The 72089-nt window shown below is 39.5% G+C and overlaps 1 protein-coding gene across 1 annotated transcript; it reads right to left on the bottom strand.

Moving 5' to 3' along the window:
* Positions 1–29619: 29619 nt before the first annotated feature.
* anxa4.S (annexin A4 S homeolog) lies at positions 29620–52801 on the bottom strand (the record flags this gene model as incomplete). Its single annotated transcript, NM_001092480.1, is given in 13 exon segments — positions 29620–29769; positions 30455–30577; positions 31434–31492; positions 32520–32615; positions 33308–33401; positions 34948–35004; positions 35522–35601; positions 36960–37050; positions 40091–40204; positions 42216–42310; positions 42689–42776; positions 44345–44398; positions 52779–52801. Coding segments are annotated over 12 exon segments (966 nt in total). The 3' UTR covers positions 29620–29709.
* Between the last annotated feature and the right edge of the window lie 19288 nt (positions 52802–72089).

The following is a 72089-nucleotide window of genomic DNA, read 5'->3' as shown; positions in this document are numbered from 1 at the left end:
GAACATTTTTGAAATAGAAAGAGGAATAAAAAGATTTGGCGCACGGAGCATGGTGGAATTTTTTTGACCAACACCCCTTAATTACCATGTACATTTTACAAAATCTGACAGGTTATGAACGTTTGAACACATTTCTTTGGTTTTTATATGTTATTACAGTTTTGCTAATGAAGGTGAATTGCCCGTTAAGCTGCAAGTCACAGTTTCCCCTAGATACCTTGTTACAATTGCTTCTTTGATCTTGAATTTGATCTTTAATTTCCCAGCAAAGGAAACTTGCTCCCGCTCTTCACACGAGGCCAAAGGCCGAGTGTTTTTATTCAGGTCATGAGGTAAGTGTTAAATATCAATTAGCAATATGTGGATGGACTCAGCGCTTTTGTGTCAGGGGTAATTGGCAGCACCTGTGTGTAGTTTGGGATCCACTTGTCCCTAAATGTGTAATTAAGTTAAATAATAGGTTGTGGTGCGCTTTTACAGTTCAGTGTGTGCCTGTGAAGAAAAAGATATCCTAATAGTGTGATACCGTCTTTGATATTCCCTTTTTGTCTAATTAAGTCTACTCACATTCTGTAGTAATTGGTAGCGCTCATAATCCTTGTATGGGAACTCAAGTCTTTTTACCGGGATTGTGCCTAATTAAAGCAGAAAGTGCAAATAGTGAAGTACCGTAGATCTTTGAAATGGTCCGCACTGGACTTGTACTTACAAAATTTGCAGATTTTCTAATGTGGGATAGCGATCATGAATTAGGGATCGTGAAGTTAGTCTGATCTCTTCAGCTTGTGGTGCTGGCTGCTCTTCCTTCCCGGGAGAAGTGTGTTCCTCGTAGACCTCATGAGCGGTTCCGGTATTGGCTGTTTGTAATCAATTCCTACATCTCGAAACTCAGAGAAACTCCTAACTTCTAATATCCTCTTATTTTGCAACAGGGGGTACTTTATTTATTATAATACACAAGATTCAGTGAGTCATGTGACAGAAATGACATCACTAATCATCATTTATAACTGATGACATCAGTACTCACCGTTTATAAAGATATCATTTACAGGTTATTCATGGATTTTGTATATTATATATGTATCAACATACACGTGTATTTCTATATATCTATACACACACACAGACACACACGTGTGTCCCTGGTAGATAGAGATGATGTTGTAAGAAAAATAGGACTATCGTGCAAAGCTTTGCTTTGAGCTGTGTGTCACTAGCAGGTGCAGAATAATGGACCGAGTAGTTGGAAGTGAATTGGCAGGAGAACTGAAGAATAGGAATAGATGATAGATGGTTGGATTGTTATGGGACTGGTGTTGCTGCTCCACAAAGGTGAGAGCTGCTTGCATTAGCTTCAGTGAATACCCTTACATGTTGTTGGGGAACTAGAATTAATGTCTATGTGACATAAGATGATTTCGCAATAGGATATATTATATATATATATATATATATATATATATATATATATATATATATATATATATATATATATATATATATTCTTAACACTCCCAATTCTAGTAATACAACTAATGATGCATGGTTCACACATGAAGAAATTCAAAAGAGACTTGAACATGTTAAGATTAACAAAGGTCCAGGGCCAGATGGTATTCATCCCAGGGTAATTAGCGAGCTTAGCTCTGTGATTGCCAAACCTCTTTACTTAATTTTTCAGGATTCATTGAGATCTGGCATAGTGCCGAGAGACTGGCGAATTGCTAATGTGGTGCCTCTATTCAAAAAAGGATCCCGTTCTCAGCCTCAAAACTATAGGCCAGTTAGTCTGACGTCAGTATTAGGAAAGCTTTTCGAAGGGTTAATAAAGGATAAGATACTGGACTTCATAGCAAATCATAATACTATGAGTTTGTGCCAGCATGGTTTTATGCGTAATAGATCTTGCCAGACTAACTTAATTTCTTTTTACGAGAATGTAAGTAGAGACCTCGATTCTGGGATGGCAGTGGATGTGATTTACTTAGACTTTGCTAAAGCATTTGATACAGTGCCACACAAAAGGTTACTGGTTAAATTAAGGAATGTTGGCCTGGAACATAGTATTTGTACCTGGATAGAGAACTGGCTAAAAGATAGACTACAAAGAGTGGTGGTAAATGGAACATTTTCTAATTGGACCAGTGTTGTTAGTGGAGTACCGCAGGGCTCTGTACTAGGTCCCTTGCTTTTCAACTTGTTTATTAATGACCTGGAGGTGGGCATTGAAAGTACTGTTTCTATTTTTGCAGATGATACTAAATTGTGCAGAACTATAGGTTCCATGCATGATGCTGCCACTTTGCAAAGTGATCTGTCTAAACTGGAAAACTGGGCAGCAAACTGGAAAATGAGGTTCAATGTTGATAAATGCACTTTGGCAAAAATAATATAAATGCAAGTTATACACTAAATGGCAATGTGTTGGGAGTTTCCTTAAATGAAAAGGATCTAGGGGTCTTTGTAGATAACACGTTGTCTAATTCTGGGCAGTGTCATTCTGTGACTACTAAAGCAAATAAAGTTCTTGCATAAAAAAGGGCATTAACTCAAGGGATGAAAACATAATTATGCCTCTTTATAGGTCCCTGGTAAGGCCTCATCTGGAGTATGCAGTTCAGTTTTGGACTCCAGTCCTTAAGAGGGATATAAATGAGCTGGAGAGAGTGCAGAGACGTGCAACTAAATTGGTTAGAGGGACGGAAGACTTAAATTATGAGGGTAGACTGTCAAGGTTGGGGTTGTTTTCTCTGGAAAAAAGGCGCTTGCGAGGGGACATGATTACACTTTACAAGTACATTAGAGGACATTATAGACAAATGGCAGGGGACCTTTTTACCCATAAAGTGGATCACCGTACCAGAGGCCACCCCTTTAGACTAGAAGAAAAGAACTTTCATTTGAAGCAACGTAGAGGGTTCTTCACAGTCAGGACAGTGAGGTTGTGGAATGCACTGCCGGGTGATGTTGTGATGCTGATTCAGTTAATGCCTTTAAGAATGGCTTGGATGATTTTTTGGACAGACATAATATTAAAGGCTATTGTGATACTAAACTCTATAGTTAATATAGGTATGGGTATATAGAATTTTAATTAAAAGTAGGGAGGGGGGTGTGTATGGATGCTGGGTTTTCATTTGGAGGGGTTGAACTTGATGGACTTTGTCTTTTTTCAACCCAATTTAACTAACTAACTAACTATATATATTAACTAACTAACTAACTATATATAAACTCCTATTGCACTATGTCTTCTGGACTGAAATTATTATTATTAATATATATATATATATATATATATATATATATATATATATATATATATATATATATATATATATATATATATATATATATATATATATACTGTGCAAAATAAAAAATGTTTCTAATATAGTTAGTTAGACAAAAATGTAATGTATAAAGGCTGGAGTGACTGGATGTGTAACATAATAGCCAGAACACTACTTCCTGCTTTTCAGCTTTCTTGGTCCCATGTGGCTCCCCTTCAAGTGTTCTGTTTCACATCCAGTCATTCCAGCCTTTATACATTACATTTTTGGCTAACTAACTATATAAGAAATTTTTTTTATTTTGCACAGCCAGTTTTTATTTTTTATTTTTACACTGAACTGTTCCTTTAAAAGCAATTGTTTTGCTTTTTTACGCGAAAATATTAAAACTTTGACGAGCCTAATTAACACAAGACATATAACCAAGCACCAAGTAGAGGTAAACGCAAAAGAAATTTTAGGTGAAAAAATGTGACTATAGCTGAAATACATTTTGTGTGTCCCACATGTGTATTAGTATAGAGAATTCAATTGTGCCTCTTGTAGAAGAAAATTCATTATATTATTCCAGTCACTAGTGTTCAATGTTCTGTATCTATCTAATGTTGTGCTTAAAGGGATACTGTCATGGGAAAAAAAAATTCAAAATGAATCAGTTAATAGTGCTGCTCCAGCAGAATTCTGCACTGAAATCCATTTCTCAAAAGAGCAAACAGATTTTTTTATATTCAATTTTGAAATCTGACATGGGGCTAGACATATTGTCAATTTCCCAGCTGCCCCAAGTCATGTAACTTGTGCTCTGATAAACTTCAATCACTCTTTACTGCTGTACTGCAAATTGGAGTGATATCACCCCCTCCCTTTCCCCCCCCCCAGCAGCCAAACAAAAGAACAATGGGAAGGTAACGAGATAGCAGCTCCCTAACACAAGATAACAGCTGCCTGGTAGATCTAAGAACAGCACTCAATAGTAAAAACCCATGTCTCACTGAGACACATTCAGTTACATTGAGAAGGAAAAACAGCAGCCTGCCAGAAAGCATTTCTCTCCTAAAGTGCAGGCACAAGTCACATGACATGGGGCAGCTGGGATATTGACAAAATGTCTAGCCCCATGTCAGATTTCAAAATTGAATATAAAAAATCTGTTTGATCTTTTGAGAAATGGATTTCAGTGCAGAATTCTGCTGGAGTAGCACTATTAACTGATTCAATTTGAAAAAAACATGTTTCCGATGACAGGATCCCTTTAAGGAAAGTGCTTAAAAGGTGTAACTGTGTACTCTTTTTGTTTTACACTCCATATGCCCCAAGGCAGGTAAAAAAACAAAAACCTAGTGCTGTGGATATGCAATTGGTTCTTTCGTTAATGACTATCATTAAATGGTACCAGCAAGCAATCAGCAGTCCTGTAACATTATAGCACTTACCATCATAACCAAACACAGCGGCCTTCAACATGAGCAGAATAAACAATTTTATGACACAACATGAAGCTCTTCTTCTTGCTCAGCTTTGGGGAAAGAAGGGGTACACACATCCATTCCTCTAATAAAGGGGCAGCATCCAGAGGGCAGGTGGATAATATCAGCTCATGCTTCCTATAAATACAATCAAATGCGGTTTTAAAAACTCATTTTCAAAAAAACTTATATTGATTTGGATCACTTTCCTTTCCTCCATCAAGTTTAGCTATGGTTAGAATATGGTCCCAGTAAGTTACTGGCTGATGAGCAGCACTCTGTTCATTGCACCCTACCTGCTAGCCGGACACACTGTAGTTTGGTGCCTAATCCAAGAGCAGCTACTGGAAATATGTTCCTCTTCAGTCCATCAAATATAAAAGCAGAGATTGTGCAGCCTATACTTGCGTCTTACAATTGCGGCTCCTGCAAACAAAGATTTGGTAATAATTAAGGCAACCATCACATTAATGATGTGTAAATAACTCGTTGTTGCGTTGATGTGTTTCTACATGTGCTATCTAGATTACAGCTGCAATACAAAGTAAGATGTAAACATTACAATATGCAATCCTGGGGGTATTGAAGGAGTTTCCTTTCATTGTCAAATTAATCTCCTAAATAAACGTATATAACAAAAACACCGGCACCTGCATTTTACAGAGCCAGGCTGTACATTAAAGTCTATGTCCAATGTAAGCCAAGAGAAACTATAAAAACCTGTTGTTAGCCGAGCAGATTTTGCACAGAAACCAAACGTTGGAATGAAAAAGGCTAAAATTGGTGTTAGTGTGAATTCCAGTCTGACTCTGGGATCCAACACTGGGGGCATACAGAAACAGCCAATCATTTTCTCATTAAGGAAGATGTTCTGTAGTAATCAAAGGAGACAGCACACGGCCACAACTCTGGTTAATGAAGCAGGATCATTATAACAGAGCAGTTCAAGGCTTTATTAGAAGTGTTGGATGAGAATGAAGACATTTAAGGCAGGTGGCTGGGGACTTTGTCTTCTGTGAGTTTACATTGTATTTTTTTTATACAAGGATAATGGTGTATAGATGAATAGCCACAAAGAAAAAATCATCAGGAACCTACATTATTCGGAAATAAAATGAGGATATCCATGGCAAAATAAGAAGCAAGTAAAAGCAGTTAGACTTGGTCTATATTAACAGAGGGGCTCCTTTACCAACAGGGAAGTAAATGTCCCCATGTGCATTAACAAACAGTTGATCAATCAAAGCAGATTACTGCTCAGATGCTGTGCAACAAATACACCACTCTTAAGAAGGCACAAATCAGAGCCCTGGCTGTACACATCACTTCAGTCAACTCAGAACTTTAACAGAATAGAAGACAAGAAGGGAGTTTATCGGCTAGGCCAATGAAGCATGGCGGCTGCAGCAGCTCTGAACTATCTCAGCTACCCATGATGTTTAAAGTCACTTAATTCATCAGCACAGAGTCAATGTTTGGATGGAATTCATCTCCAGGCACAATTCATTTAAAGATAATCTAAACTACAGTATGCTGTAACCACACAATCACCATAAATTCCATCCTTTAACATATCACCAAAAGATAATTGCTGGGAGACACTGTCCAGCAAAATCATGGTTATATTTTTAAGCAATATTTCTTGATAGAAGGTTTAACAAGCTCCCAAGGGCCAGTGGTTCCATTAAGAGGCAAAAGAATTATCCAATAAGAATTGCATTTGAGCTTGCTCCATGGTCCATCATCGTACAGCTGTAGACTTGATGCTGTTTCTGCAAGAAAAAAAACAGTTTTTCCTTCTTGTGATGGCTGATTAAACTGAAATTTTACAAAGCCACACTAATACAATGACAGCAAAATGATGAGCAGTGTTGGTAAGCAGCATTTAGACAGATGAATTGGATCTGTCACTGCATTTTAGAAAACTAAGCTGAGTGGTAGTTTAGTTAATGGAGGGTTTAGAGCACTTTCAATTAACTTTCATCAGAAGAGTAAAATGTAGTAATTTGTTAAAAAAAAAATGCAACATATCAAACAACACAAGCCCAAATCAGGCAACTTTAATACCATACTATGTGTGCTTGTAGCAAAGGAAGGGCTGCCCTTTATTTTCAAGTGGTTTTTTTTTTTACTTTTAGTGCAACGTAGGTTTTTAAGTACAGCCATTTGATCTGAGCAATAACTATCACAAAGAAAGGCAACAAATCAGAGCAGAAACGGCTTGCAAAGAGGTTTGAAGAAAATATAAAATACATTGTTGCCTTATAGTTACAGCTGCTGTTGTGGGAAACTGAAATAGCATCATTTGTAGCATGTGGGTACTGCCAAATTACTGAAACATAAGGAATGTGCTTCTTCTATGCTAAATGACTGATGAAATATAAATGGGGATATTTTCTTATACAGCTGTCATTCTGATCCTTTTTGTAGCTTATATTTTTTCCAGCATAAACCTGGCTTGAAAGATAACAGCCCATCCATCTGAACAACATGCTACAATCACTTGGGATACTCAATGGAGAATTCCAATATAAGTGCAGGCTTATGTGACTCAGTTCTCAGGATTATCCTGCGTGCCACACCATTCGCTCCTCTCTCAGGGGAGGTATAAAAGAATTTGCAGCAGATGTGGAAAAAGACAGAGACGACTGTCCAAGTTCATCACCAATGGATCCTGCAAGATAAAAAAAAAAAAAACGTTGCTGGTAAAGATACAAGAAAACAAATGCTTGTCAATTATCAATGAAGAAGAACCAATTTCCTTGGAGGCACATTATAAATACCTCCTATTGAAGCACACAGAGCACAGGGACGACTGAGACAATAAAGAAGTGCAGCTTACAGCAACGTTCTTAAAGAAAAAACACACCAACAAAATAAGTGACAGTCCCTAGTTTAGCAAGAGTGTTGGTCTGTGACAGTCAACCAGGTTCCTACATAAAAAGTCAAAGCCTAGCAGGTTATCAGGATCATACCCATCTGTAATATGTCCTGTTTTGCCTAAAAACTTGCGAAACTCCGAAAAAATTTGCGAAATGTCGAAAAATTCCCAAAATGCTTGGGCGTCACAATTATTCTGATGCACAACAATTTTTACACAACCAAATTTTCTGTCGCAGAGAATTTTTTTGCCAGTGACTTTTTTCAGCAGTTTCATAAATTAATTTGCAGGTGGCTAAATGCGGAAAAAAATTGTTCGAATTGTTTTTTTGGCTACTTCGACCATAGATTGGGCTACTTCGAACTTCAATTCGAACGATTCGAACTAAAAATCGTTCTACTATTCTACCATTCGATAGTCGAAGTACTGTCTCTTTAAAAAATACTGTCCCCATAGGCTTGCTAACAATTTTCTGATCGAAGGATAATCCTTCGATCAATGGATTAAAATCCTTCGAATCGTTCGATTAGAAGGATTTAATTGTTTGATCGAACGATTATTCCTTCGATCAAACGAATTGCGCTAAATCCTTCGACTTCGATATTCGAAGTCAAAGGATTTCAATTCGGCAGTCGAATATCGAGGGTTAATTAACCCTCGATATTCGACCCTAGGTAAATTTGCCCCTAAGTGTAGGCTACTAACAGGTAAATTAAATAAAGAGACGAGAACTGCCACTACATCAGGTAGAATGTTTTGTATAAGAAAAGACCAGTAATCCTTATCTAAACAGAAAGATGGCTAAAAAAATAACAATAAAATATTATTATTATTATTATAATAAAAAAAATTACATTAAAAATTCACAACTTTTTATTGTGCAGTAGAGCCACAGAAAGCTTGTGCGACCAACCAGTTACCAGGGGCAGGAAAAAGTCCCTATATATTGGGGCTGCTGCCTGTTACTGCACGAAGTGAAACCCAAGGCAATTACTTGCCTGATATTTTTCAAGGCTCAGAATCTGATATCCACTTGTCTTTTCCAACTTTTCCATCATTATCAAAGGAGGCCAAGCGCAACCTACAGATGCCATAAACATAAATTGTTTTTAACAATAAGGGGCAGATTTATCAAGGGTCGAATAGTCAATTCGAATTCAAATTTTCGAGTTTAAAAATTCACTACATTCGAATTTCAATCCCCCTATTCGAATGTAAATTCAAATGTGAGATTTATCACACTTTGACCATGGAAACAGTCCTAATTTGAATATTTGCCACCTAAAACCTGCCGAGTTCATTTACTAGTCAATGGCAGTGGTCCGCTGAGCCATTTTAAAATGTTAATAGCCTTTCTGACATTCGGAGGGTTTTTTTGGAAGAAAATTTTAATTTGTCTGAATCGAATATGAATTGAATACGAATCAAATAAGATTCAAATTTTGGGGGTGGAACCATTCGATCGAATATTAGCCAATCTAATTTTTTCTTAAATAATCTCCCAGTCGAATTGTGAATACATTCGAATTTTAAAAAATTCACACGAATTTCGAAATTCGACCTTTGATAAATGGGCCTCTAAATGTACAATATTAGAAATAGGTCCTCCAAGACTGGTAGATACCCTGAAAGAACATGGATAAAACTGCTGCTTTCTTCATTTCATTTTAAGTGGAAGCAAGTGTTCTAGATTGTTAATTATCCATTTTTTGTACAAGGAACTGATCATTTTTGTTTTAACATTTATAAACCTTTGCTTGATGTAGTTCCACGTTGGCGTATACTTCTTCTCTCTTTTGCATTTGGCAATCAGCCTGGGAAATGTGGGCATCTGATTAAATCTTTTCCTCCAGGACAGAATCTAAGGTGCTGATTTATCATATTTTCTTTTTGCTAAATGTTGCTTAAAAAATGTCAGGAAACATTTCTCAAATTGCCTATTTATTACTTGTCAAGAGAATATTTCTGAAAATTCTCTTACTTGTGAAAACAGATTCAAACCTTTTTGATTTTTCAGTTTCCCAAGGGGCACTAAAATTGGCTAAAATAATTTCATGGCCCTGCTCCTGTGTAAATGAGAAGTGCTGTAGGCAAATACGGCTGCGCTCTGTGCTGAGTAGACACTTCATGCTGGGAAAAGAAATCAGTTAAACCATTTATTGGACAGATTTTTCCCAGTGTGTAATCCAGTCATTAATTTGGAAGCAGGACAAGCAGCCATTTATAACTTTCCCTTTATTAGTATTCACTGGCACAACATTCTCTCTATTAAATACCAAACCTGGTTTACAGTTATGAAATTTAACTGTAAAATTTCATAACATGGCAATGATTTTTTTTCTCTTTAAAAGTGCATCTTATCATTGTCTTATTTGTGGTACTGCTCGAGAATATAAAAATTTTGTATAGCTGCTGAGTGCTACAATTGTTTTGGCTTAAAACAACATTGTTGCTATTTACTACATATTTGCCATGATGGTTCACTATGACTGCCTTGATCCACAGGATATCCTTAATTTGAATGTCAATGATTTCATTTCCTGTTTAGTGCTTTGATGTGTGTATAAAGCTTTGTTTTTAATAACAGGTGTGATCTTGACAACGGTCCAAGACCAGGACCGAAACGTTGATCTGTGCTTTATGCTTTTAATATTTTGAAAAATAAATTAATCCTTTTAAAAAATCATCCAGTGTGCGCTGCTTACAACAAGATAGAAGTGGATATTCGATACAGCGGCGGCACCTGGTTACTTCACCTTTAAGGTGTGCGCATGACCTTACCTGGTTTCAGTATATATATATATATATACATATATATATATATATATACATATACCACTTGAAAAAGGCTTCAGTAAGAGAAGCCGAAACGTCGTAAAAAATAAACAGATCTTTTTTGCACCTGTATAAAGTCCTGTGAGTGCGGTTTTTGTACAGTATTTTTGGTCTTCATAATCTTTGAATACTGCACCCAGGCAGCTGTTTTTGTGCATGAGTGCTCCAGTATTGTGAGTATATATATATATATATATATATATATATATATATATATATATATATATATATATATATATATATATATATATATATATATATATATATATACACAGAAATACAAAACCTTATTATGGTTAGATGAATGCGAAAGAATATCTGCTCTACCAGCAACATTAGCAGGAAGAGAAATACACAAATCTCCTTAACTTAAATGGGCTATAAACCCAGGAGACAAACTTAACCAGAAATTGTAGATAGATGGACGGCCACAGGTTGACAATTAAGGAGGAACTTAAATTGCAGATGTTATCTGAACAATTATTTTAGTTTACCTAAAATAGGTAAATATGATTCCTACTCCAAACTAGCTCTGTTAAAATGAAGCTGGCCATACACGTGAAGAAGACGCCAAATATATATTTTCCTGACATGCCCGCCTTGAGGGTCCTATGCCCCAACGATCAGATCACAAGGACAAAAATGCAGGCGGAGCAAGAAGCACATCAATATGCGATGTATTCCTCACCGACTGGATTTTTAAACCTGTCCAATTGATATCTGCCCAATATCGGTCAGCACCATGGAGTGATCAGCTTCCTTCTTCTTCTTTCTTCAATTTTCCGGGGCAGACACATGTGAAGAATAACGAAACAGCCAACTTTTTCCCTTTAATGGGCATGCGCAGCAGTGAGAAGAAAGAAGAAGAAGGAAGAGGATCACTCTGTGGTGCTCGCTGAAATAATCCCGGGTGTCAGGTATTTACAATAACTTGGGTGTGCCTAACATTTGGCAATCCCAAGTGGGATATGACATTCCTTCTCCTTTAACAGACCTGAAAAACAGACCTGATTCAGGTTGCATTGTTTCATTCCAGACCCAGAGAATAGAAAAGGACAAAACAAATACTGATTTCAATAGCAATTATTTTTTACAAAAAAAGTAAACGTAATTAAAACCACACATGCATGGGGCTCATTTACTTAGCTCGAGTGAAGGAATAGAATAAAAATTATTCGAATTTCGAAGTTTTTTTCTTGGCTACTTCGACCATCGAATAGGCTACTTTGACCTTCGACTACGACTTTGAATTCGAACGAAAAATCGTTCGACTATTCGACCATTCTATAGTCGAAGTACTGTCTCTTTAAAAAAAACATCGACCACCTACTTCGCCCCCTAAAACCTACCGAGCACCAATGTTAGCCTATGGGGACCTTCCCCATAGGCTTTCTAAGTAATTTCTGATCGAAGGAAAATCGTTCGATCGATGGATTAAAATCCTTAATCGTTTGATCGAACGATTTTTCCTTCGATCGTTCCAAAGAACTAAATGCGGTAAATCCTTCGACTTCGATATTCGAAGTCGTTGGATTTAACTTCGATGGTCGAATATTGAGGGTTAATTAACCCTCGATATTCGACCCATAGTAAATGTGCCCCATAGTCTTATGTGTTTCTTATGAAGTTGTTTCATAAAGGCATCAAGCCAATGCTTAAGGATTGTATTTTGCACAGTGTCCATTGCTGAAGCAGGAACTACATTTGCAGACTAAAAATGCAGGGCCTTCTCACCCATATCATGAACGTGTCTCAACTAAAATTCCATTGAAACACACTAGACTGGGGGCACTTTGTTTAGATACTAAATAAAATATGAATATATCAGATCTGATAAACACTCTGCAGTGAATATGCTTTAATTTTAAAATGAACAGTAAAGAAATAACTTGTATGTCTATACAAAATTCATTTTCATTTGTCATTACTTATGCTTTAATGGCTGTGACCACACCCCTGCTTATTTGGTGATTATAACCCATTCCGAGGGCAATGAGAAGAGGAGGCTATAACTGCAAGCTGTGCCAGAAACACCTTGGGGCAAATTTACTAAAGTGCGAAGCGCCTAACGCTAGCACAAATTTGCCAGCGTGATGTGATTTCGTTACTTCGCCAATTTAGTAACGGGTGCTGGCGTAAATTCGCTAGCGAAGTGGACCTATTCTAGTGCTACTTCGCACCCTTACGCCAGGCGAAGTTGCGCTATGGTGAAGGGACGTAACTATGCTAATTCACTAACTTGCGCATTTTACTGAACATTATCTCTTGCGCCAGACTTGCCTTTGCCACCTCAGACCAGGTGAAGTGCAATAGAGTAGATAGGGATTGCTTCAAAAAAGTTGAAATTTTTTCTAAATCCCAAAAAACGCTGGCGTCTTTTACTTTTTTAAGGGTGATAGGCTGAAAAAGATCATAACTTTTTTTAGGGGTACCCTCCTTCCCCCCTACATTTCCTAACATATGGCACCTAAACTATACAGTGGGCACATGTATAAGGCAATATAATAACTCTATTTTATCTTATGAAGCTTTCCCAGGCTTGTGTAGTGTAATGTATTTGTTGCTACATATACGTCCATTGTACTTTAACTTGGCGCCGTATGCAAATTAGGCATCTCTAGCGTAATTTCACTTTCCTTGACGAATTAACGATGGTGCAACTTCGCTAACGTTCGCCTCCCTGAGCGCAACTTCGGATTTTAGTGAATTAGCGGTGCCCTAGCGAAACTTCGCCTGGCAAAGTGCGGCGAAGTATGGCAAAGTATGGCGAAGCCTGCGCTAACGCACCTCCGCAGGTTAGTGAATTTGCCCCCTTGATGGAAACTAGAGGAAGAAAAGCAAAAGGAATACAGATTATACCTTTACCTTTAAATGGTTTGGAAAATGAAAACAGAGACACAGTAACCATTAATGAATATAGAAAAATGTTTAATGTGGACCACTGTTTCAGATTTCTCCTGAATCCTGTAACCAAGCAGATTTAGGTAAGACAATACAAATACACGTAATTAGATAGAATTTCACTTGCGGCGTTCTTGTTTGTACCATTGTGAACTCCACAGCAACGACTCCAAGTGGCTGCTTTAGGCTACAAAACTAAACTGTTTTATCGTTTCCTATCATTTTCTGTCACATTAAATTGCCTCTCAGGAGCATATAAATATCTCTACAAACAATCTGAATTTGTAATGAAAAACAAACATGAGTTGTAAGGAAAGAAAGGAGAGTTTTATCCCTGATAATTTGTTTCAGCAGCTTAGAAGGTTAGAAATAAATCAGACAAGACTAGCAGGTAGATACGTTTCTGAAGTGATAAAGTAAAAGGTGGAAAATGAATTAATTACTTACTGAGCTGCCAATTATACAACCAGTTGGGATATAAGATCAATATAAGAGATCAATATAAACTAAATGAACTAGATAATAGCGCTCTGAAATAATAATAATAATAAAAATACACTTTACTGAAGTTAAAACACAATTGGTTCCATTTAAATAATAAAATTACATATTGCATACTAGAAAATTGTTTAAAAATTAAATAAACCCAATAGGCTGGTTTTGCTTCCAATAAGGATTAATTGTATCTCAGTTTGGATCAAGTAAAAGGTAGTGTTTTATTATTACAGAGAAAAAGGGAATCATTTTAAAAATATTGCATTATTTGCATAAAATGGAGTCTATGGCAGACATCCTTTCCATAATTTGGAACTTTCTGGCTAATGGGTTTCAGGATAATAGATCACATAACTATACAAACGTTTGGAGTTTTAGGCACATTACGGTACAGATAGTTGGGGAGTTACATATGTGCTGTAACTTTAAAGGGGGGGTGCACCTTTCAGTTAACTTTTAATATGTTATAGAATGGCTAATTCTAAGCAAAGAAAAAAAACCATTTTTAATGGTTGTTTAATTATTTTTTTATTAATTTTTTTTATTACTCAATAGGTCCTCCCCTATTCATATTCCAGTCTCTTATTTAAATCAGTGAATGGTTGCTAGGGTAATTTGGACCCTTAGCAACCAGATTGATTAAAGGAGAACCAAACCCTTAATTAAAAACCTCTACCCTACATAGACTCCCCTCCCTGCTCCCCCCAGCCCAGCTGTTACCTTCGGTAAATGCCCCTAACTCTTTACTTACCTCTCTTTGCAGATTCAGTGCAGTGGAACTCACGGGTGCCATCTTGTTCTCTTCGGTTTTCTTCGGGAAGTAAGTGCCGTATCGGCAGTCTTCGGGTCTTTGACAAATGCACATGTGTCTAAATTGACAGAAATTGCCAAAGCGCTGGAAGAAGACCCAAAGATTACCGCAGAACTGGAAGATGGAACCCGTGAGTTCTGCTTCTCTGAATCTGCAAAGAAAGGTAAGTAAAAAGTTAGGGGAATTTACTGAAGGTAACAGCTAGGTGGGGGGAGGGGGTCTATGTAGGGTAGGGGGGTAGGGGTTTTTATAATTAAGGGTTTGGTTCTCCTTTGAAATAAGATGTTGCATAAAAGGCTAAATAACTCAAAAACCACAAATCATAAAAAATGAAAACCAATTGCAAATTGTCTCACAATATCACTCTCTGCATCATACTAAAAGTTAACTCAAAGGTGAACAACCCCTTTAAAATGACTCCCAGATTACTAAGAAACAGTCTCACTGAACGCCACAATATTTAAAAACCTCGGATTAGATGAGAGATCCAAAGAGATATGTACAATTGTTTTATGTCCATACAGAGCAAAACGCTTATTTAGAGGGACATAGGAATATCAACCAAAGGTGGTACACGGCAAAACATGAATTAGAAGAAAAAATATACAACTATCCAGCAGCATCTACTAAATAAAAGCCATCCAGCAGTTCATAGTAATAGTTCTGGCTTTATATCTGGGCCCAACAGACGGATACCATACTAGGGGCCTTACAGGGTATGGCCCAAACGATCGGAACAGCAGGATACAAAGAGAAGCTGCAGGTCCTCTTCTTTCCTTATTTGTCGATGACCCATTACAGGGGCTAATGGCAACTCAATAGATGACATAAGAAATTAATGATTGAAAAAATTGACAGATATCCATGTCACATATGTATTAGTCGGGATCATCCACCTAGCATTCATATACAGAAAATGATTCTATTAGTGTGTGTTTAAAGGGCATGTAAAGTCTAAAATAGAAAAAAGCTAGAAATGCTGTATTTTGTATACTAATTAGTATTTTGTATACTAATTAAGCTGCACCACAAGCCTAATCAAACAAATAATTTATGCTTTCAAAGTTGGCTACAGGGGGTCACCATCTTGTAACTTTGTTAAACATCTTTGCAAGACTAAGACTGTGCACATGCTCAGTGTGGTCTGGGCTGCTTAGGGATCGTCATAAACAAATCTGCTTGAGTTCTGCATGGCTGGTAAGTAAGGCGGGGGCTCCCCCTGCTGTTCATAAGTATGATTGTTTCCCTGCTCAGCAGTTAGGGACTGTCTGACAATTCCTATCCACAGCAGTAAATGAAGGGAGAATTTTACTGCATACAGTCAGGTTTCTTATAAAAATGGTACACCTTTTTTAATTAAAGTATATTGGAGATAGGTTCTTTTTTCATTAAAGAAACTAAAAATTGGATTTTATTTTTTTGCCTTAACTAAAGAATAGGCTAGAAATGTTGTACATTATGTTTTGGGCTTTTGTACCAGCCCAAGGCAACCACAGCCCTTTAACAGTAAAGATCTGTGTCTCCAACGATGCCCCAGTAGCTCCCCATCTTCTTTACTGCTGTTTTCCTGCAAAGGCTCTGTGTGTGTGTGTGTCTCTCTCTCTCTCTCTATCTCTCTTATTGGTACATGGCAACTCAGTAACCAGCACAATTAGCATCAGAATTTAATAATCAGCCCTGTAGCATCAGCTTATATTACAGACCAACTTAATTTTCTGCTGGATAATTAGTGACGACCCCTAAGCTTAGCTTCTCAACAGCTGCTCAGAGCCCACTGAGTATGTGAGTGTCACAGACCCATCTAACGAACCCCAAGATGGTAAACTCCTGTGACAACTTTGTAGGTCTGAATCATTACTACTATAGAGATGCTGAACCTTTAGGCTGGTGCAATAAGTTCAGTATATAAAATAAGCCTTTTATATCCATATTCATTTTTAGAGTTAAGTTCTACTTTAAGAAGGAATTTATATACTCACATTGTGAGCCCTGACAGAAATTCACTGCTGCAGGTTCACAATCTACATTTATGCAGAAAGACACTTAGACAATAGCTCCAATTAGCAATACATTTTTCAAGGTTGGACTTCATACTGGTGAGTCTACTAATTATAGAAAGTATTTAATAGTCTGTAAATCAACTGCATTACCTGAATTTAAGAATAAGGGCTACAGGAACATCCTAAACACTGGACCAAGTTGCCCCAGTGTAGTTACCCATAGTACAAATTTATTGCCACCTGTCCCGTTTTGACCTGGACAGCCGGTTTTTTTGAAGGGTTGCACAAGTCAAAACTGCCTTTTTCAAATAAGGAAAAATGGCAGGATTTCCTACGATTGACAATCACCGATCGCTTCTTCATAGCCCCGCCCATGATGTCATGGCCTGCCCCCCACAGCCCCGCCCCCATGGCATCACAGCTCCGCCCCGTTGCATCACAGCCCCGTCCCCTGCCTGGATTCAACTGGGCCAAAAGGTGGCAACCCTAATAAGAAATGTACTTTTAGCATTATAACTGCAGTAAACAGACCAAAGCTTTTTGCTGATTAGTTGATTGAAGTAATAAAATACAAAATAATACCAAATATATCTAAAACAATATTGAGCAAAGATAAATGCATTTAAAGCACCAAAACACAACTACATACATAGTTACACAGTTACACAGTTACATAGTTACATAGTTAGTTACATAGTTAAATCGGGTTGAAAAAAGACTAAGTCCATCAAGTTCAACCCCTCCAAATGAAAACCCAGCATCCATACACACACCCCTCCCTCCCTAGGAAGGCAGTTCGGAGAGATTAGTCGCCCTGAAGACCGGCCAACTAATCTCCCCAAATCTGCCTGTGTGTCTCTGCCCTTAGATGCTGAAAGTAATCTTCCCTACAAAAAAACTTGATTTGACAAAACAAGAGATTAGGAGTCAGAAATGACTTAAAAGACTTAAGTGAGAATAAAGCGTGAACATGCTTCGTATTCCGAAGTTGTATGTCGAAGTTGCCTGAAATTTTCTCGTGAGGAAACTTCAGGCTACTTCGTAATATGAACTTCTGCATGTGCCATGCCGCAGGCGACATTTCATCATTGCCAGCTCAAGACAGGGGGAAGCCAATCTGGGAGATTAGTCGTCCCAAAGAAGAGGTGATTAGTTGCCAGGCGATTAAATCTCCCCGAATCGCCCCGAATCGCCAGGTGTGCCCAAGGGACCTGTTATCTTATATTGTTACAATTACTTATCTGCTTATCTTGAAATTGTTACAAAAGAATCTTATCTTGTGCTGTGGATGTTCTGGCCTCTCTGCCAAAAGCCAATTAAGTTAGAAACTTTGTTTCTTTTTCTGGCTGTTCAGTGAAGAGAAAAACTGGACTCTCCAGTACAAATGAGGGACTGCGGGTTGAGCTGTCAAAAGAGGGACTGTCCCTCTAAAAACTAGACAGTTGGGAGGTATGTCACTCTATATTGTGGGAAGCCTATCCCTGTTGTAGTCTGTCCAATCAACTCAACCCAGCTGAGGCCTACATTTGGGGCCAATACACAAGCCAACAGATTGCTATCAAGAGTGGACAAAGCAGCAGCCAGTCTGGCCTTGTTTATACTCATTTGTGTGCATGTGAATCTCTGTAGAGTGAGCCGTGACCAATTTGTATCATCTAATTCAGGTGTTTCACTACTAAAGACTTCTTGTGGTTCAGTTGTGAAAAACAGAATGTGCAGGTACATAACTTCTTGAGGTGCAGGGGCTGCAAATTCCCCAGAACCAAAGGGTCAAAGGGCCCCCATAACTAAATTAAATTACATTTTCACGCACAGGGCCTTTGATCTTTGAAATGTACAGTAGTCTTAGGCTCTAGAGCAGTGATCCCCAACCAGTAGCTCGCGAGCAACATGTTGCTCTCCAACCTCTTGGATGTTGCTCCCAGTGGCCTCAAAGCAGGTGCTTGTTTTTGAATTCCAGGCTTGGAGGCAAGTTTTATTGCATTAAAACCAGGTGCACTGCCAAACAGAGCCTCAATGTAGGTTGACAATCCACATAGGGGCTACTAAATGACCAATCACAGCCCTTATTTGGAACTCCAGGAACATTTTTCATGCTAGTGTTGCTCCCCAACTCCTTTTACTTCTGAATGTTGCTCACGGGTTGTAAAGGTTGGGGATCCCCGCTCTAGAGCAAGAAAGTTTGCAAAAAATTGTGTAGGTTATTTACTAGCTTATATTCAGTTTTTCTTGGGCATTAAGTATACATATGAGCATAATGATTGGACATCTTTTCCTTTTACAGTCAATGGTTGGCTATATGAAAACAATCCTTAATCAATTACAGGTTAAACAGAGTGGAAATACTGCCCTCTACTGGCTGCCAGGTAGAACGTATTACTATTTTTTAAGCACCTTATTTACCTACGTGTAGCAGAACTTGGCTAGACATCGCAATGGTGTCTCTGCAAAGCCATTTTCAGCTCCTTTACAGATTTTTGTGGTGGGGTACAATACATAGGATGGAGGTGTTTTGGATGTATCATCTGAAAACAATAGATACTCAAGGGGGCCTCAATCGCGAGTGCGATCGAACATGTTTTTATTAACGTATATAATTAATATAAATAATTACCATCGTAAGTGTGGCCAGTAGCGGCATTGGCATCACGAATCATCAGCAATCCTGTACCTGCAATTTAAGCTATCCACTATGTGAAGGAGATGTCCAGTAGCGTAACTAGTTGTTACTGGGCCCCATAGCAAATTCAATTTAGGGCCCCAAAATATTTATAAGTTGGCCTATTTTACCAAGATATATTAAAATTGCTAATTAATTAGGGTCTCACTGGGCCCCCTACACTCCTGGGCCCCCCTGCAACCGCAGGGTCTGCTTCCTCTATAGTTACGACCCTGGAGATGTCCGTTTTGAGAATATGTTGAATTTATGGATCAGTATTATGTTATTGTATTCACTGACTTGTTTGATTAGTTGTACATTATCAACTAATATATGAATATTACAAACTTTATTTAATGTTTATTAATTATTATATATAGGATATCTTATTGATATGACACCCTACCTACTTACAGTATGTAAGTTACTATGATGTTAATGAACATAAAATTATATGACAATTATGTTTAATATGAATAATAATATGATTGTAATGTCTAGCTACAAGCCCTCATTTGTTGCATGGGCTAGTAACGCAGGGGTTAATGTTTTTACAGGGGGCGGGGTGTTATCTTTTAAATGTTCACATGGTCAGTTTCAGCACAGCTTTTGAGAAAGTGGCTTAGCCCACGAAACGCGTCAAGTGTGCCTGGGAATGTATGTCCTGCTCTAATTTTTGAATAAAGACCTAATAAATTACGGATTTTAAAGTCTGCTGGTGCTCCGTGTTCAAATAATTGTACTTGGTGGCTGAACGTATCGGGAGCGTTTCTGCACGTGACAGCACAGCAGGAGAATGACATCTCTGTGAGTGCTCCCAGTGTTTTTTCTTCTCCTTATATCCTTAAGGCTAGGGCCAAACGATTGCAGATTCTTTGCAGGTCGAGAATCCGCTGACATGCCGCTCCCCTTATTTAATTCAGGCAGAGTGGATTTTGGCACGAAATGCAAAATGTCACATTTCAGAACTGAAATCTGCAGCATCTTCCTGCACCTGAGCCGGAGACAATGCTTCTGGGTGCAGGCAGATCAGGAGCTGAGGAGCAGCGGGGGGAGCGGAGGAAAAACAGACCAAACCCTGCAATCATTTGGCCCTAGCCTTATGTCAAAGAGCATACAGATCCTTTACATTGCCTATATGCACATCATTTAGGAAGAATACATGCAAGAACAAAAAAAGCACAAGGAAGAAGCGTATAACCATAGGCTCTTATACAGAATTAAGAGAGAATTCAAAATACAGAATTTTTATCTTATATTGAAAACTTATATGAAAAAAAACAACGTTTTATTTTCATAAAAAGAAGGCCAATCACAGCAGGAAACTCCAATATACTGTTTTGCTGAGTTCCATGAATGTTTACTATCATTGTTACGCTCATGCACAATGTAGCAAGCACTAACACTCCAACCCCAATAATCACAAATACAGAGCTTCAAACCGAAAAAAGATACGTTCTGATTTTTTGCCCGATTTTATGGAGAGTTTATAGAGTCTTTTGCTGCACTGAATTTTAAATTATTTTCTTAATAAATAAGGTAGCATTATGGACGGAAGTTGTTTTAATAAAATAAGAAAAATTTGGATTTTAGTAAATTTCCAGCAGGTGGCATCCTTCCCAAAGTTTTCCTTTTTTTTTCAAATGTAAGTAACTGTATAGTATTCAGTATTTAATTCAGTATTAACAAGCCTTTAAATAATTTCCCCACCACAGATGTCAAACTAACTGGCCTACATATATATATATATTTGAGTTGTGGACAGTACTCCGTTTGGAAACAATACCTGGGTGCACGGTAAGGAAATATATATGTATAGAAAGAAAGACCAGCAACACCAGGGTTTTGCAAAAAATTGAAAAAGTGTTATTGCATATGTATCCGACGTGACGTTTCGATCCCTATTGGGACGGATACATATGCAATAACACTTTTTAAATTTTTTGCATATTTTAAATTTTTATATATATATATATATATATATATATATATATATATATATATATAGACTTAAAACATGGAACTGTGACTTCTTTCAATCTAACTTAATATATTACTATGCTACTATGTATTTAGTCCCAAACATGCATATATAAATCAATAGCATACCTTCTTGAAGTATTCAGTAGGTTTTCTAGCTCTTTATCAGTCTCACTCTCACACTGACACTCCAAGCCACTTTTCCTTTTCCTGTGTTCACAAGAGCCAAAAGCCTTCTGTTTAGACTTTTGCCATAACACGTCGGCTGCTTAAACTGCCCATTATGCTCAATATAATTACCAGGCAGCAGTACGTGTCAGCATAAAAAGAGAGAGAATTGACAAAATTATGAGTCAAGGAAGGCAGTTTCAAATATCATGGCTACAGGCCTGGGGTACTATTTTTTAAGTGCTGCACTGACATATTTTTGTCCCCAGGACAATTCTAGAAAGTTGCATGTGCGGTACAGAATGTCAAACACAACAATCTCTACCATTCATACAGTACTAGCCCAAGCCTGATAAAACACGGGACCAGAAGAAGAGCAAAGAGGTCCCCTGGCTAGTATGTTTTTTGTAGAAGAGGTGAGCCAGCTCAGGGTTTCAGCGCACACAGAGGCAGCAAATTGTCAAATAGTGATAGTCCTAACACATTGCTTGGGCTCTGCTTAAAGGAGAAGGAAACCGAAGCAGTTTATTGCCAATAGCCACAATAGTGCAAGCTATAACACTATTTATTCTGTAGAATGTTCTACCATACCTGAGTATAATCCAATAACTGCAGCACTTTGATGGTAATAGTGATATTTCAGTGTTGTGATTTTATTGACTCATTTGCTCGAGTAGACAAAAAAGTGGCATTTTTTTTTGTCTACTCAAGCAGATGAGCCAATAAAATCACAACGCTGAAATATCACTATTACCATCAGAGTGCTGCAGTTACTGGATTATGCATAGTATTCTCCTGACCCGTGGCAGGTTGGGTTAATCACTGCTGAGCACTTGATCCGAAAGGATTATGCACGAGGTTTGTGTGCTCCATTATTGTGTGGAATTACCATACCTGAGTAAGCAGCTCTAGAAGCTCTCTGTTTGTTTAGGATAGCAGCTGCCATATTAGCTTGGTGTGACATCACTTCCTGCCTGAGTTTCCCTGCTCAGTCATAGCTCTGGGCTCAGATTACAGCAGGGAGAGGAGGAGGAGAGAAGCAAACTGAGCATGCTCAAGCCCTAACCCTGGAGGTTTATGCTGAAAACAGGAAGTCTGATACAGAAGCCCATGAGTACACAATAGAAGGAAAGAAATGCTGTGTTTCTTTTGACAGAGGACAGAGCAGTATTACTATGAGGGTTTACCAGTGTATTTATATAGACCTTTCTGATAAAGCTTACTTCATTTTAGCCTTTCCTTCTCTTAAAGGTGGATATCTCCTATAATCTATAATAAGATTTAGATTTCTCTGTGTTACTCTAGTTTATATATTTTATATATGTACTTAAATAAACAATCAATGATGGGGAAATACTTTTTTCATGTAATGACATGTAATAAACCTTTATTATTCTATAGAAATCACTCTTGCTACTTAATGATCTAATATTTATTTTTCCCATAACTCTGCCTGTGCCTAGGTTCAAGGTTGCTAGTAATGGATATTTGCCTTTCCCACTGGTTTCCAAAAGGTCACTGTAATTGCAAAATTCTGCAAATAAATGAATAAATAATACCTCATCTGTGAGGAAATGCATATACAAGCCAGCTTTAGGTTCTCTCCATACAAGCTTGATTAACTAAGGGGTTTCTCACTGTTGCGGATGCATGATGAAATGCCTTTAGGGAACGGATACTGTTTTCACAGCTGGAGCCACATGTACCCAATGTATATAGCTATAATAACTATGCCCATTTGATATCTATGGTAGTCATGCACACATATCTATGGGGTGCCCCAGAGACAACAATTTCTAGAAATCACCTGACTGACCTACTGAAGTAACTGAACTGTCATGAGCATCCTTCAACTACATGTGATACTTCAAATGGTGGAGTCACACAGAAGCAATGTCTGAACTGATTTAGCTGGCCTAGAGTTTAAGTGCCCTGTGTCTAAAGCTCCCCATAGACGCAACGATTCTTCTTGCCGAACGACCGATTTTAGGGAAGCCCGACCATTCCTTCGAAATTAGCGGTTAGTGGGATTCGAACGATCGTACATCTTACGATTTTTCGCCCGACATCTGTCATGAAATTGATCGGCCAGGTCAAAAAATCTTTCTCGGTCCCAGTGCAATCTATCTATGTTTGCAGGGCCAAGCAGGCAGCTCCCCTTTGTTTTCCTGGCAAATTGGTCTTTTTAGTTGATGGTCAATTCGTACGATCGTTCCGAGAAAATCGTGGTCTCGCGATGAAGATCGGATCTTTTAAAAATCTCAACATCTATGGCCAGCTTAACACTAGATAACAGCAAACAAGAAACGGATCCGCACACACGCTATTATCAGCAGTTGGGGGGACACCCCTCTTTATTATATCACCTCGTGATCAACGTTTCGGGGGGATAAACCTCCCTTCATCAGGACGGTGCATAATAAAATTTCTGTGCATAACACTAATATTTTTTCTTCTTGAGTGTCCACCTCCCAAAACGACTTTGGAAGTTTTCCAGAGGTAGACGAAGAGTGACAAGAGTCAGCGAAAAGAGACCCCGCGTCTTTGTGGTCCGTGTTGTAGCTGTAATATTTGCACACTGGTGCGGAGTGCAGCTCCTGTATACCAGCTCTGATGCGGTTCTAAAATACAGAAAATTCCCTTGCTTTGAGTTGTCCTTAGCAGCAGCCCAAGCCACTGAACCACTATGAAAGCTTTTATGGGCATGGGTAGGCACCTCCTACTTATACAAGAAATGCCTTCTCAAGCACTTAAAGGAACCGTAACACCTAAAAATTAAAGTGTATTAAAGTAATGAAAATAAGATGAACTGATTGACCTGCAGTGTTAAAACTAGTGTGATTGCTTCAGAAAGACTACTATAGTTTATATAAACAAGCTGTGTGAGGCAGCCATTCAAAGCTGAAAAGGGAGAAAATGCACAAGATACACAGCAGTACATAATGGGATTCTTCAGAGCTTCTCTGTTATCTACTGTGTATCCTGTATGTGAATGGCTGCCCCCATGGCTACACAGCAGCTTGTTTATATAAACTATAGTTGTGTATCTGAAGCAAAAACACCAGTTTTAACACCATTGCAGGGCAACAGTACATGATATTGTCATTCCTTAAAGGGATACTGTCATGGGAAAAAAAATTTTTTTCAAAATGAATCAGTTAATAGTGCTGCTCCTGCAGAATTCTTCACTGAAATCCATTTCTCAAAAGATTTTTTTATATTCAATTTTGAAATCTGACATGGGGCTAGACATTTTGTAAATTTCCCAGCTGCCCCATGTCATGTGACTTGTGCCTGCACTTTAAGAAAGAAATGCTTTTTGGCAGGCTGCTGTTTTTCCTTCTCAATGTAACTGAATGTGTCTCAGTGGGACATGGGTTTTTACTATTGAGTGTTGTTCTTAGATCTACCAGGCAGCTGTTATCTTGTGTTAGGGAGCTGCTATCTGGTTACCTTCCCATTGTTCTTTTGTTTGGCTGCTGAGGGGAAAAAGGGAGGGGGGTGATATCACTCCAACTTGCAGTACAGCAGTAAAGAGTGATTGAAGTTTATCAGAGCACAAGTCACATGACTTGGGGCAGCTGGGAAATTGACAATATGTCTAGCCCCATGTCAGATTTCAAAATTGAATATAAAAAAATCTGTTTGCTCTTTTGAGAAATGGATTTGAGTGCAGAATTCTGCTGGAGCAGCACTATTAACTGATTCATTTTGAAAAAAAAAATTTTTCCCATGACAGTTTCCCTTTAAGAACACTCATTTTTTTTTGTGTTGCTGTTCCTTTAACCAACTTCTCAATTCTGTGTTTTTGCCTAATGCTATATTAACACTGCTGTGCATACAATCCTTGCCTACATATGCAAATTAACTCCTGGATAGGTGTGCACACTGGAAATAGTTTTTAAAGTTGACAAAGTGCATAATAGATATTATTAGTGGGGTGATTCAATTCTAAGTTAACTCTTAGTAGGTTATAGAATGGCTAATTCTAAGCAACTTTTCAATCGGCCTTTTTTAATTTTTATAGTTGTCTAATTTGCCTTTTTCTGACACTTTACAGCTTTCAAATGAAAAAAAAAAACAAAACAAAGTTTGCCTTAATAACCGTGTCTACAAAATGGCAACTGCCTGCTTGATGTGATTGTGAATTCCAAAAAAAAAACCCAATATTTCAATAATTTTTATAGTGTAAGTAAAGTTTATTTTGTTTGACTAACATAAAATAGGATTTGGAATTATTTCTTAAGGTGACAGGTCCCCTTTAATAGTGATGCAGTTGTCAATGAGAGACAACTGATCATTAAAAAGAAGGGTCCTGTGTATTCTACCATGTATCCTATGTATTCTGTCACAATACAAACTAACTACAATGGTAATAAACAATGAACAATCTAATCTTTTAAATATTGTCTTTGTCCTGCGCTTGCAAGTCCTTTCACAACACAAACACGCTCCTTCTACTTTGATTAGCTTTTTTGTATTTCCATAAAACCAAATTTAGTGAAATGATGCAAAAATAACAAAGAATCCATATACAGTGAGAGAACACAGTACACGCTGCCTTCCGAGTGGTTTTAATGTCCCCAGCCTTCCCAGACTCCATAGATCTGTGTGAAAATATTTTAACTATAATAGAACTGACCCAAATTACAGAATTCTAAAGATAGTGCTACAGAATCTTCTTGTGCCATGAATAACATAGTTACACAAAGCATTACAGAGAGTGATCATGATTCACAACCTGCTCCTGTAGAGCTTACAGTCTAAATGCCCTAAAATATTAAAACGCATAAGGATTGATTTCATCATGCGCCCCTTTACTCCACTGTATATTTTTAAAATGTGGGAAGAAACCCATACAGACATGGAATGAGTTTGTATTACATTGCCATTTTATTTATTTAATTTGCCCATCCATGGATCAGCAGTGCCCATGTGATTCAGTGGGGTTAACACTGTCGCAGTATTCTTTATCTTTATGATGAATGGCGTCATAGGCAGTGTCATAGACTGATCAATGCAAAAAAAACCAACACAGGGACGGTGAAGATAAATCATTCTGTACGGAAGCGGCACAAACTGTAAGGTACGATAACATAACTCTTCTTAGAGTAAATATGGAAAATTACAGTAAAGCTGGTCATACACTATAAGGTCCACTTATTTTGCACGGCCGACAAACAAGCGGTTCTTTCCTCTGATATGCCCACCAACGGAAGGCTAATCCGATTGGCCAAAGATTGGATTACAATGATGGGAATAGGCTCCGACAGGAGGAGGACCGCATCAACTAGCTAAGCAGTCCTCAGCTGGACATGAAAATCAAATTTGCCTGTTCAACAGCAGGCTGAATTTTGGCCAGATATCAGTCAAGAGGCCTATCAGAGGGCCCTATACATGGGCAGGTAATCTGCCTAATCGGTCTAAAGGACTCAAATCAGCATCTTCAATCTGCCTATATATGGCTACCTTTAGGGCAGAGACACACACTCAGATTCTGGGAAATTAAGTCAACCGGTGATAAATTGCCTCTTCTTCGGGGCGACTTATCTCCCCGAACTGCTTCCCGGCAGAGACAGGGCAAAGACACGCTCAGATTCAGGGAGATTAGGCAGAAAAATGTAAACTATTAGGGGGAAAGTGCTCAAAGAAACCTAAAGAGGTTGTTTACCTTTAATTTAACTTTTAGTATGATGTAGAGATTGATTGATATTTGCAGTTAGTTTTTATTTTTTATTTGCGGGTTTTGAGTTATTTTGCTATTTTATCGTCAGCTCTCCAGTTTGCAATTTCAGCAATCTGCTAAATAACCCTAGCAACCATGCATTTATTCGAATAAGAAACTGCAATGGGGATAGGAGAGGGTCCAAATAGAAAGATGAGTAATAAAAAAGTAAAAATAACAAAAGAAGTGTAGCCTTACAGATCATTTGTTTAAGATGGGGTCAGTGACCCCCATCTGAAAGCTGGAAAGAGTCAGAAGAAGAAGGCAAATAATTCAAAACTATAAAAAAAAGAAATAAAAGAAAGCAATTTAATTAGCCATTCTATAACAATCAAACTGGAAAAAAATGTAAGTGCAGAACTCAGCTGGAGTAGCACTATTAACTGATTTTGAAAAAAACATGTTTTTCCATGAATAAAATCCCTTAAAGGTGCACAATTTAGAAAAGCTTCCAATTGAACTGTTCTACGTTTACACCAACGGCAATATATGGAGTGGAAGCGTTTGACATCACACATGATTGTTTGAACATCCAGCTGTGCCTCAATGAAACCTGTAAACAACATTCATTATTAAAGTTTCAGTCAAAAAGAAATAATGGAATTTATCCTCTATCGGCAATTCTGAAGCTTTAGACGTTTTCGTGGCTGTACAGATGACGTAACTTTAGTGCAAAAAAGATTCCAAAAGGCTGTACAATGACATGAAATACTACATTATTGTAAACATAATGAGCAGCAACCTATTTATTCTTTCCAATTTTGCTCTAAATACACACTAGTTTCCTACTCTGCCAGCTGCATATGCCGCCTACTCATTAATCCCAATTAAGCACATCAAGCTTGTACACTAAATATTCATGTCATTTCTTTCTACACTGAAAAAATGTCCTAATAATAAAAATACAAGATGACTGTAAATGCCAAAGCAAGCCTTCAGATCTGGCACACATGCTGTGTTTTATTTTACAAAAACCCAACCCTACACACATACACCTAGGGGCAAATTCATCAAGGGTCGAATATCATACGATCGAAGGAATAACCGTTCGATCGAATGATTAAATCCTTCGAATCGAACGATTAAGAGGATTTTAATCCAACGATCGAAGGATTGTCCTTCGACCAAAAAAACGTAGCCAAGCCTATGGGGACCTTCCCCATAGGCTAACATTGAGTTCGGTAGCTTTTAGGTGGCGAACTAGGGGGTCGAAGTTTTTTCTTAAAGAGACAGTACTTCGACTATCGAATGGTCGAATAGTCGAACGATTTTTAGTTTGAATCCTTTGATTCAAAGTCATAGTCGAAGGTCGAAGTAGCCCATTCGATGGTCGAAGTAGCCAAAAAAACACTTCGAAATTCAAAGTATTTTTTCTTCTATTCCTTCACTCGAAGTTAATGATTCGCCCCTTAAGGTCCTCGAGCTGTTGGTGATGTCCAGTGCCCACCTGGAGGGCCCCTGCTTACCTATAGCTTTATACTGTATCTTCTATACTTCTTAAAAGTGAACAATATGTATGACAACTTAAATGTATGAGAAAGTGTAGAAGTGTAGTGCTGGCACTTACTTGGGTACCATCCCTACATGTACCGTTCATGCAGAAAAACATTTTCAACGAGATAAAACAGTAAAACGAGTAAATAACAGCAAAAAAATGTTCTCCATTGCAGAAACCTATCTCTTAGAACTGCCTTTCAATTAGCCCTTGTTAAAAAAAGCACAAAGTAAAATCTGCATTCTTTGACAGCCTTGAAACAGGAGGATGAAATCCTGAAACCTAGTTCCCTAACACTCAGAGCAGCTGTTATGGGGTATTATATAGGGATGGATGGCAGCAGTCTGTAATTGTTGCTACAGATAACTCACTGGCAGCTTGGGGCACATATTAAAAATTTAGAAGTCACTTTAAACACCCCTGGCAAAAAACCTGTTATGTACAAGATCTAGGCATGTCTGATAGATTTTGCTTTCTTTGGGAAACTTGCAGAAAGCGTGGTGTATCCCAATGCCGTGTACAAGAATGCCAAAACGTTATTTGGGGGTGCAGCATAAATTAAATGCACTTTTTAAATCCTGGTCTGTTGAGAGCTTAGCAGGGGACTGGGCCCCCCTGGGCTTTTACCTACAATCCCGGTGGGGCAGTCTGCAAGTAAATATTAGAACTCTACTCCAAGAAAATGCTATTTGCAAGATAAAAAGATTAATTATATTTAGCATGAAAATACGCTCAGCACTCATTGTTGCTCATACTAAGGTTAATGGTAGATGAGAAAATTCTGATCCTGCCTGCAGACTCCCTAAGGAGACTCTCCTGTGTGTATTTTCTGCTTAATACCTCCTTGTGTGCTCAATGGCAGAGGTTCATTGATACCCTGAAATAAGATCAAAACAAAAGACATTTTAAAAAGGCATAAGAAGTTTTTATTTTGCTTTGGTTATGTGTTCAAGCAGACATGACAGATTGATTTCCCAGACACACATTACTACATTACTTAGTCATCCCCTCCGCAAAGTTTCAAAAGCACCTTCTTATAATCTCCAGAGCAGTCACCCTGTGGAAACAAATTACAATATATATTACAACAAGCAAGCTGGAGATGGGACTTCTGGTTTACAGATGCCTGCATTGCTCTGGTTTTCCTACAAATATGATCCCGAGTGTATAATTTATTACTGTGGAGTCTTGAGGAATCACATTGTGGTGGAATAGTTGATCAATCATTGATAGCCCAATTCCATCAAGCAGTGAACGAAATCTCTATCCATATTTTGTGTATATGGGAACGTAAAGGGATACTGTCATGGAAAACATGTTTTTTTCATAACACATCAGTTAATAGTGCTGCTCTGAAATCCATTTCTCAAAAGAGTAAAAAGTCACATGACTTGGGCCAGCTGGGAAATTGACAATATGTCTAGCCCCATGTCAGACTTCAGAATTGAATATAAAAAAAATCTGTTTGCTCTTTTGAGAAATGGATTTCAGTGTAGAATTCTGCTGAAGCAGCACTATTAACTGATTCATTTTGAAAAACATTTTTTCCCATGACAGTATCCCTTAAAGTAGGTGAAGTTAGCTAGGATTAACATGCCAGAACAAAATAATTTCCTTTTAGTAGTATCAGACATTTTCTATTGTTTTCGTGTTGGTTTTCCAGAGCCAGCAGCCAGAGGATAGTTCCTATATAGTAACACTGGTGAATGATGCAGCTGCACAGCAGTGAATTTTTCGCTCACCTTAATAAAGGAATGTAGGGATTTCCCATACATTTTCTTGAACTCGCAGCGGATTTCCAGCATGTCAATTTCACAACGAGAAACCATAACTCTGATCAGAGTTTTATCATCTGTCCCCATACCCTGCAACACAGAAGAGCCCAGCAGATATATTCCATGAATGTTGGGACACACCGGGAAGACATTGGGACAGATTTACTGAAGGGCGAAGTGGCCGTCGCTAACGATAATTCGCCAGAAATCTCATACGCATAGACATCACCAATTTACTAACAGAAGTGGAGGACAAATCGCTAGCGAAAGTAGAGGACAAATCGCTAGCGCAGTTTTACGGCCTATCACCAGGCGAATGATCGGTACTCCGCAAATTCACAAAAGTGCGAATTTTACAGAATGTTACCAGAATGGTACACATAGGCCCAATCAGCCCACACAGAGGCCCAACCAGCCCCCACCAGCCCACTAAATACTGACTTTCAATGGGACCTTATAGCAGCCCCTCTGGCATTTGCCAAAACCCACAGATTTCCAGTCCGGGCCTGTTGTACTGCCCTATAAAAGAAAGGACTGCATCATTTTATATAGCTAAAGTCACACAAGTGTCACAAAATGAATTGCTCCTGAAAGCTTAAAAGTTACTTGGTAACAATCATATAGGTGGCTGTGGTGCTTTGGGTACTGCTCCATAGGCTGGAAAATACAATTGGAAAATGCCATCCGCCTACCATTAAATTCCTTTAACAATCACTGCCTTAGATATTAGATACTGTTTTCAGAACAAGCCAAGAACAGAGCTGGAAGTTGAGAGTAGAGCAGTGAAATAGGAGAAACTGAATAAATGCACTTTACCGTATACCATAAAGTAATTGAGGGTTATGCATATCGCATGAGGAGCTATGTATGAGACCAAAAGATCAATGTATTAACAATGTATGATGCTAGGCACAAAACAACAAGTTTACAGGACAAAAACACTCACCTTCATAGATTTATACAGCCGTTCTGCAAAGTAGGCTGGTCTGCTCTTTATGCATTTCACTGCAAGGCAAAGAGTCAGCAATTACATGCTGTGGAACGTATACTTGCATGTCATGGCCAGCTTGAAAGGTCTTATCGTTTCTGTACAGCCTATAAAAAAATCTAAAGAGTGGTCCTTTTACCTATAGCCCTGTTGGCTGCCTGTGTAGTGAAGGGGGGAGGCAAATAGGCAGGAGGTACAGGTAGGGTTGCCACCTGGCTGGTATTTTACTGGCCTGGCCAGTAAAAATGATGGTTGATCCCAATGTTACTGATAGGGAAAAAAGATATATATATAGGAAGGCCGGTATTTTTTTCCAGAAAAGGTGGAAACCCTAGGTACAGGCCGCAATGAGGCCCTGTCTTTACCTGCCACAACTACTGATGCGTGATGTCAGGGCAGTCAGTAGCTGTCCAGTTGCAGCCTGCACCTCTCACATACCCTAGATAGAGCACTGTCTAATGCAGAGTGCAGCTTCCCCCTGTGGTGCAAATGCTTGTTGGATAGGCAAGGCTAAAAATACAAATATTGTAACATCTAATCAGCTTCAAGATAAGACTTGACCGTGGTCACTGAACAGGAAGGGTTAACCCTTATTTTAAGTCTGGCCTGTCACATACCCTAAAGCTGGCCAATGACAGTTCAATATTAGCTGCTCACTCAGTACCAACAGATATCTGGCTAAGAATTGACTTGATATCTAATGAGCACTTTGGCTCATGGATGTGGGTCTCTCCAGCAATTTGTATTGGTCCCTATTATGACACAATCTTGGCCCACGGTCCACAATATCAAATCAGCTCTTCTGACCAATTTATGGAAACAGGCAGGTCTTTTTGTGCATACGTGGCTATTTTTTTCTGAATATGATCCACCAAATCCTCAGGTGGTTGCTCAAACAAAAGCAAAACAAATATACACTTTGTAAATAGACCCATTAGACCAATCCAAAAGCAATAAAAAAGTGAAAAGTATAGCACATAGTGGTCCCTTATTATCAACCTATAGAAAGATGGATTTTCTTTTTTAAAATCCTGACATACTTACCAATTGCTAAAAGAGCATCTTCAAAATGTCCCGACATTTCAGATTTTATACTGGACTCAAGATCTTTCTTTGCAATTTTTTTATACTCCTCGAAAACTGAGAAAAAAAACAGAGAGAGGCTTCAGTTCAGACCACGCTGCAGCAAGCATTATATTAATGGCTGCCCCTAGGAAGTCCTAACAGACACTCACTATCTTCCTGGCAGCTTAGAAACACACAGAAATCATCATTTGATGACTGACAAATACGTTTCATGTCTTACTATGTTAAATTGGAATGTACAAATTGATCCAATGAGCTTTATACCTTTTAACGTTCACCATTTTCTGTAAGGCGGCACCTATTTAGCTTTTACTCTCCAACATTCATGTACAGATATGGGATCCATTATCCCGAAACCCGTTATCCAGAAAGATCCGAATTATGGAAAGCCCGTTTCCTATAAACTATATTTTATCCAAATAATCCAAATTTTTTAAAATGGTTTCCTTTTACTCTGTAATATTAAAACAGTAGCTTGTACTTGATCCCAACTAAGATATAATTACTCCTTATTGGAAAAACCCACCCCTTCACCTGTTGGTATATTTTGTTGGTATATTTTCTATTGGTACATTTGCTGGTTTCTAATGAATATTTCTTGCAAGGTAAATATACTATGCCTTGGAAACTCTGGCAAATTGTGAAAGGTTGGTCTGCTTGATTTGCTGTTTTAAGCTGGCCATAAACGCAAAGATCCGAACGTACGAATCATCGTACGATCGGACATTCCCATCTCACATGCTCACCCCTCAGTAAGTGGTTCCGGTTTCTGCTGCAAAGGATAGTCAGGAATTTCACTTCATCCGTCCCCCACTTCTTCTCACCAGCTTCATATAGGGCCTGGGAGGAATGTTAAATATGCATCACACATAAAATTGACAATATGCAAAAAGTGGGCAAACGGGTTTGAAGGCAAAGCTTTTTTTTACCCTGGATTATTATTCTGTATGGGAAATGACACACCATATTTATGCTTCAATGATTACTTTCTATTACTAAACAGTAATAGTATATGGGCAGATTGTGCCTTACTGTGTGATACATATATATAAGGCAGCCATACTACTGGATTTGTTCTCCATAGATAGGACTAAGAACAATCTACCTTGCAGAAAATACAGCTGCTGTCACTTATGTTATTTCAACCAACTCTCTAAATCTCACCATAATCCATATGCGGTACAGCCTAATGAGTAATCATGGATGAGATCTGCCTTCAAATCCAGTTTATAGACAGTTAATATATGTATGTACCACATGACAGTGCTCATCTATAAAGACTGGAGTGAACGGATGTCGAATATAATAGCCAGAACCCAACTTTGTGCTTTACAGCTACCAATCAATGACCAAGCAGAGACTTGATGGGGGGCATATGGGTCATAACTGTTTGCTTTTGAATCTGAGCTACATGCTAAAAGCAAACTCACTGAACAGTTATGTCCCATGTGGCTCCCCTTCAAGTCGCTGACTAACTCAGAGTTAGAGAGTTGAAAAGCAGGAAGTAGTGTTCTGGCTATTATGTTAGACATCCAGTCACTCCAGCCTTGCTAACCAACTATATACAGTATATATATATAAGATATAAGATTAGAGACATCCACAGGCCAAACTGGTATTTCCCAGCATGCATGGTAGTTTATGTTGCATGCTTAGGTTTAGCTGGCCAAATTGCAGGTAGCAAAGCAAGCACTTAAGTGCCTATTTAAGACTTTAAGGAAACCTGTTTGAGTTTCCTAAATCATGCTGGGTTTTCGGCTGAAAAACCTCAGTAATTTCCACAATTTTACCCAAATGGGCTTTTGGCACAAAAATAAATTTGGCAGTTATCATAATCTTACCCAATCTGACTTTTGGAACAAAGGATAGCTTTGGCAGCTTTTAGGTAACAACATTTTTTTTCGTTCCAGAAGCCTGTTGGGGTAAAAATACTGAAATTGCAGAGGTTTTTCTGGCTGAAACCAAGTATGAGTTTGGAAACTCACACGGGGTTTCCTTAAATATTGCTTGCTCAATCTTAAATAGTCCCCTAAATTTTAATGTGGCACTGCCCTCACCCACTTAGCTACATTGGGGGGGCTACACTAAGGCAGTCAGGATTCACAGGGCCTCATGCAAGTGCATTGACTTTACTAGAAACACTACTGTAAGCAAAACCTCGGGGCCACAAACATAAGTTTAATGGGAAACAACCAATCATTACTATTACTCGGGAACCTTACTTATAATTAACTGTACAGCTTTTCTACCAAATTTTCTCTTAGGAAGATTGGTTGGGAAAAAAAATAATATTTCTAAAATATCCGAATAAAATGAGGAAAGCTATTGTTTACTTGGCTGCTACATGAGCCGTGGCGCAGTACATTACAATGTAAGATGGGCTTACATTGGCATCTTGTTTAGCAAGTGCTTCATTGACATTGCTGCTCTGATCTCTTCCACCCTGCAAAGGAATGAAGAAAGAAAGAAAAATAAGATGGAGACCAGATTGTAGAGAATTTCAGGCAATGAATCTTACAGAACTTTTACAAAAATCACTTAGAGGGGCTGATTTATTAACACCTGGTGCAGCTCACCAGATCTTCAAGTACAAACAGAAGTGAGGCATTCTTTGTGTGTTAAGTAATGCACACATTAGTAGAGTTCTGCTGAAGTTTATCTATCAATTTGCAAAGTTTTATATAAACTACAACCTGCACCTGCAATTTACGTAAACTTCAAAAACTCCAACCACCCAGAGCTAGTTGCCAGGTCGAGTTTAAAATGCAAACAAACGATCTATAAGAACCTTAGAATTAGGATATTCTGTGCAAGTATTAAGCTTTATGTGTACTAGATGGTGGGCTATGTAACCAACCAGTTTTCTCAATTCTCAACTTAGCAACACCTATTTAGACCAAAGGGAGTCATTTACAGTACAGATTAAAGAGAAAGGTCCTGGCATTGATTGTGGTACTTACCGCAGCCAAAGATACCAGAACTCTTTGGAACATTGAAGATGTGTCTGAGCAAATATCGTCCTCTAGAGATTTACCATATTCTGCAATACAAAAAAAAGGATCATCAATAACCTGCAACCTGACAATAAGACACATAACTGGAAACAGTTTTTATAAATGAGGAGACAAACATTTGTCTAGGAAAACAGTGGTACATCAATAAATAAGTGACACATAGATTATTGTTTACAGAAATTTATATTTGCATATCTGCACATTCATATGTGTGGGAGCAGCAATTTGTTTTGGTCTGTCAAATAATGATAATATCTCTCATAAAACAAAGAGCACCTCCCAATGCTAAAAGTTTATCCGACATATAAGGGTTCCCTTGTTTGGGCCAGGCTTCCTGGTTATGTGGTGTAATCTAATTTGATAAAGAAACCCTGGCCTCAAACAGAAAGTACAGTTGGCCACACGGGCCTCAGTGCTGCATATCTGACTGATCATCCTGAAGGAAAGTCAATGGATATTAGTGGTAAATAGCCAAACCCACTGCTCAAGTGAAATCTTTGCATTTCTGCTTCAGCCAGTGATGCTGACACATGCAGTGAATTAGGTCACTTAGCTGATCACCAGCAAAACCAACCCCTAAAGTTCCCCTTTGATCTGGTCAGTCAGTCATCAAGTAAAAAGCCAGGTCAGTTTAGGCCACTATGACCATACACTGGTCACACAAGCAGCATTTTGGGCATCAGGTCATATGGTTGGATTGGACCGCGATACACTAGGTTATTTTAAATGCTGACATTTCATATATAATATACACTGGCTTTTTTGTACATATGAAACCTTCACCTTGAGGGAAAATCTTCTAATCATCTCTCATTGCCCCCCTTTTCCCTATCCCTCTTGTGCCTTGGAGATCAAAGCTTTTGTCTCTCCCCCTAAAGCACATTCAGAGCAAATGAAAAATCTCTCTCCTCTTTTGAAAGCCAATATTTCAAAATGCATTTGTTTGCAAGTCTCCTATATCTTGTAGGCCATCAGATTCATGGCAAGGCAACTCATGAAAATGTTAATCATTTGTAATTATTACTCCTGAAAAAGAAATTGGACTAAAGGCCCAAATACTCTGGTACCTAGCTCATACATCCAGCCTTCCTATCTTCATATAGTCAGCTGATTGATTGTTCCCCAAGCTTTTTACAAAAATAAAAGAGGAACAAGACAGACAGCATTTCTTTTATCTGCAGACTAGTTCTGTTCACCAACCTGTTTCCCTTAGGTGCTCTAATTCAAACCTGGTGTACAGTGCTGTCCTCTGTAGCCATTAATTGATTTACATGACAGAGAAGCCTATATGATGCATGTAGTTACCTAGTCTCCAGCACATATGAAATCATAGACTAGACAGGGTGGATGTCTCCAGCTGCCTCTTCTTGCTTTTCCTACTTACTTATTCTGTAGGTGATATTTATGTTCTTGATCTCCTCTGGTTTACGAGATGCCAGAATCTCAATCAAACAGCCCTCGTCTGTCCCTGCACCCTAAAAACATACACAAACCTGTTATCATTGAGCGCATAACTTGTTGGTGCATACAAATAACTGACGATGAGGATGAAACAATGATAGCAGTGACACTATACACATGGGCACTTAGAGCAGTGTTTTTTCCCTAGTGATTATGCCTTTCCTTCTTCTTTAAATGCTACTATATCTTAAATCAACCTTAAAATGTATAGGTGCCATCATGGATGTCTATATCATTTGACTGCAATACAGTGAGCCTTCAGCTGAAGCAACAAAGCATGCTCCAGGGAGCAAAAATATGAGAAGAAGGAGTGTGCTAATGTCACCCTAATGCAAGAAAAGAGAGTGATTTTAAAGTACCTTTTCTGTTCTAAGCAGCATTGTAAGAAGATAATTAAAAGGTGTTTTCACATCATTGGGCAGAGCACAATTTGCATTGTATTGTTTATTTGTCCTTTAATCCAAAAACTCAAATGAAAACTAAGGGCGCTTTTGGATGATTATTTAAAATGAAATGCGTGCTTTCACAACATATAATTGTAGCATTGTTTACTGTTGTTATTGTTTTACTGTACAGTATAAAGTCCTTTAAAGGGGTAGTTGCCTTTTAAGTGAAAATCACAACTGAAATTCCAAACAGGAGAGTGGAGTTACAATAATCCATATTTAAGGTGAATTACACTCTTCACATAATACCCAGGATTTAATATCAGGTTCAGATGCCGTCAGTCTTTAAAACTCTGTCAAATACAATTAATGTATAGCGATCCCTGTATCCTTTTAAAATGTAAATAGATCAAGCAAGTGCATGCTGAAGATCAGGGGAAGAAACCTACTTTTAATACTATTGGCTGTCTTACATTTACTTTTGGCAAGAAGCTGTAAAAGACTTGTATTGTTGGTGAATCTGACTCTTCTACAGAAAGTAAAGAGCATCAATGCAGGAATATTAAACTGCTCTGTGGCGTGTGACATGCTTTGTTGAGAGACTTTATTGTATTGTCTAACAAAAGCTCCCTTGCCAGCTTTGCTTGCACTCTCTCCCCTTCTCTTCTTTCCTTTAACAAAGCCTCCCAGGAAGAGAAAGTACTGGGAAGTATCAGTGAGTAGGGATGTAGCGAACTGTTCGCCGGCGAACTTCGACTGTTCGCGTCCGCCGAATGTTCGCGAACGTCGCGCGACGTTCGCCAATATGTGTTCGATTCGAACAAAAATCGTTCGACCATTCGATTCCTTCGACCGCTGAAATCGAAGGATTTTCGTTCGAATCGAACGATCAAAGCCATTCGATTGAATGAAATCATTCGATCGTTCGATTCGAACGAAAATCCTTCGATCGAACGATTAAAATCCTTCGATCGTTCGAATCGAACGATTTTGCGGATGTTCGAAGTTCGCAAACTGTTCGCAAACTGTTCGCGAACTGTTCGCGAACTGTTCGCATTTTTTGCCGGTGTTCGCGAACGGCGTTCGCGAACACATAAACGGCAGTTCGCTACATCCCTATCAGTGAGCCGATGAATAAACTATTAGCAAGAACAGGTATAGGACCTTTAATTCAGAATGCTCAGGACCTTGGGATTTCCACTTAAGTGGTATTACTGTAATTCTTCATACATTAAAAGGGTAGCTCACCTTCAAGTTAACTTTTAGTATGTTGTATAATGGCTAATTTTAAGCAACTTTTCAATTGGTCTTCATTATTTGTTTTTTTTATAGTTTTTGAATTATTTGCCTTCTTCTTCTGACTCTTTGTAGCTTTCCAATGGGGGTCACTGACCCAACCTAAAAACAGATGCTCTGCAAGGCATATTGTTACTTTTTATTACTCATGGTTCTATTCAGGTCTCTACTGTTCATATTCCAGCCTCTTATTCAAATCAATGCATGGTTGTTAGGGTAATTTATGCCATAGCAACCATATTGCTGAAATAGCAAACTGGAGAGCTGTTGAATAAAAAGCTAAATAACTCTAAAACCACAAATAATAATAAATGAAAGTCAACGCAAATTGTCACAGAGTATCACTCTCTACATCATACTAAACATTAACTCAAAGGTTAACAACAAAGTCTGCTAAAAATCCTTCAAAAATTAAATAAAACCAGTAGGTTTGTTTTGCCACAAATATGGATTCATGCATCCAAGATCCAGTGCATCAGGTAAATGCAGTGTTCAGGTGTGCAGAGGCCCTGTACCTTACAATTGACACAAGCAAGGAGTAAAGTACAGGGCTCTCCTTTTCAACTGCAACCATGCATTTTTTGTGCAACTACAAAATTTTGGACTTGCCCAATTTAAGGCCCATTTAAGGCCCATTTAGTCCTGGGTGGAACTTTCACAAAGTTGTGTAGGCCAAATTGCACCAACAATTGATGGGCACAATTACAGTAGAGTTCTGTGTGTGTGGGGGGTTTAGGGGAGTGCAAGTTCTGCGGATTTCATGCAGCTAGCACATTGCTCCCATTACTAATGATCATCAGGGTATTTTTTGCATGACCATAGTTGGGGATACAAATATTCAGGACCAAATCCAATTGGGTACTAAATAGGGATGCACTGAATCCACTATTTTGGATTCGGCCAACCCCCCGAATCCTTCGCGAAAGATTCGGGTCTAATACCAAACCGAATCCGAATACTAATTTGCATATGCAAATTAGGGGTTGGAAGGGGAAAACATTTTTTACTTCCTTGTTTGGTGACAATAAGTCACGCGATTTCCCTCCCCACCCCTGATTTGCACATGCAAATTAGGATTCGGATTCGGTTCAGCCGGACAGAAGGATTCCGAATACTGCTGAAAAAGGCCGAATCCTGGCTGAATCCTGAACAGAATCCTGGATTCGCGCATCCCTAGTACTAATATCATCCATTCAAAGGAGTGGGATTTGAGAAATGAATGAGAACAGGTGACAAAGAATCCTAGCTGTGTCCTTGGGCAACCTGTTTGGTTTTATGATTGGCAGTAAAACCCGGATGGGGACTTGAGGAAAGAGCTTTGTTTCCCATTAAATCTCAAGCATGGCCTCTAAATACATCTCAGAACACCCACCTTCATGGATTTCTTCAGTTCTTCCACATCATAGAGAGTGTACGGAGTCATAAGTGCCACGATGACTTTTTCGAAGTTCCCTGTGAGTTCTGATTTTAAATCATCCTCAAGATCCTAAAAATGAGAATAGCATACATTTAAAAGCCTGCATGGAAAGAAACAAATAATTGACCACACCAACATGCCGTGTATTCTGCAAAAGGTTCAGAAGTAAATAGCATGGGGCTAGTTTGGTATTTAAATTTGCTTTTAAACTCTAAAAAGGTTATGTAATAAAAGGCACTAAGTTTGCCCTGGGGCAGTAACACATAGCAACCAATCAGCGGGTGCCATTCACTGGTCACCTGTTTAAATGCAAACATCTTATTGGTTGTTATTGGTTACTGCTCCAGGGCAAACTTAGTGCCTCATATTACATATGGGGGTTAGGAGGTTATGTAATAAAAGTCCCTAAGTTTGCTCAGGAGCAGTAGCCTATAGCAACCAATCAGCAGGTAGCATTTCCTAGTCACCTGTTTAAAAGCAATGGATTACTGCTCCTGGGCAAACTTATTACCTTATATTACATATGGGGGCAAATTGCATACGTGGTTGCAAGATCTAAACAATAAACCAAAAGTGTATAGATGGGGATCATTGTTTGCTACAGAGCAGTGGTGGTAGGTGCAAAGTTGAAAGTGCAAATTATATATATATATATAAAGCTGGCCAACTACGTCAAAGTCATCCCATATCTGGCCAGTCCTACGCTCAATTTTCACCTGATTCATTAAGAATTCTATTGCTTCATTATACAGTTTACACAGGGACTAAGTTTTACCTGCAACTTACTAGCTGCTTTCAAAGTAAAACTCCTAAACTTGGCTGCCCTTTTATTAGACACCAGCTTAAATATATTGCAATATATGGACAAACAATCCCTGTTTTGTTTAAAGGGTAAGGCATTTTTCAGTAGCAGTAGCACAAAATGTCTCTGTCTTAAATAAATTGATAATGGGTTGAGTGCAGAGGACTCTTGTATTTGTCTATATGTATTTTGTGGTCACACCCTCATTGCACCCCGCCTAATGTTTTAAAAATTAGTGGTGAGCACAACTTTCCCTTGTTACATATATATATATATATATTTTTTTTTAGGTAGATAGATAGATAGATAGATAGATAGATGATAGATAGATATATATATATTCTATGGTTCAAGCATGGTATTCTCTATAAGGATATTCAGCTGATCTGTTTATGTAGAGAGGGGCTGGTTATGTCATTTTCACAATGTCTGCTGGGTAAACACAAAGTGAGTAATTCTTTAATCAAACAGTAAATGTCTGTTTACCAAAGTTAAGGAGCACAAGAGATAAGCTGTTCCTTTATGAAAACCCCTAAAACATCAGAATATTGTTTTTTTAGTTTTTCAGGAATTTAAGTACATATAGGGAGAAAACCCATTTGCCCAGGTGCAGTACCCCATAGCAACCACTAAGTTGTTAGCTTTTAAACAGATGACTAGTATTTGCTGACCTGCTGGTTGGTAAAAGACCTATAACACAGTTTGCACTTTTATTACATAACCCCTTAGAAGCTGGGAGGTAGAACTCATATTTTTATGCTTCCCAAAATTCTTAGTACAATTTACTAACACCAGAGCTTACAGAAAAGTAATGTTAAATGCTCTCCTATTTTCACCTTTTAAAGAGACATTAGCATTTTTAATTTTTTCCCCTATTTTACATGTCCTTTTAACAGATTGTGTTAGGGGTGCACCAAATCCATGATTCAGCTGCATTCCAGCCCTCTTTTCAGGATTTCAGCCGAATCCTAGTGTTGTCCAACTCATTCCATGTAGAAGGCTATTTGGCTGACATAATACATGTTCATGGGCTTGTATCAAATTGACGATGTCATACACAACAGTCTAGGGAGCCCATAGTCAGGCAGCGGGATATAAAGAAGGGCCACATCTGATCCACTGGTCTCTAGTTGGGCAGCCCTGAACCTAAACACTGGCTGAATTGGCAAATTCTTAGGGCTATAGCACATGTCACTATCCACAGCTAAATCACTCAGCACCCACAATTCCACCTGAAAACAAAGACTGGCCACCACACTGTGCTTAGGTTTGACTTACTTTTCCAACAGTGGTTTTATAGGCAGTCTTGATTTCCTGTCTCTGGGAAAGAGTCCTGTTTGCAATGACGTCAATAACAGCATCTTCATCAGTGCCTAGAAACAAGGGGAATCCTGGTCACAGAGAGCTAATGGATCTTCTCACAAGGGTCGTGTTTTAGCATAAAAAACACATTGATGAAAGCAGATATAACAGGTGTATAAGTTCCTTGTGGAATATGACAAGAGTAAATGAATTACACAAGTGACTGGAGCATTAAAACGGGACAAGACTCCCATTCAACTCTTAGATTTCATGGATATATACTATGTAGATCTATAGCAGGGATCCCCAACCAGAGGCTCACAGACCACCGATCTACATTATACACATCCATCCTGTGCATGTACCCATCATTGTGATTAACCCAGAATGATTAAAGAATAGTTTATACATGGGTGGGCCATTTATCTTGGAAATGTACTAGTACTCACCTGCTCCTTTCATGGCTTTCCTCAGCTTCTGCACATCATTGGCTGCATTGAAATTGGGGTAGGGTTTAATTGTACCCTTAGTTCCAAGCTAAAGCACAGAAAATAAAAGTTCAGTCAAAATCAAACGTTTGGTTGCTGTTCATTTTTTTTTTTTTTACAAACTGCCAATACAATAAGCTACCACTGTATTTCTGTATTTTGTGCCATAGACTTCCTTAAAGATCTGCACCCAATAACTAAAAAAAATATAATATACAATTACTTTACAAGACTAAAACCACTACATATTTACAAAGAGCATATATTGGAAAGGGGCTTGAAATTATATTATATTTCATTATACTACCAACTTTAGGGTAAGGGCATACCTGGAGATTCGAGTGCATTGGTGCAGGCATTTTTTCATTAAAGCTTTGGGGAGACACGGGGAAGCAGTTCGGGGAGATTAGTCACCCCAAAGAAGAGTTGATTAGTCGCCAGGCGACTGAGGGTAAGGACACACCTGGAGATTCGGGGAAATTTAGTCACCCCGGCAACTAATCGCCTCTTCTTTGGGGCGACTAATCTCCCCGAACTGCTTCCCCGTGTCTTCCGTCAGCTTTAATGAAAAAACGACTGCGCCAACGCACTCACGGCACTTCGATTTCCGAAGTTTACTCATGTGCCCTTACCTTAAATCTCACCGAATCTCCAGGTGTGCCCTTTCCCATAATGCAATAATGTGCTTTATAATAATGGATTATCAATAGTCTCCAGATAAGCCAGGGAAGAGGGGTGTGCTTCCCACAGCAAAGAAACAGGTGTCTCCCATTTATGTATGGCATGTAGTAGCCACATGTGCCATGAAATAATTTTAGACACTTTAGGGGCATTTTGATGATGAGAGTTTTTTTTTTAGTCTACAAGGAGTCTTAGGCTCCATATGACACTTTAGTTGCCTGACATGACATTACAAGAAGGCTCTGACTAGGAGGTTTTGGCAGCTCTCCTCCAGAATTACTTGCAGGTGATGTAGCAGTGGGAGGTGGAAGGCGAGCTTCCTGGTAGCCACAGCGAGACTGGCTGGCCACAAGGGGACTTCCAAGAAGCCAAATACATTAAGCTGGCCATAGACAAGCAGATTTTAGCCTCTTTTTGCATGAACAATCATACGGCCCGACTTCCACTCACCATTCAGATTAAATAAAGTAGTAAAAGAACAAATCAAACGATGTTCTGGCAGTGACAACAATCGTATGAAAGTGATGTCCGACAAATAGAAGTGACCCATTGATATCATCAGATAGGCAATACATGAAGAGAAATTATTGTTAGCCGACAGAAATCTTTTAACCTGTCCCATCTAATAAATGACGGATTGCCATGGTATTGAAAATATTGTGACAATCCACACATGGTCCGCAAATCGTACAAAACTATTTTTCTTGCGACTTTATCTTTGAGTATTTGGCCATCTTTAGCCCCCTGTTGACCTTTAGCTCTGCTGTATGTTTCCAGTAAAGCATGCCATGCTCCACCAATCAGGGCTTGCTAGGGACTGCACTATGCTGCCAGCAACCATCCTTGCTAGGGCCATGTTATCAACTGAAGATAAGGCCCTTGGTTCCCTAAAACAGCTTTATGATATTGACTTATTGTCAGGAGGTTTATACTTACTGTTGCCATGATGTTCACCGACTGCAAAGCAGAGAATTTCCAAGCAGATGTTGGCTGTAATAAAACAGATAAGGCATGTTTACAAAGGCACTAAATGGCTACATTGGAGCATCTGAAACCATGGTAAATCTATGCCATTTTATATACATGTAATTAAGAGGCTTGGGAGGTTACAGAATATTTAGTTGTTCATTACTTCCTAATTCTTCTCCAGCTCATGCGCATGATAAAGATCATTACTCTGATACCCTGATCTTCAGGAACAACTGTCCCAGCATTTATCTTCCTTAATGGACAAGAACTTTATATTTTATGGTTTGAGAACACACTCCAATCTGATAAGGTGAAGTAAAACAACAACTGAAAACATCAGGTCTCTGCATTATTAGAACCAGACTGGAACAAAGGGCAAATCAACTTTCATTTTGTTATGTCACTGTCATTCTAAATACCTTTTCTATATCTTAATGAATCCATCCCTGCTTGTCTGTACCTGTTAATAAAATAAAGAGAGCTGGGAGAAGACATCAAGCGGCCAGAGATGACCACCAACCCCGCTGCCTTGCTCTGTATTTTATTAGCAGGTACAGGCAAAGAGGGCAGTACTGAAGAGTGCAAGGTCACCTGCAGGAGACCACGATTAATCGCAAGTGCGTGGAGACTGATTTTTTCTGAATGTTAGATAGCACTGAAGTCACACAAGCAACGACAGGCTTCAGATCCCTATCTGGTCTGCCTAGCTGCTGATTTGTTCCTATCCTACTTGGTGTGCCAAGTGCCTCCGGCTCCCCTGAAAAGCCTGGGAATGGAGGCAGCAGGAAGTGAAACGGATGGGAGGGACTAGTAGGGTTTTTGCAGAAATTGTCAATTAATCGGCCAGAAATGACTTTTCTCTGTAATTTACGTCTATATTTAAAAGAGTATAATGTACTGGCACATTCTTGTTTTTCATACAATATGTCTCCTTTAAAATCACACTAGACATACTTCACTTTTTGTATACTGGGGACCAAAACTGTACTTCATATTAATGATGGGGCCTTAAAGTAACACATATGGGCAGATATATTAAAGGTCGAGGTGAATTTTCGAATTTAAAAAACTTGAATTTCGAGCTATTTTTTGTGTACTTCGGCTAGGGAATAGTCCTACTTCGATTCGAATTTGAAAAAAAATCGAAAATTAAAATATTGAAGTTTGTCATGTACTGTCTCTTTAAAAATTCAATTTCGACCATTCGCCATCTAAACTCTGCCGAATTGCTGTTTTAGCCTATGTGGGACCTCTTAGAACCAATTTGGAGTCAATTGGTGGACTCTGAAAAATCTAAGTTTTTTTTTTTTTTGAAAAACGTTAATTCGAATTCGATCGAATTCGCTATTACTTGATTCGGATGAATACAGACCTACTCGATCGAAAATGGACCTATTCAGCCAAAAAAACTTTTGACTTTATTTCGGTTGGTCTTTTTGAATTAGAATTTCGAACATTTTCAAATTCTAAATTAGACCCTTGATAAATATGCCCCATAGTGTTTTCTCTATTGGTGGAAACTGCCAATACCACTGTAAACATCAAGATTTTTATGATGTATTTTTTATTTCTAAATTACACTGTTTACACTGCAAATAAATCACTCTACAATATAAAATTTCATTCCTGAACCAACAAGTGTATTTTTTTTTAGTTGTAAAATTGGTGTGTAGGTGCATCTCAGGTCATTTTGCCTGGTCATGTGCTTTCAGAAAGAGCCAGTACTTTAGGATGGAACTGCTTTCTGGCAGGCTGTTGTTTCTCCTACTCAATGTAACTGAATGTGTCGCAGTGGGACATGGATTTTACTATTGAGTGCTGTTCTTATATCTACCAGGCAGCTGTTATCTTGTGTTAGGGAGCTTCTATCTGGTTACCTTCCCCCTGTTCTGTTGTTAGGCTGCTGGGGCAAAAGGAGGGGGGGGGGAAATCACTCAAACTTGCAGCACAACAGTAAAGAGTGACTGAAGTTTATAAGAGCACAAGTCTGGGAAACTGAAATATGTCTAGCTCCATGTCAGATATCAAAAGTAAATATAAAAAAATGTGTTTGCGCTTTTAAGTTTAAGTTTGGTAGGGTACATTTGTATTTCTACAGGTATGTTGTGGCTCAACAGAGGAGGAACAAGCTAACTCAGATAAGAAAATCATCAGCTCTGTGACACCCACTTTTCATTGCTAAGAAATTATAAAGCATAGCCAATACCGTAGATTTATTATGCAGTGACAAGTCCCTCCCAGATGACAACTGTAGGGTAAATATAGATTATAATCCCAACTATAATATTTACTCAAGTAAATACTGGATGATAATCATTGTTTGCATTAAAGAATCAACCTTTGCCCTCTGTCCGTTGCCTCCACCGCTTTCATTCTTCACAAAAACAAGCCGAAGGAAACAAAGGGGTCAGGCTCCATCTCATATAACAGATGAGAACACTGTAAAATTTATTGATATAAATCTAAGAAAAAACAGAGAACTCCAAAGCTCATCTGATTTCTTTTCTAAGGGCTGGAGGAAAATAACAGTCGGATGAAGTATTCCCTCCCACCCCACTTGGAAAGCAACAACAGCGCAAAGCTTACTCTACTCTATGGTAACATGTTTTTTACAAAAAAAAAAGCCAGGCAGTCGTAACGTTGTCCTTATAACTTTGTCCACATACAGAAATCAGAAACAATAGGCAATGTAAAAAAGACTTTCAGGTCAATGTTTCATTGCTGAAAAAGGAAAAATATCAATATTGCTGCAACAAAAATGTCTCTCTATAAACACCACACCTTATTGTTACAATTTCCTGAGGGCAATATTAATGGCTTTGTAGCCCCGGCATTAGCTCTGCAGTGAAGGGACAAAAGGCTGCAATGTTCCCCCTCCCCGTCTCATCCACTATTAATGGCAAACACCTGAAAGAACCGTGTTACCATTTTGAGGAATTTAAAGATGAGGAGAATTAGGAGAAAGAAATCCCAAACTGGATGATCATTGTAACCCTTGAGGGGTCAGTTTCTTGAAACAATGTAGTAATAGCCAGATGAGAGAGCTAGTGCTTTGCATCGCAGTTACATTTACACAAAACTATAAAATTATTGAAATTATTTAATGTGTATTGAAAAGTTGCTTAGATGTATATTTGTATTGCAACAGGCAACATTTCCCAGGAGAAACTGACACTTAAATACAGTGCTCTGCACATGCGTGCTTCTTGCATTGTCATTCTACCCAAACTGGTTTTTATTTAAACACAGTTAGTAAGTGCTGGTATGTTTTCAACATGCATTGTAAGCATGGGAAATGTGAAGCCAACAAGAGTATTGAGTTAAGGTGTTTGTTACCTTTTCTCCAGACAAGCACAGAGTTTAGCTAAACAAATCCTCCTGCAATTAGAGATCATGGCATTTTAATTAGCTCTAGAATCCCTTGGCAACCAATTAGCAGGAACATTTATTGGTCCCCTGTTTGAAAACAAACATCTCTTAAAACGTTTGCAAACTCTGCATCTTATCTTATACATTAAGCCTGTGTATTATCTAAATATGTATTTAATGAGCCTATTATGCCCAAAGATACTACAAGTGTCCCTCCCTAGTACACCTGCTATCCCACTACTTCTATAGTCACCATCTCTCCCTATTATACCTGCTATACCACAGTCACAGTCTCTTCCTAGAGACTATTATACCACGGCTACTATAGGCACCCTCTCTTCCTTCTATACCTGCTATCCCACAGTCACACTCCCTTCTCAGAGACTATTATCCTACTGCTACTATAGGCACCATCTCTCCCTACTATACCTGCTATCCCACAGTCACACTCCCTTCCCAGAGACTATTATCCACTGTTACTATAGGCACCATCTCTCCCTACTATACCTGCTATCCCACAGTCACACTCCCTTCCCAGAGACTATTATCCACTGTTACTATAGGCACCATCTCTCCCTACTATACCTGCTATCCCACAGTCACACTCCTTCCCAGAGACTATTATCCACTGTTACTATAGGCACCATCTCTCCCTACTATACCTGCTATCCCACAGTCACACTCCCTTCCCAGAGACTATTATCCCACTGTTACTATAGGCACCATCTCTCCCTGCTATACCTGCTATCCCACAGCCACAGTCCCTTCCCAAAGACTATTATCCTACTGCTACAATAGGCATAATCTCTCCCTACTATACCTGCTATCCCACAGTCACACTCCCTTCCCAGAGACTAGTATCCTACTGCTACTATAGGCACCATCTCTCCCTACTATACCTGCTATCCCACAGTCACACTTCCTTCCCAGAGACTAGTATCCTACTGCTACTATAGGCACCATCTCTCCCTACTATACCTGCTATCCCACAGCCACACTCCCTTCCCAGAGACTATTATCCCACTGTTACTATAGGCACCATCTCTTCCTACTATACCTGTTATCCCACAGTTATACTCCCTTCCCAGAGACTATTATCCCACTGTTACTATAGGCACCATCTCTCCCTACTATACCTGCTATCCCACAGCCACAGTCCCTTCCCATAGACTATTATCCTACTACTACCAAAAGCACCACCTCTCCCCTAGGCAGATCTGACAAAAATGCTGGAACAGGGGCCAACAAAGAAAGCATCGCACTAGACGTCACTAAACTACAGAAAGTCAGTTTGTTCATAAGCTATTATTTCTAAAATATATCCACTCTGAAGACACTAGAACATGGGTACAGGCAGTTTCATAGTCGGATTTTTGGGGTTGTTATACCCAAACTCTAGTTCTGTGCTACTATTGATTAAAGGAACAGTAACACAGAAAAATGAAAGTGTTTTAAAGTAATGAAAATATAATGTAGTGTTGCCATGCACTGGTAAAACTGGTGTGTTTGCTTTAGAAACTCTACTATAGTGTATATAAATAAACTGCTGTGTAGCCATGGGGGCAGCCATTCAAGCAGAGAATACATAGTAAATAACAGATAAGTTCTGAAGAATCCCATTGTATAATACAGAGTTTATCTGTTATCTGCTGTTTACCCTGTGCCTTTTCTCCTTTTTCAACTTTGAATAGCTACATAGCAGCTTGTTTATATAAACTATAGTTGTGTTTCTTAAGCAAACACACCACATGTTACCAGTGCAGGGCAACATTACAATATATTGTCAGTCCTTTAAAACACTTTCATTTTTTGGTGTTACAGTTCCTTAAATTGCTGGAAGTTCTGCTACAAGCGAGCTTTAGCTGTGCCTATGTCTGCTCTAGGAACTCACCAGATTCAACTGCTACATTATAATGCAAGTTTCATAGACAAACTGCACAAAGTATTTCCCCATTTTACACAAGTGTGAATGAGTAGTACATAACTCCGCACTCTCTGTGTGCACTTTCAGCCCCAGTCCTTGCAACATGCCGTCGCCTCCAACAGCCCTGAACCACACCCCATACTCTGTAATGCAGAGACACTCATAAAACGGAACAGAAGAATGGATTCTTGACCTTTTATTTTTATCATAGTTTCAGCCATGTGCATGTGCCACACCCACTACAAAAACCCCAGATCACCATCCTCATGAATTACAATGAATCTATTGGGCTTTCAAGCAATTCATTCATGAAACAGTTATAAAGACCTCAAGTTCCTCTAACCTCTCCCCACTTGCAGATTCAAAGCAGATGACTAAGTTCTTCTCTGTCCAACTGAAAGGAGGTTACTGATCTTCACTCACAATTATTCCATGATCCAATGGAAACAGTCAACCCCTTCCCTGCCAGAATGCCAATAAGTGCATCAGAAATGTAATAAAAGCAAGTTTTTGGGGTGCAGTGTTTGAGTATCTGCCTCAACAAAGGCAAGAGACTCCATCTGAACCAGTTCAGTATCACATCTATATTTGAAACCATATTTCCCTTCATACACTTTTGCCAACTGAGCTGTTTTTACAGGTGTTGAGACCCAGAGGCTTTGAGTAGCTACACTGTTACATCTGTTTCATCTTTGCCTCTTGTCATTCAACTACAGCAGCCAATACCTTGCCCCTTTGCTCAAAAGCCTTCAGCTGTCATGGGAACACTGGAAAGGGTGCAGATTGGGCGGCACTTATATAACATTACTGTTGCCATAATGCCCTAGTGTCCCATGCTGCTACTAAAGGCACCACCCACAGTCCCTTCCCAGGGGTTATCAACACTACTACTATAGTCACCATCTCTCCCTACTATACCTGCTATCCCACAGTCCCTTCCCAGAGACTATTATCCCACTATAGTGCTACTATAGGCACTATCTCTCCCTACTATACCTGCTATCCCACAGCCACAGTCCCTTCCCAGAGACTATTATCCCATTGCTACTATAGGCACCATCTCTCCCTACTATACCTGCTATCCCACAGTCCCTTCCCAGAGACTATTATCCCACTATAGTGCTACTATAGGCACTATCTCTCCCTACTATACCTGCTATCCCACAGTCACACTCCCTTCCCAGAGACTATTATCTCACTGTTACTATAGGCACCATCTCTCCCTACTATACCTGCTATCCCACAGCCACAGTCCCTTACCAGAGACTATTATCCCACTGCTCCTATAGGCACCATCTCTCCCTACTATACCTGCTATCCCACAGTCACACTCCCTTCCCAGAGACTATTATCCCACTGTTACTATAGACACCATCTCTCCCTACGATACCTACTATCCCACAGCCACAGTCCCTTCCCAAAGACTATTATCCCACTGCTCCTATAGGCACCATCTCTCCCTACTATACCTGCTATCCCACAGCCACACTCCCTTCCCAGAGACTATTATCCCACTGTTACTATAGACACCATCTCTCCCTACTATACCTGCTATCCCACAGTCACACTCCCTTCCCAGAGACTATTATCCCACTGTTACTATAGACACCATCTCTCCCTACTATACCTGCTATCCCACAGTCACAGTCCCTTCCCAGAGACTATTATCCCACTGCTCCTATAGGCACCATCTCTCCCTACTATACCTGCTATCCCACAGCCACAGTCCCTTCCCAGAGACTATTATCCCACTGTTACTATAGGCACCATCTCTCCCTACTATACCTGCTATCCCACAGTCCCTTCCCAGAGACTATTATCCCACTGTTACTATAGGCACCATCTCTCCCTACTATACCTGCTATCCCACAGCCACAGTCCCTTCCCAGAGACTATTATCCCACTGTTACTATAGGCACCATCTCTCCCTACTATACCTGCTATCCCACACTCCCTTTCCAGAGACTATTATCCCACTGCTCCTATAGGCACCATCTCTCCCTACTATACCTGCTATCCCACAGCCACAGTCCCTTCCCAGAGACTATTATCCCACTGTTACTATAGGCACCATCTCTCCCTACTATACCTGCTATCCCACAGTCCCTTCCCAGAGACTATTATCCCACTGTTACTATAGGCACCATCTCTCCCTACTATACCTGCTATCCCACAGCCACAGTCCCTTCCCAGAGACTATTATCCCACTGTTACTATAGGCACCATCTCTCCCTACTATACCTGCTATCCCAAACTCCCTTTCCAGAGACTATTATCCCACTGCTCCTATAGGCACCATCTCTCCCTACTATACCTGCTATCCCACAGTCACACTCCCTTTCCAGAGACTATTATCCACTGTTACTATAGTCACCATCTCTCCCTACTATACCTGCTATCCCACAGTCACACTCCCTTTCCAGAGACTATTATCCCACTGCTCCTATAGGCACCATCTCTCCCTACCATAACTACTGGTTTACTGCCAGAAGCTGTAACCATAACAAGCAGGTATCATTATATAGCAGGTGCAGCAATCATGGGGCCAAGAATGGAACATAGTGAAATGCTCCTGGTTCTGGACAATTATTGTGTTTTACAGGGTGAGCAGAAAAGTGGGGGCCACTTACTGTCTTGCCTTGTGGCCTATAGGGTGTGTTTCCCCCTAAAGGGGTCAGGGCAGGTAAAAATAATGTTCAAATAATTGCAACTGTGCATTATGTCACTCACAGCAGCGATTATTAAATGAACTGACAGTACAACTATCTCTGTGAAGTTCCCAAACAAACTTTCCATCACATATTGATCTGCTTCTCCATTCATATCAGCCAGGAAACATAATTACTGCCCCACAAACGTCAAATTCTAAAGAAGCAAGTGTAAGTTTAATGCATAAGTATGAAAGTATGGAACAACAGTTCCCAACAAGCACTCTATCGGGCAGACAAGGGTGTGCTATTCAAAGGACATGTTTCTACTTCTTGAACTATCAAGCCCTCCCTGCCACTGTCAGATGATAATCTACACGAGTAGGCAACTGGCAACAATTATTTACAGTGCGCACCCCCAGAGTAGAGAGTTGGCCTCACCCACTGAAGCAGCACTCACCTGTGTCGACTTCTCCAAACACGGCTGGACAGGGAGTAGTAGGAAGGTGTAGGGGACAGTATATAAGTGAAAGCTGACTGGGAGGTGACCGTGTTTGTTCCTCCTACTGAGTGTGCAACTCAGGCAGTTCCTGTTTGTTCTGTGTGTAGGTCAGAGGGTTATCACTCAGCCAGGGAAACTCTATACAATCTCTCATGTGTGTGTACATTATGCAATTCTCTGTCACAACTCTGTCTGTGTCTTATACACTGAAAATGTGGCCTAAAATGGCTCTGAATATATAAACAATCAGGGTACGTGTGACCAGGGCCCCATACAACAAATTTTCTGGGCCCCCTGGCCCTGCCCACTCCACAGTAAAAAGTCCACACAAACACCAGTGCAAAAAACAGTAACCCCCTCACTCACAAGTTGTAAAAAGCCATTGGTGGTCAGGGCCCTCTTATAATTTAAAAAAAAAAATTGCTGCCAGGGTCCCACATAAAAGTTTTAAAAACATTGGTGGTCAGGGCCCCCCTACAAGTAGGGTTGCCACCCGGCCGGTATTTTACCGGCCTAGCCGGTAAAACACCTGCCATGGCCGGTATTACAAATTTACCGGCAATGTAGCTGCCGGTAATTTGTAATACCATTTACAAAATCCCCTGCCCGCCGAGGAAAACATACATTTTCGTCGGCTTCGGGCGGTGACCCCGCCCCACATTTTCGTCGGCTTCGGGCGGTGACCCCGCCCCTTTTGTGACTCTACTCCCTCATGGCCCCTCCCCTTTTGCATCACGCCCCGCCCCTTTCTTTTCCGTCCCCCACCATGGCTGGTAATTGTTTTTTTTTAAAAGGTGGCAACCCTACCTACAAGTTGAAAGAAATTATTAGTGGTCAGGGCTCATCCTATAAGTTAAAAAAAACATTGGCGCCAGGGCCCCCATTATGTTTTTTTTTTTAAAAAATTGGTGGTCAGGGCCCCCTACAAGTTTAAAAAAAATCATTAGTGGTCAGGGCCCCCCCCTATACATTAAAAACAATTTGCACAAGGGCCCCCCATAGAAGTTTCTACAATAACATTGGTGGTCAGGGGACCCATAAAATATTTTTAAAATATTGGTGGCCAGGGGTTTAATAAAATAAAAAAATTGGTGTTCAGTGGAACTTACAGGCTGGAAAGAGAGGCTCCCAGTGCCAATGTTAGAGTAGCTGCCTCTTCTTCACAGCTCAGTCTTGAGTCACAGGGTTAAAAGCTTCTGTTCATTTGTCCTTCCCTTCCTCCCTCCTTCTCCACTCCCACGTCAGCCTCACCCTCGGCATCAGCAGCAGCACTGGAAGAACTGGAGAGAATGTAGGTGCCGCACAGAGCTCGAGAAGTGAGTAGCATGAGCAGTGTGAGCAGCAGCAGCAGGTCTAAGCACAGCTTCGAGTATTTCAGTCCAGCTTCGGGTTCAGCGGCACATGAACTTCGGCACCAGGGGTGGCCCAGCTAATTTGAAAAATGTAACACAGTCGGGCCCCCCTTCAGGCCCGGGCCCGGTACAGTTGTACCCCCTGTGCCCCCCTGATGGCGGCCCTGCGTGTGACATATCACTTCTCCTGTGGCCTAGATATTTGTGTCCCAAATAAGGTTGCCGCCTGTCTGTTTTTGAACCGAACAGTTCGGTTTTTCTAAGGCCTGTTCGGGTCTCGACTTTTTGTTCGGTTTCAGCCTTGTGAAACCCAAACAATTATCTGGCCAATAAATTAAAACCATCAAAATACTAAGATACTCACCTCAACATGGCTTAGTTATTATCAAGTGCAGTTAATTTCTTAGTATTACAGTAACAAAAAACACAAATCAATCAAAAATAAATTGTTTTCTGAATTAGCATTGCTGTATTTCAGAGCTTTCTGGATAACAGATTTCTCATACCTGCAATTACTCATCAAGCAGAATATATATAGAGACAGGGCTGCCTAGGGTTGCTACCCGGCTGGTATTTTACCGGCCTAGGCGGTAAAACACCTGCCAAGGCCGGGGTTGGTATTACAAATTTACCAGTTGCCAGTAAATTTGTAATACCCTTAAAAAAAGCCCTTGGCTAACCCCCAATTCGCTCAGAACTTACCTTTTATTCGGCCTTCTGGCCATTGCGTGATGTTGCCCCGCCCCCTTTTGCATCATGTTATGTGGCTTTGCCCCTTTTTCATCATGGACCACCCCTTTTGTTCCCGCTCCCCACCGGCCGGTAAAACTTTTCAGAAAAGGTGGCAACCCTAGTTGTCACCCATGTGGTTTTGAACTGGACATCTCAGTTTTTAAAAGGCTGTCTGTTCAAAACCTTCTGTCCATTTTAAATCATTGCAAAAAAAGGAACAGAAATCTGGCCAGAGTCTAACGGGTGCAATCACGCCACTCCTGCATCATAACTCCACCGACATCATTGTGCCTACCTCTGATGTCATCACGCCCACCTCAACATCACTGCCCCACCCCCAATTCTATCTGCCCGCCCTCTTTGTTCGGGTTTAGCCTCCACCAAAGGTGGCAACCCTTGTCCCAAACTGTGGGTCAGCCCCCCCCACCTCAGTGGCAAGTCTGAAAATAAAATTTGAGTAAATTCACTTTCCCCTATTATTCCTGCAATTTATGTTCAAGGATAAATCTCTGTACTGGGTGTGAAAGAGCAATAATAATACTATAAATAATTAAATCAGTAATATGAACTAGATGAATTATTCCCTGGAACAATAGTAACATTATCAACTCAATTTTACACCAGAGAATAAGTCCTCCCCCAAACAACCTGATACATATATAAATACACCACTGTATGGATAATACAATATGCAAGATCTGCCATCTGTGAAGCAAGTTGTGAACTGCACAAAAAATGCCATCACTCCAAAAAAAAAAAACCTGAAATATCTTGGCAGGATACATGTGTGGTATTTACTGCATATGAAGCCAGTGACGGACTGGCCCACCGGGATACCAGGAAAACTCCCGGTGGGCCCAGGTGTCAGTGGACCTCATGCTGCTAAACTTTTGGCCTATTTCATGACCTTTTCCAATTTATATGAGAACAAAGAGGCTAAAAAGATGGAATAATAGATTATAGTAGGTAAATAAAACAGACTAGGAGAATAAAGGTTCATTGAGGAGATGAAGAATATTAGTAATGAGAGTGGGCCCCTGGCCTAAGTTTTTTTGGTGGGCCCCTGGTCTAAGGTTTTTGGGTGGGCCCTGGTGTCCCAGTCCGGCACTGTATGAAGTTCTTCCTGCTCTCTTTATGGGCAGGATATAATGTCACTCATTCTGTATGAAATTCAACTTTGGCTCCCGCACACCCTCTACTAATTAGTAAAAACGATACCTGGTGCACAAAGGTAGAGGATCGGCAGCCTCACAAACTGTCTTAGCAAAAAGAATCCAAAGGCACACAGGGACAATGCAAGCAAGCTGCCTTGTGTGTTTATTGCGAAATGCAACGTTTTGGGGTCACGCCCCTTTCTCAAGCATGAGAGGGGCGTGACCCTGAAACGTTGCATTTTGCAATAAACACACAAGGCAGCTTGCTTGCATTGACCCAGTGTGCCTTTGGATTCTTTTTGCTAACTCATTCTGTATGTACCATGAATCTCTTGTTATAGGTAATGTCAGTATAGGGGGTATTTGTGTATCCAGTTAAAGCCTCCATGTTTTTAGGGAGTCACTTGAATTCAAACCATTTATGGAGACAAATCAAATCATACCTCCCAACATATGAAAAATTTAAAGAGGGACAAAAACATCAGCGCCAAATGTTTTGGGCACGCCCATTTATGTCCACACCCGCTAATTACCATGTCCATTTTGCAAAATTTGGCAGGTAATGAAAGTCTGAACACATTTCAAAAGGCCCCCATACACGGGTTGATAAAAGCTGCCGACAGCTCGAGTCGGCAGCTTATTAACCCATGTGTGGGGCCCTCTGACGGGCTTCCCCGATCGATATCTGGCCAAAAGTGGGCCAGATGTCGATCGGGCAGGGTTAAAAATCCCGTTGGATCTGTTCGTTGATCCGACCACCAGAATTGCCTCCATTCTGATTAGATCATGGGCCCTAGGGCCCAACGATCAGATCAGCCCGATATCACCTACCTCAATGTGGGCATATTGGGGAGATTTCATCTACTTTGGGACATCACCAAACAAGCGAATCTCCCTTTATATGGCCACCTTAAGAATTTTAGGACAATGTTTTATGTGTTACAACAGTTTTGCTAATGAAGATGAAAGTGAAGGTGAAATAAACTGTGAGTCTCAGTTCCCCAAAGAGACCTGCTTATCTTAAATTGTTACAATTGTATCTTTTCTTATCTTAAAGGGGTTGTTCACCTTCAAACACTTTTTCCAGTTGATTTGGTTTCAGACAGTTCACCAGGAATAATATTGAAGTGTAAAGTTTAATTTCTCACCAGCAGGTCCGGGGAGGGGTCGCTGACTCTTAAACTGTTCTAAAGTAATACTTTTAGTTGATACATTTCTTATCTTTGTCCGTGCTGAGCAGAATCCCTGAGTTTCATTAAAGGCAGCTGTTAGAATTGATACAATAGTTGCTAATATTCCACAGATACTGCTGAGAAATGGATCAACTAATTGTATCAACTAAATGTAGCAAATTGTAACAGTTCAGAATCTGCTCCTGAATCACTGAGCTGCCAGACTCCAGACAAACACCAGAGGCAGGAACATTAACCTTTCAATTAAAATTTTGTGAAAACGGTTAAAAATAAGATGGAAAGCAATTGAAAAAAGTCTATGTTTATGGTGAACAATCTGAAAACAAAAAGTGAAAACAAACCCTTTCAATTGTTACAAATGTACAACAGTGCAGCTGCTCAGTGTTCTGGGCCCTATGCCAAAAAAATTCATATCTTTTCATATCTTTTTCTGGCGTCAGTGCAGGAGGTCAAAAAGAAACTAGGGACATTTCAGTAAGAAACCAGGGACTTTGGGCTGAGCTGTCAAAATCGGGACTGTCCTGCAGAAAACGGGACAGTTGGGAGGTATGAATCATTAGTGTAGCTGGAGCATAACAGGAAGCTGTTGGATTGGATTTTAGTGCTCCATCCTACAATGTATCTGCTTTTTAACATGTAACAGGTGTTTGCAGGCAACCATAGACCTAAAAAGAGGAGAGCATTATCTACTTGAAGGTCAGGGTACATTGATCATTACTTATTTTGTACATATCACTCATCCCACCTCCCTTCAAGAGTGTCAGATTATTAGACCAGGACCTCCTAAAAAATAGGCCCTGCCCATTACTAATTAGAAGAGGGCTTGATTTTAAAATTATTCTCTAAATCTGTCCGTTAAACTCCTTTATGCCAAAAAAAGCCACCTCCCCAGCAATAAGCCATACATATGTATTTACTCATTGATTGATTATATACCACTCACACTGGCTCTGCCTGGACACTGAGCACCTGGCAATCTATGGGTCCTGGCAAATGCTAAATGCTGTAAGAAATGGAAAACCGAACCTGGTTAGGGTGAAAAGGGGCTTTTTGGCTCCTTTCAGCCCGTCTCACCCTTACCAGGTTCGGTTTTCCATTTCAGTAAATTGCCATAGACAGTCTCTATTTAGGGGTCTGTTTGGGCCTCTGTGTTGGGCTGTTTGGGCATATGTGTACTTGAAATGGCAGGGCATATTTAGATTCTCAGTCCAGATTTACAGTGATCTGCATATACTCGACTGTTGATGCAACCACCAGAGTGCCCACCCCCTTCTAATACCATTAAAAAGGGGAAGGTTGTACATGGGTTCTAGTCTCTAGTAACCTCTGGCAGGGTTTGGCCTGAGTTAACAAAGAGGCTTGGGAAATTCCTAACCTATCACTACTGGCCTTGCTATCTCTGTTATCTTTCTTCCTTATTAATAAAACTGGAGTGAAGGATAATCAGTCAGGTGGCAACGTGGCATAATTATGAATGGGAACCTGTGCCTTGTTGTTTGCCCGTACTAACTATAGTTCGGTCAGGCTCATGTATGAAGCAGCTGCAAACAGTTCCTGTTTATTGACTTGGCCAGTGTGCACAACCAAGTCACATCAGATCTATCCGCTAGAGCAATGACTTGATGTGGGAACAAGGAACAGTTATTGGGTTAATCATTAATTGTTTTAGTTTCGGGTTATAAGCAAACGCAGGGAAGCTGTGTGCATTGTCTCTGCAGTGTTGCTTGCAATATAAAGGCTGTACATCTTTTAAAGGAAATAGATAATGTATCTGTCACATACATTGCCGTAAGCATGCAGGGAACAGTCTCCAATATAGGTTTATATTGCAAAACAAATTAATTAATTAACCCTCCAAATTTCATCTGCTTCACTATTTTAAACTACCCTGTCCATAAAGCAAAGGGTTTTAGACTTTCCAGAGTTTACTTTGGGAAGGTGGGGGCAAGGTACAAAATATAAAAACAGGAGGATAATGCAGTGTTTTCTGCACACAGTGGATCTGTCAATTCGTACGATATTATCGGTGCATTTATGGCCACCTTTACCCACAGCCTCCACTCTGACTCAGGACTTGATTCATAAAGTTGTAATATGTCATTGGTAAAACCATTGGTTAAAGCACAGTGCATATTTGCCAATTTTTATTAAATGAGCACCAAAGGGAGCAAAGTAACAAAATGTATGTTCTTCATAAAGATAAGTTCCCATATTAAATTGCTGTATCATATTATGTCATGGTGAAGAGCTAGAGCAAACTGGTTTCCTAAACAACCATTCCAGAGCAATGTCAGCATGTCCTCCCCAGTGTCGGCCACAGGCAGAGCGTTTCCCTTTTTAAATGGGAAGTGGTAACAAGCAATGAAGGCTGTTTTTACCAATGTAGTAATAATAACAAGCCTGATATTGGGCAGACGTTTTTTGGCAAAGTATAACTATATATTTGGGTACTTTTAGACCCCTGATGTGGTGTAATAGGGTATCAAGTGCTATAAAACAGAGACTGACTGCATAGTTTGTCATTCTCTGTTATGTTGGTTCTTATAGAGGATCATAATGTGCTTACTGCTCCATTTGTACATGAACCCCAGGGAAAAACATTTTAGCTCTCCCCAAACTTTAGGAATATGTTAATGATTATTGACATATATTGATAGTTACTTAGTTACATAGTTAAATTGGGTTGAAAAAAGACAAAGTCCATCAAGTTCAACCCCTCCAAATGAAAACCTAGCATCCATACACACACCCCTCCCTACTTTTAATTAAATTCTATATACCCATACCTATACTAACTATAGAGCTTAGTATCACAATAGCCTTTGATATTATGTCTGTCCAAAAAATCATCCAAGCCATTCTTAAAGGCATTAACTGAATCAGCATCACAACATCACCCGGCAGTGCATTCCACAACCTCACTGTCCTCACTGTGAGAACCCTCTACGTTGCTTCAAATGAAAGTTCTTTTCTTTTAGTCTGAAGGGGTGGCCTCTGGTACGGTGATCCACTTTATGGGTAAAAAGGTCCCCTGCTTATTGTCTATAATGTCATCTAATGTACTTGTAAAGTGTAATTATGTCCCCCCAATCGCCTCTTTTCCAGAGAAAACAACCCCAACATTGACAGTCTACCCACATAATTTAAGTCTTTCATCCCTCTAACCAATTTAGTTGCACTTAGTCTCTGCACTCTCTCCAGCTCATTTATATCCCTCTTAAGGACTGGAGCCCAAAACTGAACTGCATACTCCAGATGAGGCCTCACCAGGGACCTATAAAGAGGCAGAATTATGTTTTCATCTCTTGAGTTAATGCCCTTTTTTATGCAAGACAGAACTTTATTTGCTTTAGTAGCCACAGAATGACACTGCCCAGAATTAGACAACGTGTTATCTACAAAAACCCCTAGATCCTTCTCATTTAAGGAAACTCCCAACACACTGCCATTTAGTGTATAACTTGCATTTATATTATTTTTGCCAAAGTACATAACCTGCATTTATCAACATTGAACCTCATTTTCCAGTTTGCTGCCCAGTTTTCCAATTTAGACAAATCACTCTACTTATCAGTCAGTCAACTCACTGGGGCGCAGAATCTGCTTCTTCCACAGTCACACCTTTGGTTAATATACTAGATTAATGATGCTACTGTTACTGTTTGTATCCTATATTTCAGGGATTGTTAACAGTTTAACAGGGTTAACGCGTAATCCATTGAATCTGAGGATTTCAAAGCTAAAACAAATTAGCTCTGTTTCAGACTCACCCAGACAGGCATGACCTCATTGATCCAATTGATGCAAAGATATACTACAAACCAGCAAGAAAACCAGAGTGGTTACATTCCAGCGAGTTTCCAGGAGCCCCCTATGCAGGAGCAATTCACCACCCTAGCCAACAGTTGTGAGTCAGTTTTTTTTACATCTTCTTGATAGATTTAAATTAATTTGTTTTATCACTTGCCCACTCTTTATCTTTGTAGGAACTGTGGTTAATGTGTTTAGGAGCTGTGCCCCTTATTTAGCAGTCTCTGTCTATATCTGGTGATACTCTTACACCTGATAACCTCACTGGTAAGGTATATCTTGCCCAGGGTGGCAGCAACACTTTATTATTCATTATTATTCACTGCTAGTCCAAACAAAAATACCTTAATATTAAAAACAAATAGGGCTAATTAAAAAAATATCCTAGAACAGTAATCCCCAACCAGTAGCTTGTGAGCAACATGGATTGTAGCTCCCAGTGGCCTTATTTTAAGGTGCTTATTTTTGATTTCCAGGCTTGGCAGGTTGACAATCTACATAGGGGCTACCAAATGGCCAATCACAGCACTTATTTGGCACCCCAAAAACATTTTTCATGCTTGTGTTGCTCCCCAACTCCTTTTTCTTCTGAATGTTGCTCAAGGGTTCAAAAGGTTGGGGATCCCTGCCCTAGAATATGAGAAGTGCTAGACCATAATAGAAGTTAGGTTTAAGAGGAAGGGGTATTATAGTGAACTACTACTGTGTATATAGTATAGTCTCTAACTGCATGCATGCCAACATATAAGATGCCTTGTTACAAATGTAATACTTTGCAAAGCCAAAATTCATTCTAACATTTTCATAAGACCACCAAGAAAACTGTGTTGGCTTGTCTGGGTGATGTCTCATGAGAGAATTGTTGCAGCTCCCACCCATATTAATGTCTATAAATATGAAGATAAATAAAGGTCTTAATAATAATAAAAAAACATTGCACATAACTTTTAATTTAAAAGGGTTGTTCATCTTCCAACAATTGTTTCAGTCCAAGTGGTTTCAGACAGTTCACCAGAAATAAAGACTTTTTTCAATCACTTTCTATTTTCTATATGTGACCATTTTTCTAATATTTAAATGTAAAGTTTCATTTTCACCATCTAAAGCAGCTCTGGGAGGTCACCCCCTCTAAACTGTTCTAAATTGATACATTTACAGTAGTTGATAGATTTGTTATATTTGTCCCTGCTGAGCAGAATCCCTGAGTTACTTTAAAGATGACTGTTAGAATTGATTCAATAGTTGTTAATATTCCACAGATACTACTGAGAAATGTATCAACTAATTGTATCAACTAAATGTAGCAAATTGTAACAGGTCAGAATCTGCATCTGAATTACTGAGCTGCCAGACTGAGACACCAGAAACAGGAAACTTAAAAAAATCTCACCCAGTTAAAATGGACAGTGCTAGAAACAATGCAACCACTACAAAGAGGAGGTGATATACAGAAATTCAGACTACAGCGAGAAGCTTTCTGGATAAAAAAATTAGACACAATGCAACCCAAAGGGTTAAATGATAGTTGGAGCATAAAATGTTTTCTTGGATAAAAATTGTTTTCCATAATAGGTATGACTAATACTCTATTCTCTTCCTCTACAGATAATGATATTGTTGGGTATCCAATATATACAAGCAAGAAATAGTGAATTATACGTAGAATCCAGATATAGGATTAAGGGTAAGACTAAGGTTTTCTTACTTTATCAAGTTTCAGTGGTAGGCCCTAAATAGGGGGCAGTTCCAAGGTTATTTTTGCCTTTTTAGGCTTTTTTCAGAGATACGATGGACTTTTGAATTATTTTGTAACACTATTATGGACATTGAAACTATGCATAAATCAACTATGGACATTGAAACTATGCATAAATTAGTATGTATGCTGTTGTGAATATACATACATGTATTCTCTACACCTGCACTTGATGAACACTTATGTTAATTGTGAAAACTAACCCGCCTACCTAGGCTATGACCTCACTTCCTTGCCACACTATAAATGTATACACTCTGTATGCCTGTCTATAACACTTGATAAAGGGCTACTTAGCCCGAAACATGTTGTGAATAAAAGCACTTTGCAGCAAGCTCTGCGTGTCGGCTGACTTCCTGTGTGAACCATTTGCAACTTTGAAACTTAAAAAGGACAAGGAAAGGCAAAAAAATAAAATCCCATTTCTACTTTCTTTAATGAAAAAGAAATATACTTTAATTAAAAAATGTGTACTGTTTTTATAAGAAACCTGACTGTATGCAGTGAAATTCTCCCTTCATTTACTGCTGTGGATAGGAATTGTCAGATGGTCCCTAACTGCTGGGCAGAGAGACAATCATACTTATTAACAGCAGGGGGAGCCCCCGCCTTACTTCCCAGCCGTGCAGAACTCAAGCAGCTTTATTTGTTTCCCTGTAGAGCAGTTGGCGACTCCAGCTGCAGGGACAGAGATCATGGAGCCAGATTTAAAAAGATAAACAAAGATTCTATTTGGAAGATACTTTGCTGCAGCCACTGGTTATGGAGAGTTGGAGAAAGTTTGTATTAAAGGACATGTAAACCCTATAAACCCTTACCATGTCTTTAGGTTGGGCACATATTCCCCACACAAAATGCATCATTGTCTCTGTATTGGGTCAGGTAGTATCTGTATCCTCTCCGTTAGCCTGCACTGTAGTGTTTTCCTGAATTCAAGATGTGCTTCAACCAGGCGGCCATTTTCTATCGGCTGCATCATCATTTATATTTGCATATCCAACCACGCCTGATGACCTTGCTCAGAAGGTTTTTTTTTGGTAATGTAACTTTATTAGCACGTATGTGTAATCCTACTTACTCCCACATGTAATCCTACTCACTCATATGCATAATCCCACTCACTCATGCATAATCCTGATCACTCATATGCATAATCCCACTCATATTCATAATCCCACTCACGCATATGCATAATCCCACGCATATGCATAATCTCACTCATACATGTAATCCCAATCACTCATACATGTAATACCATGCACTCATACATGTAATACCATGCACTCATACATGTATGTGTGGGATTATGCATATGAGTGGGATTATGCATGAGTGAGCAGGATTATGCATGAGTGAGCAGGATTATGCATGAGTTAGCGGGATTAGGCACGAGTTAGCGGATTATGCATGAGTGAGTGGCAGCGCCGATTCTGACTAAGGAGCTGCCTGAGGCGGCTCCTGCAATGCCGCCCCCCCTCACCAATTTACATGTCGGGAGGGGAGGCAGAAACACTATTGCGGAGAGCGCAATTGTGCTCTCTCGCAATAGTACAGCCGTATTTCCGGTTCAAAAACCGGAAATTCGGCTCTTAAAGGTGCAGCAGCGGCTTTTTGCCGCCCCTGGAATCCTTTCAGGCGCTGCCGCCTGAGGCGAGCGGCTCAGCTCGCCTCATTGGCGGTGCGCCCCTGGTGAGTGGGATTATGCATGAGTGAGCAGGATTATGCATGAGTGAGTGGGATTATGATTGATTATGCATGAGTGAGCAGGATTATGCATGAGTGAGTGGGATTATGATTGATTATGCATGAGTGAGCAGGATTATGCATGAGTGAGTGGTATTATGCATAAATGATCGGAATTATGCATGAGTGACTGGGAATATGCGTGAGTGGGATTATGCATGAGTAGATGGGATTATGCATGAGTGAGTGGGATCATACATACTTACTGTTAACCTTTTATCAACCAGAGTGGCAGTTATCTAAAGATTTCAAAGAGGCCATTCACTGATTAAATTTTTATGGGGGTGGTTGTCCTTTAAACAATACAAAAACTATAAAATCCACATTAGATTACATGAAACACAGGACCCAGTGCAGTCTGTATATTCTGATTATTAATCAGTCTTGCTGTATCGGCTTCTGGCAGATATTATTTGACTTGTGCTGTTTTGATCATTTATGACGATCACTAAGCAGCCCAGACCACACTGAGCATGTGCACAGTCTTAGTCTTGCAAAGATGTTTAACAAAGTTACAAGAAGACAGCCCCTTGTGGCCAACTTTGAAAGCATAAATCATGTTTGATTAGACGTGCAGTAAGTTTATGTTTATGTTTTGTATCCAAAATAAAGCATTTCTAGCCTTATTCTATTTTAGACTTTCCTTGTCCTTTAAACTAAGATTTTGGAAAAACTGAAAAAAATTAAAAATTGGAAAGCAATTTAATTTTTTTTATTTCTGGAGAACAATCTGAAAACAACTCAACTGAAAAAGTGTTTGGAAGGTGAACAACCCCTTTACCATGAACACAAATTTTCATCATTTGTAATTGTCTGATGGAATCTATTCAGAGATGTTTCTACAAGTTTTTATCAAGGCGTTAAAGTGGCCATAGATGCACAGATATTCGTTGCACGTATGGTGGAAGACAAGCCGACTGATATTGGTCAGCTCATCCATTGGCTAATTTGGAAAATGATATATAATTACATAATACCTTATGATAACCAACTAGTGCACATCATGTTTGATCCACAGGAGACCCTGTAAATTTCACTTTCAAATATTCATGACAAGTCTTTCTGCTTCATCTGCTTCATCTATGCCTTAGGCATAGAGGCAGGGCAAGCAAGTACTTTCCATTCAGCACTTACTAGATGTCACTGCTCTCCCCACATTCCCTCGATTCTTTTAACAATTTAATTGTGTAGCCAGGTCATGGGGTTGGACATCGGGTCCCCCATCCTGGTGCACAAACAAAATTTTGAGCTGATGCAAGACTTGCCTTTATAACAGTGTCCACAAAATGGCTCCTGCCTGCTTGCTATAATTATGAATTCCCAGGCCGAAGGGAACAATATTCAAATAATTTATATAGTGTAATTAAAGTTTATATTGCTTGACTAGCATGATAAAATAAGATTTGTAATATTTTTTTCCGGGTTACAGGTCCCCTTTAAATCATATATGACAGTGGCTGGATAAGGAATATATGATAAAATAGTGTGTACCCATATGACGCTAACAAGCCTGGGCCCTGAAATTATGAACAAGCCCCAGTGGTTTGGCAGGAAGAGCAGGAAGAGGGTGTATTAAATAGTCCTGGACATTGAACTGAGGAAGGAAGGTAACAAATAGCAGTAAATAAAATTTACAGATTTACAGATGTCACTGTCTGTCCCCTGTAGCAAGGAATAAATGGCAGATATCAAGTAGCACAGAAAGTGAACAGCAATTTGGACGCAGTGCCACCTAAATATATCAAAAGAACAGCTACATGCTTGGTTTTTTTCCAATGGTTAGTAATGGTTATTGGATAATACTGACCAGCTCATGACCATCAGCAGATAGTGACAGGGAGAATCCCGGAGCAATGGTGCATTGACCTGTATTCCCTCAAGGGCATTGCCCTTATTACTACATCTGTCTAGAATGGATCAACTGTCTAGAATTGGATAATGCTGATATCACTACTGTTGGCAAAGGGCATGGTGTCCCTGTGTCCATGAAAAAGTCTGATCTCCAGGCCCCTCAGGATGCTTATTACTTGTTGTACTGTTCCATCCCATATGTGAACTAGAAATTTCCATGCACAACTGGAGCTGCACAGCCACAAGGCTTTCCTCTTCACCAAAAATTGCTGCCAGCATTCCATGGAAAAAGTATATAAAAAAATGTCCTGCTGAATTTCAAAAGCTGACTTTATGGGCATAGCCTTGGAACTCCTATGTAAAGTCTATGCAAAGTTGCTGGATGGGAATTTGTATTTACAGCATATTTCCACCTGATGAGGCTATGTAAAGTGAATTGATTTTCATAGCTTAAGAATGCAGCTTTTGTGGTTAAAGATTTACACGGGTTTCCAGGTAGATTGCCATTCATGACTTTAGGAGCATTCATTAATGGGGCACTGTAGCTTTAATATGTGCGTGCTCAGTGCTGTAAGTTGTGTGCTTACCTTTTTCAGATTTAGGGGGTTATTCATTAAAGTCTGAAGGCCAAAAACGCAAAGAAATTAAGGTTTATTACTATAAAATCTGAATTTTAAGTGGGAAAAAAAAAAACAAATGTTCAAGATTTATTATACCCCAAGGATGGAAAGGTCTGAATCCGAAAATCCAGCATTTCAGACCTACCGAGGTTGTATATAAGTCATTGGGAAAGGTCCCTAACCTATTTGGAAGTTTATGTGGTCTGTGCTGGAATTAACCCGAATATCCGACTATTTGGGACTTTTCAGGCAAAAATCTCAAAAATTTGAGCTTTTCGGGGAAAAGCCCGTAAATTAGAGAAGAAACTCTGGAAATGGTATGATTCGAATTTTCGCTCGATTTTTTTCTTGTTTGTCCCTGATCCAATTAAATTGGAATTTTTTATTACTAGATAAGGTAAAATCGTGGATTCTAGTTTGGTCTAGTTTGGTCGTACTTTTTTTTATTTAAATACTAAAATACCTTAAAGTCTGTATTTCTCTTGATTGATGGGTTGGTAGTACTTAGTCTAACTACTACAGGTATAGGATCTCTTATTCGGAAACCCGATATCCAGAAAGCTCTGAATTACGGAATGGCCTCCCATAGACTCCATTTTATCCAAATAATCCAAATTTTTAAAAATGATTTCCTTTTTTTCTGTAATAATAAAACAGTAGCTTGTACTTGATCCCAACTAAGATATAATTAATCCTTATTGGAAGCAAAACCAGCCTATTGGGTTTATTTAATGTTTAAATGAATTTCTAGTAGACTTAAGGCATGAAGACCCAAATTACGGAAAGATCCATTATCCGGAAAACTCCAGGTCCCGAGCATTCTGGATAACAGGTCCCATACTTGTACTACTAACACTAACTACTAGAGGCTCTGATACAGACATTTTCTTGCTGTGTCTAAATCAATTCCAACATGGCTGACAATTTGTCAAAATATACATTTGAGCTAAAGTAAACCTGAATCTTTGGTGGTAAAACATTTAAATCTTATAACCTTATATCCCCACCTCCACCAAAACTGTATGCTATAAATAGAGATTTCTTCAGTGTCCAATACTACAATAACAGAAAATTTTAAACCATACTTACCGAAATTTTCCTTTCCTGATACGTAACATGGCAGTGGTCACTCATCGGTTAACACCCCGCTGGAATTTGAGGACAGGAAGTATCAAGCTAATAAAACTCCTCCCCCAAGACTCCCACCTCGTCTTTATTATACTGTTGGAATTGTAGAACCTTGGGAGGGGTTGTGACCACTGCCATGTTACGTATCAGGAAAGGAAAATTTCGGTAAGTATGGTTTAAAATTTTCTGTTTTCCTGATCCTCACATGGCAGTGGTCACTCATGGGAAATACCAAAGCTTAACAAAATATCAAGGGAGGGATTAATGCAAAAAAGTATTATTTATTATGTAGCGGAGACAGCCTCCAGTACTTTATGCCCGAAATTAGCTTGGGCTGCTGAAAACACATCCACCTTGTAGTGAGATATGAAGGTGTTAACTGACGACCAAGCAGCTGCTTTGCAAATTTCTTCAGGGGAAACCTGAGCCCTGAATGCCCAAGACGTTGATAACGCTCTAGTAGAGTGCGCCCTTAAACTCTTCGGACTAGCCATTGCACTTAAGGAGTAAGCCTTGCTGATGCAGTCTTTGATCCATTTGGCTAAAATGTTCTTAGAAGCTTTTTTACCCTTTCTGGTTCCTTCTGGAAATACAAAGAGAGCTGTAGTACTTCTGAAACTTTCAGTTCTTGTCAGATAGCATTTGAGACACCTGACAACATCCAGGTTATGCCATAGAAGTTGTTCCTCATTTTGAGGATTAGAGAAGAAGGTAGGTAGCACCACTAGTTGATTGATGTGGAAATTTGATACCACTTTAGGCAAGAAATCGTCATTCAGTTTTAACACCGCTTTATCTGAAAAAATGGATACATTTTTCTCAGCCATTGAGAGTGCATGTAGTTCACTGACTCTTTTAGCTGACACAATTGCCAGTAGAAACACCATCTTCAGTGTCAAAAAACTTAGAGGTATTTCTTCAATAGGCTCAAAAGGATCAGTCATCAACGCTTTTAACACTAATGGTAGATCCCATGGTGGTACTTTGTCTCTGCAGCTTGGTTTAAGGTGTTTAATGGCTTGGATAAATCTGATCACCAAAGGATGAGAGGCCGATTGTATTGACATTAGGGCAGATAAAGCTGATATGTGACTTTTTAGTGTATTGATACTAAGTCCCTTATCCAGTCCTTGTTGAAGAAATTCTACTACCGATTCAGGTTTGGGATGGAGAAAACTCCCTCCCTGGGTATTGCACCAGTCAGAGAACACACCCCAGATTCTATAGTAGGTATTGGAGGTAGAAGGTTTCCTGGAAGCCAACATTGTGTTTATCACTTTCTCGGAGAGGCCCTTTTCTTTCATGATTTGCCTTTCAACCTCCATGCCGTTAAAGCTAATCTTTCCAGGTTGGGGTGCACCAGAGGACCTTGAGATAACAGGTTGGGGATCAATGGAAGTTTGATCGGGTGATCCAAGGCCATCAAGAACAATTGTGGAAACCACGGTCTCCTCGGCCACCACGGCAAAACAATGATCACATCCGCATTGTCCTGACGAATCTTCCTGAGAACCTTTTGAATTACAGAAAATGGAGGGAAAATGAATGCCAGGGGAAATTCCCATTTCTTTGAAAAAGCATCCATGAACAGGGCTTCCTTCTGTGGGAACCTCGAGCAAAACGTCTTTACTTTTGTATTCGTTCTGGTTGCCATGAGATCTATTAGGGGGGTTCCCCATATCTCTGTTAGTTTCTGGAATATTCTCTGGTTCTGAGACCATTCTCCTGGATAGACTTGACTTCTGCTGAGAAAGTCTGCTTCTGTATTCAGTTTCCCAGGAATGTGAATAGCTGTTAAATTGGTTAGATGTTTCTCTGCCCAGTAGAGAATTTTCAAAGAGATTAAGAGCAGTGACGGACTCCGCGTTCCTCCTTGTTTGCTGATGTACTTGACCACTGAGGAATTGTCTGAAAAATTTTTACTGGTTTCCCCAGAATCTGTTCTTGGAAAGCTAGGATAGCCTTCCATACTGCCATCAGTTCTTTGGATGACCAGTTCTTTGCCTGTTGAGTCCAATTTCCCTGGACAAGAACTCCATCTAGGTGGGCCCCCCAGCCTGAAGCACTTGCGTCTGTAGTAATCTTTACCCAGGTTGGCTCCTTCAAACTTACTGCTTGATTGAGATTGTGGGGGTTCTCCCACCAGGTTAGATCTTTCATAGTGTGTGTACTTAGTATCACAGATTGTGACGAATTCTCTACCCTGTTCCATTGGAGTAGAAAGTCTTGTTGAAGCATTCTTGTGTGGCTCATGGCCCATTTGACCGCATCCATCGTGGAAACAAACTTCCCTATCATTTGTTGACACTGTTTTACGGATTTCTTGTTGTTCTTCCGAAAACTCTTTACTGTTTCTGTGATTGACTTTATTTTGTGCCTTGGGAGAGATATGATTTTCTTCTTTGTATTGAAGATTACGCCTAAATAGTTGAGCTTCTGAGTTGGGACTAGTTGAGATTTCTCTAGATTTACTATCCAGCCGTGTGTTTGTAGAGTCTTCAGCACAAACTGAGTGTGGACTTGTAATGCTTTTGGACTTTGACTTTTCACGAGAATGTCGTCTAAGTACGAGTAAATTTGAATTCCTTGTAGTCTTAGGTGAGCGATAACTGGTGCTAGTACTTTTGTGAAGGTTCTGGGAGCAGTTGACAGGCCAAATGGTAGGGCTCTGTTAGGGCTCTGTATTGGAAATGTTGAGGTCGAGAATGCAAAATCTGAGAAACCTCTGATGTTTTCTTGTTACTGGTATGTGGAGATAAGCATCTGTTAAATCAATCATCACCATCCAGTCCCCTTGCTGGACTTCTAGTGCAATGGTTCTGACAGATTCCATCCTGAAAGTTTGGACATTGAGTAATTGGTTTAAAAGGAATAGATCTAGAATCGGTCTGTATTCTCCTGATGTCTTCTCCTTCAGAAAGAATGTAGAATAAATTCCTTTGAATTTTTGTCCTTGTTCCACTCTTTGTATGATCTGTTTTTGTAACAGACTCCTCAAAATCTTCCTTAATTGTCTCTTGATTCTGTGATTCTTTGGAGCACTGGATTTTATGAAGAAATCTTGTTTTGGCTGATGTTTGAATTCCAGAGAGTATCCTTTTGAGATAATGGTTTTTACCCATTTGTCTGATGTAGTGGTGGCCCAAACATCTTGGAACTTCATCAACCTTCCTCCTACTGACGATGATTGGGCCTTCGTACCTTCATGCTTGTTTTTTATTGATTCTGTCTTCCCTTTTAAAAGGACGAAAGGAATTACCCTGGTTTCCTTGCTTCCTCCAAGAGGGTTGATTGTAAAATCTTTTGCCCGGTCTATAGGATCTGGCTTCCTGAAAAGGCTGTTTATCCCTGGGGGTCCTGAAGTTTTTCTTTCCTCTTCTGTCTTGAGGAAGAAATGAGCTTTTCCCAGCTGAAGCTTTAGATATGATGTCATCAAGCTTTGATCCGAATAGTAATTGGCCTTGAAAAGGCAGTTTACATAAGTTGTGTTTAGATGCATTGTCCGCTTGCCAATGCTTAAGCCAAAGAGACCTTCTAGCTGCTACAGCTAATCCCATACTTTTGGCTGACCATCTGATGACATCCAGCGATGCTTCTGCTATGTAATCGGTAGCCAATTTGACTACTTGTAGGTCATCCAGAATTTGCTCTCTGCTTATTCTGTTATTTAAGGACTCTTCCAGGTTGAGTAACCACAGTTTTGTGGCCCTAGCAACTGAGGTAATAGCCACTGCTGGTTTGCATATTGATCCTGCAACTGTATAAGCCTTTTTTAAAGTGTTGTCCTGTCTTCTTTCCATGACGTCTCTTAGGGAGATGCCCTCATCCACCGGAAGAGTGGTTTTACGTGCCACCCTTGTGATGGCTGCATCCGCTTTAGGGGGTTCTTCCCAATCCTTTATCTCTTCCTTATCAAATGGATACATCTTG

The sequence above is a fragment of the Xenopus laevis genome, chromosome 3S (assembly GCF_017654675.1).
Source record: "Xenopus laevis strain J_2021 chromosome 3S, Xenopus_laevis_v10.1, whole genome shotgun sequence".
NCBI classification, from domain to species: domain Eukaryota; kingdom Metazoa; phylum Chordata; class Amphibia; order Anura; family Pipidae; genus Xenopus; species Xenopus laevis.
Note: the sequence above shows the minus strand (reverse complement) of the source record. Positions and strands in the feature narration are given on the sequence as shown.